At 31.7% G+C, this 72,089-nt stretch overlaps 5 protein-coding genes across 5 annotated transcripts; 4 read left to right on the top strand and 1 right to left on the bottom strand.

Annotated features, from left to right (window-relative positions):
• Positions 1–11,971: 11,971 nt before the first annotated feature.
• Positions 11,972–12,790, top strand: LOC146901165 (uncharacterized). The gene has a single exon (XM_085737028.1). The coding sequence runs from the start codon at positions 11,972–11,974 to the stop codon at positions 12,788–12,790; it is 819 nt and encodes a 272-aa protein (XP_085593154.1).
• A 6,174-nt stretch (positions 12,791–18,964) lies between these two features.
• LOC146901166 (uncharacterized) lies at positions 18,965–19,807 on the top strand. Its single transcript, XM_085737029.1, has 2 exons — positions 18,965–19,315; positions 19,400–19,807. Exons 1-2 carry the CDS (start codon positions 18,965–18,967, stop codon positions 19,805–19,807), a joined length of 759 nt encoding a protein of 252 aa, XP_085593155.1.
• Positions 19,808–23,616: 3,809 nt separating this feature from the next.
• LOC146901167 (putative N-acetyltransferase HLS1) lies at positions 23,617–25,708 on the top strand. The gene is made up of 2 exons (XM_085735438.1): positions 23,617–24,297; positions 24,411–25,708. The coding sequence occupies exons 1-2, from the start codon at positions 24,124–24,126 to the stop codon at positions 25,467–25,469; spliced, it is 1,233 nt and encodes a 410-aa protein (XP_085591564.1). The 5' UTR covers positions 23,617–24,123; the 3' UTR covers positions 25,470–25,708.
• A 7,602-nt stretch (positions 25,709–33,310) lies between these two features.
• On the bottom strand, positions 33,311–35,009 carry LOC146901168 (uncharacterized). The gene is made up of 4 exons (XM_085737030.1): positions 34,244–35,009; positions 33,916–34,197; positions 33,587–33,783; positions 33,311–33,529 (listed from the first exon to the last, which is right to left on the bottom strand). The coding sequence occupies exons 1-4, from the start codon at positions 35,007–35,009 to the stop codon at positions 33,311–33,313; spliced, it is 1,464 nt and encodes a 487-aa protein (XP_085593156.1).
• Positions 35,010–40,272: 5,263 nt separating this feature from the next.
• Positions 40,273–40,707, top strand: LOC146901169 (uncharacterized). Its single transcript, XM_085737031.1, has one exon. The coding sequence runs from the start codon at positions 40,273–40,275 to the stop codon at positions 40,705–40,707; it is 435 nt and encodes a 144-aa protein (XP_085593157.1).
• Positions 40,708–72,089: the final 31,382 nt, after the last annotated feature.

A 72,089-nucleotide genomic window follows, 5' to 3' on the forward strand; every position in this document is an offset into this window, starting at 1 on the left:
ATCCGTAACCTGTAAGGGATCCACAGAATAAACACCTATCCAAGACTTAATAAGCTTCCAAAGATCGCCAAAAATATTACAGTGAAATATTAAGTGATCTAATGTTTCTTGTTGACCACATCCTGAAACACAAAGTTGATTGTCAAAAGAGATAACACCTCGCCGCACCAAGTTGTCCTTTGTTGGCCATCTATTACGAAAGAGACGCCAAGCACAAATAGACACTTTCAAAGGAACGTTCTTATGCCAAGGTGCATCCGAAGCCAAATCATGAACCTGTATCTCCTACCTCATAAACGTTTTTATTAACCTAGTACATCCTAATTTTCCCAATTTGATCATAAACGTAAATGGTAAGAATGGAATCAAAATCATTGAAAGAAACAATCTAAAATGGGAATTGAATCCTTCCAAAAGCAAAGCAATGAAGTTTTGTGATGCTTACATGTTGAATGGATTCTTTGGTTTCAAAAAAAAATTATGCACCTGAAATCATTTTGTTGGGGTGAAGTCAAAATTAAAGAAAGGGGTAAAATTGGCATTTTTTATAATTTGTTGGGGTGAAGGATGGGTATAGGGTATAATTTCCTTTTGTACAATGCCGATTCTTTTGCACCCATCTGAGCAAGAAATTGACCTATAGTGTGAACTATATCATGTAAATCAAAATATTCAGTTTAGCCCTTACTCGTACTTTATGATTTCCTTTTGATAAATAAATGACCTATTTATCCACGTCACACCAAACATGTACAGCTTAATGGTAAAATATAGTCTCTTTATGTCACCGACCTGGAGAACATAAGTGCTTTGCTGGCTTAAAATACAATATACTCTTCCTAGCATGGATTTGTTAATTCGGACCAAGATACATAATTAGATGTTTTGTTTTTCAGAGTGGGTCAATTTAAGGTCTCGATGATTAAAAAAAACTAGGCAAAGCTGTCCCAAATTGGCCACCTGTGCCATTATGTTATTATTACAACTCTTATTAAGTAAATAAATCATCAAGCATAAAATTATAAAAGACACAAATGGACAAGAATATCTATATACACCACATATAAAACGCAACAGTAAAATAAGTAATCGATCCCATAAACATTCCTCGAGCCAAACCATCCACACTCCCTCATTTGTTTTTATTTTATAATTTAAAAGTTGATAATAATTATAAAGTTATTAATAATTTATTTTATTTTGATTAATTTACCTATTAAAAGAGAGAATTGGTTAATATTTTTTAACATAATATTTGGTGTTGGTTGTAAAAAAGAAAGATATAAATTAGTAGCAATGTGTTAATAAAAAAATAACTGAAATAATAAGTTGTTCTGAACTAGCCAAATGTCTAACCCGCTATAAATTAGGTCCATTTCTACACAGGCCCAAGTGAGTAAGATCTCTTTCTTACCTCAGATTCTCTCCGCTTCAATGAAACATCATAATGTTATGACGACTCATAACGACTATCATTTACCGCATTTATGGGTACTCTTCAATAACGGCTGCCCCATTGTCACACCATTACTACCTAACGGTCATGTCGACCCTATATAAAAAGCTCTGGACAAGCTCACAATGTATGTATCTCTCTGTGCTTCACCCCACTCTTGCTCATATACTAGCCTGGGTGTCGGAGCACCAACTGGTAAAACACCCCCTTTCTCCTCACGGGATGTGGCCATCATATCCTCGGAGTACCGCATCAACGATTGGAGCGCCTACTTTCGTGGATCCACCACCACTGTGAGTATCTTTATCCTCTTCGGGTAAATTCTTCCGCTTGTTCTGAACATATGTCTTATAAAAATATAGTATTCTCTCTGTCTCAAAATTATTGTCTCTTTAGCATTTTTCTCAAAATAATTGGCACTTTACAATACCAATGCAGCTTTTATTGAATTTCGTCCAACTTAACTACTCCACTAACTACAAATAATAAGGGTATTTTAATAAATGCTACTAATTTTACCATTGAAATCAACACAATTAATCATTTCCTTAATAATCGTGCATAAACCTTAAACGATTAATATTGTGAGGCGGAGGGAGTAGAATTTTTTTTTTCAAGAGAATCTTATATTCTAGAACTGTTTTATTTTTCTAATCATATTTGGTCAACTTGGACCGATCCTACTTTAACCAACTGTCTTAACTAATTTTTTTATTCAACCTTTGATTTTGACTAGACCGTGCTACTTGTTTAAGTTCCTACTAAACCAAGACAATTTGCAACATTATTGCAAACATGCTTCGTAATTGTTGTCATTTGTTTAACCCCATCTCATTAACTTGGTGAGCTGTGTTAATTTTTTTTTATCAAGGTGAGTTGCACTAATTAATAATTAATTCATGTTAAGCCAATTATTTTATTTTACATTTGGATCCAACATCGTTAATCTTGTTCCTCTGACCTTAATTTCTCCATGTGGTAGCCAAGAAGAGACATATATAGCCTAACCAAAGGGCTAGTTGTTTGGTATCGAGCCTACACTATTGGTTGTGATTAGCAACTAATAGTGATTAGTATATAATCAAATTGTTAGAGCCACGTACGGACCCAACCTGTATAACAAAAAAATAGGGAACAAGATCTCATGCCGTTGATTTTTTTTTCATAGGTGTTTTGTTCCTAACTGATTTTCTTCTTTGTCTATTTATTTCAAAGTGTGAAAGAAACACATAAACTTGATACGTGTCAATGAAGCTACACATGTTCTTCTTCTTGATTGGTTTTCAAAACATCATTAATTTTTTTATCATATGGTTTTCTATTTGAACGATGCTGTGGTCCTTCCTTAGGGCTTTGGGTCTTTTTCTAGAGTATATTTCTTCTCTCTCTTTTTTTCGATTTTATTTGATATAAAAAATTATGATTTATTAGAATTCGTTAAGGTTCCATTTCATGAATAACAAAAAGAAAATGAGAGTATATTTATAAGCTTTCCAATCATGCATTGTGTAAAGTATGATTTTTTCATGACCAAATTAATTTAGTGAGATTATGATTGTTTGGTTATTAAGAATAAGAATGGAATATAAAAATTAACGGATCAATCAAAGCCAAAAGTTTCGCGGGAAAGAGTCATGCACTTAGAATTCTAATAATTTTTTTTAATTATATTAAAAGATTTTTTCCTTATAATTAAAAATATTTTTTCCTCCCACTCATAGCATATAGGTTTGTTCTATCGTCACATATCGATCGGGTATTTTGGATATTATCCAATTTGTTCAATGAACAATTGAGCAATTATTATGCGACAAAACAGTTGATTTTAAAAAAGATATTCTATACTAGCTAGCTTCATGATCAAAAGAATTTATATGGACCGATCTATAGAATTATTCTTCTAAATAATAATAATAATAATTCTCAGTCAAAAAACTTATAATATGACGATTTTAATTATGAAGGGAAATCTTTTGAAATGCTTTCTGGATTCCAAATCTAATGGAAACTTGACAACAATATATATGGTCAGAGAATAACGTGCATGGTCAGCAAAATCCTTGGAGAGTTGTAAATGTTAATCTTGATAACAATAAGCAGGAATATCATCTTGTAATTTTTAATTTAACAATTTTATTCCATTCCCGTGTGTATTGCAAAAGGGTATATGTGTGTAATATGCTTCTGAGTTGACCACCAATTGTTCGGAAAAAAAAGTTGAATCTTAAAATTCTATTCCTAAGTACATAAATTTTGGGTCCATCTAATATGGACTTCATAAAATATTAAAATGTAGATCCTTATAATTTTAAGTAAAATAATACATCCCTTTTATTTATATTTTTCTTATTAAACCTACTATTTTACTAAAATAGTTGATATTTTGGAAAATAATACTAAAAAAACGAATACAATGACTCTATTTATAGAGCATATTTCAAACTTAACCATAAATGTTTAATAGCTTTCACGAAGTCATCATCAAATTATGTGGTAAGAAAACTTAACCATACGAATCTAACTATCACTAGATACGAGTTCATGCTACATTAAAAAATAATACGTTTTTTGATAAAGAAAAATAAATCTATATGAAATTATCTTCTTTTTTAGGATCAATCTATAACTTTATCGATGATAATGATTTTTTTAAAGGGAGTGATATTGATTTTCACTAACAAATACTTTACCAGAGAATGATGTGTCTAATATAATTCTCTAAAATATATTTTTATCCTTAAACATATTTTATAATAATAAAAAAATGAAGAAAGAATAGTATTTATTAAAATTTACTAAAAATACTATATGACAATTACGAATAAATACTACTCATATACTACTATTTATTTTATAAAAACACGAGGCCGTACCCTTTTATACGTACCTTATAAATTTATAGAGAAATGATATTTGAACATCTATTTAGTGACAACTTTTGCAACAACTTTCTCTCTTATACTCTCATTACTTTTTACTTTATCTCTCTATTGCTATGGTTTCCGTGTCAATACCACTTTTTTCTTTGTAAAATATGGTTGTCAAATAAGTTGTCACCAAATTGGTTGTTCAAATAACACTTCTCAAATTTATAATGCATTCTTCACCACCATACACTAATGTTTGTTTGTTTATGTCTCCCAGCACAACAAGCAGGAAAGATTTAGCCATGGGGATAAACAAATTGTCCTTCTGTGGAGACACGCTGAAGAATAGAAGACAATCTGTCAAAATTACAGAAAAATAATGAAGTTTTGCTAGACTTTTTTCCTGACAAAGATGGCACAAGTTATTAAATAAAAATATATAATGACAAGGTTGCCAAGTTTAATTCATGTTGAAATTTGGAGTTTCGCTCATCCTTACAAATCCGGTTTATAAATAAGAAATGTCTCCTTTTTATAAACTTTTATTTTAATTTTATCAATCCGACATGGGACTTGGGTTTTTCCGATAATTCTCTCCATAATATTGTTAAATAATCGAGTAATTCAATACATTTCATTTTCCTACTGTATTATATTAATATTTTTTTAACAGGTATGATAAGTATATATCGGTTCTTCAAACTAATTTATATTTTTATAATGTTGTAAACTTTTTTATTTGTTGAAGGTTGTGAATATAATTTGACAAATATTGTTTAGAGAGCTTCAAATTATAATACAATTAACCTCTTTAGATCCAGCTAAAGTGGAAATTTGTGTTGAAGTTTATGTGTTAATACACAGAATAGACAAATATTTAATCTAATGTATAAGGAAGTATATTTTTTTTAAGGGATGTATAAGATAGTATAAATAGCAAAATAAGATATAAAGAATTTTTTTTACGTAAAGAAAAATATTTTTTTTTTCTTAAATAAGATAATGATAGATATTTTGAAGTAGTTAACGCTAAAAACAGCAGTGAAGTAGAGGAGCGTAAATAAAATAAGGAATTTTTTTTTTCTAAACAGCAGTGATTTGTGTTTTTTTTAACAGAAAGTTAACAGAGGGACCAATACCAATATTTTTACAAAGTGCAGGGACCAATGCCAAACAAAAAAAAGTGCAGGGACCAATGCCAAAATCTGATGAAAGTGCAGGGATCAATGACACATTTAAACCTTTATTAAATAATGTTGAATACAAAGAAGAACATAGTCATAATTATGACGACTAACATTTGAAATGACCATTTTTGTTAAAGTATGAGTAACTATATTTGTTTGATGCCGAACAAACTTGACCTCAAAGTTGTGATGCAATACTAGAAACCTCTAATCATAGAAATAATGACATGAAACTCATAAATACCCACACTATTCGAATGAACAATATCAACGAGCATCTTAAAATCGCTTTTAAATATCATATTTTGCAAGCCTCTATTCAAAACCCAAGACATAGCATAACCTAAAAAATAAGTTTATGATAGACCACATGTCAAACTTAAGCCTTAGACTTTCTGACATGTCAAACTTAAACATTGCAAAACTTACCTCTGCTAGCTTATTTTAGGCTTAGTTGCTATTTTAGTCCCTTAACTAATTTTTTGGTATCGGTTTGGTCCCATAACTAAAAAAATGTCTGTTTTGGTATTTTAACTTTTGTTCTGTTACATGTTTTGGTCATTTCCGTTAATTTTATTCAAAAAACGTTAGGGTTTATATCATCTTCATCTTCATTCCCCATTCTTCATCATCTTCATGCTACTTTCATAAAAAACTCATGAGAAAAATCCAGAATTGAATCACATGAATGTTATTCAAACCCTAACTTTATTTTACTCCCAAATTCTTTTAATTGTTGTGAAAGGGTTAACTCAAATTCAAACCCTCTCTTCCCCTTTCTTCTCATTTTTTTTTTGCTCCAATCTGATACCCATATTCCTCTATTTCACGCTCTGCCAAACACAAAATTATTATCATCTTCGTTTCAAACACAATCCCAGAAAACAACCTAAACAATTATCTTCTTGTGGCAATTTTTACTGTATCTGGATTTTTGGTTCAGATGTTTGTTCATAAGGAACAATACTTCAACATGTTCACCTCACTCTTCCCAATTATGGATCTGCTAAATCAAATCAGGTTAAAGAACAACAACAACGAGAAAATCACACCCATAGTTGTGGATCTGCTGAACTGTCTCTCCTTTGAAATTTTCGAAGAATTTTTTTTGGGGGAATTGATGAATAGGTCTGAGATTTGTGTTTTTTAGCTACCATTTATTGATTTCGTTCTTGGTTTTGAATAATATGAAAGAAAGTTTGAAAATTTGGGATTATTCTGAAATGGGTTTGAAATTGCTGTTGTTGCAAAAATTGTTTGTTGTTGTTGCAAAAACTTTGGATTTTCTTTTATGGGTTTTATGGGTTATTTCATGAGGATGAAGATGTTTTATGAGTTTTTTTTTGTATGAGAGGATGATGATGATGCCGAAATTGTTGTTGTTTGATGTTGTTGCTACTATTTGATTTTGTTGTTGTATGAGAGGACTTATGGGTTACTTCATGATGATGATGATGCCAAAATTGTTGTTGCTGCTGCTTAATTTAGTTGATGCTATTGTTGTTGTTCTTCCTATTTTTTCAGAAATAGTTGAAGGAGATGAAGGATTGAGACGGAGAAGATGAAGAAAATAAATCCTAACGTTTTTTTTGAATAAAATTAACGGAAAGGACCAAAACATATAATGGAGCAAAAGTTAAAAATACCAAAACGGACCTTTTTTTAGTTATGAGACCAAACCGATACCAAAAAATTAGTTAAGGGACTAAAATAGCAATTAAACCCTTATTTTATCCTTACTGTTAACTACCTTGAGCAGGAAAAAACTTCAGTGACATAGCAAAATGGTGCCATTGTGCCATAGAACCAATTAGATTTTGACACGTGTTAAAAACCTTTAAAATCAGTTCTTATAAAAACCGGTTTAAAAAGTCCAAAATAAAATAAATAATGAAATATTGGTATATTCAAAATCCAAAAGGAAAAATTATTCTTCAACCTTTTATTGTATGTCCAAACTAACAAGATATCACGATAGTAAAAACACAAATTAGATGGTGTGAAGAAACAGTTTGGTATTATCTAAAAGATAATTTTGATTATTTTCTTTTTAAAGAATATATAGAAAAATCTTGGCTTTTAAAGAAAGAACTGAAAAAATTAGCTAGATAAATCATGTACTGGCTAATAAACCCATTTGGAAAAATAATTCCGCAACCATTTATATTAAATTCTAGTTATAACGAAATAACTAGAGTAAAAAATCAAATTAGATGGTGTAGAGAAACATCATTCTGGTTTTTAATAATTGAAGACAATTATTTCACATACTGGGAGTATGAAAACTTAGCAAATCTTTTAAGTCATAGGTTACAAAAATTAACTAATGGCTAATAAAGGACTAAGTGAAAAAATACAAGATATTTTTAAAAATCTAATAGTACTTCAAGAATGGTTAGATAAGATAGTAGAAACTCTACCAGAAAAAGAGTTTAAAGAAAAACTCGATGAAAAATTATCTAATCTAGAAGAAAATCAAAAATTATTAGATGAAACACTATGTGTAAAAATAGACGATTTAATCGATCTAATAAAACTTTTACCTAAAAGAAATAAATGTCTAACCCTAGAAGAATTACAAATTATGTTCAAAGAAGAGGGGGGAGATATTATAAAAATTCCAGAAAAACCTGAAAGGTCAGAACAAGAATTTCACATTTTCGCCCCAAAACCATAATAGACGAAACAGAAGAAGAAATAGCTAACCAGCTACAAGAATTACAAACTCTAATGGCTACTTTAGACATTAGTGAAAAAGGGAAAAATATCGAAGAACCAGAAGATGAAAGCAAATTCATTTATGACTTCGATTCAGAAAGTTCACTTGGTAGCTTCGAGGAAGAAGAACCACAGGTAGGACTTGTTAAAACTGATGACCTAGAATCATCATATCATGGTCGTAAAAGAGGACGCCGTGATGGTAAAGAAGAATTTATCGACCAACAAATTATTCAAGACAAAATGAATGATAGAAAATTTAGACATATACCACCTAAGTATATACCTACCATAAATCGTCACAGAGAAGATGATGTTTTAGACATCGACTGTAGCGATGATACTGAAAAAGAACTAAGAAATTGGTACCATAATAATATGGTAACTATCCAATTAGACTCTACATTAAAAAGTTTAGGTCCAAAAGATATTTTTAATTATCTAAAGACTAAAACTATAGGAAATGTTTGGAGATTCATGTCTGAAAACCCAGACCCAACACTTCCATCAACAACTGAAGAAGTAATAAATTACGTATATTCAGTTTTAAAAAAGGAATTTGTAGGTTTTGATGCGCCTGAAGCACAATCAGACCTAGAAAATATTAACATTCATAGAATATTTAACTTAAGAATCTGTGATATGTGCCAAATCGAACCATTTATATGTGAATTCAGAAAATACTACTATGCAGTATCACCACAGAAAAGATTACAATATAATCTTTTAGGTTTATTTTATAACAAACTACCACCTGCGGTAGGAACAAAAATGGATAAGGTAATCCAAGAACACCTAGAGGTAATTGTAGGGCTAGAAGATAGTCTAGGAACTAGGATAACTGCATTGCGAAGATGGATGTCTGAACAATGTATGAACAAAATTGCTAAAAGAGACGCAAAAATAAACATATGTTGCGACAAGCTTCAAGATACAGTAGGTAACTACGGTTGTAATAGATCCAGAAGAAAAAGAAAAAGAAAGGTCTTTAGAAAGATTGACCGATCAGAATATAAAAGGAAAAAGAAATTTCCTAAGAAATTTAACAAACAAAAATATTTTAGGAGAAAGAAAAAATACCCTAAAAAGAATTCATGCCCTAAAGGCAAGAAAACATGCACATGTTGGTTGTGTCATCAAGAAGGACATTATGCAAATGAGTGTCCTAAGAAGAAAGATTCTAAAAAAGAAACCTTAAAATTAATTTGGCAAGTAGGTTTCGAACCAATAGAATCAGATATAGATTCTGATGGAAGTAGTATCTTTGAATATACTACTGAAGAAGAATTTGAAGAATGAGTAGGAAAATCCTAAAAAATGGAAATCCTAATTCAACATTTATTCAAGTATCTTGAATAAAAAGAAAATCATGGGTTATATCGACACTGGTGCAACTCTATGTTTTGGAAGAAAATCTATATCCAATGAGTGGATTAGACTAGAAAAACCTAAAGAAATAATAATTGCTGATAAAACAAAACATAGAAAATATGGTTTGTTTTAAAAAATACCTTCATAAAAATCGAACATAGATATTTTTATGTAAGATCAATTTATGAACATGATTCTGGATTAGATTTTTTTTTTTTTTTGAACAAATCAAAATGGAATATATTACTCAAAAGCAAAGTGATTCACCCCGCACAAGGTGTGCTAAAGTGATGAATCACCTAATATATGTTACAACACCACAACACCTAATAAAGATGCCACCACCTAAAAATAAAGTATCAAGCAAATTACATGACACCCATACAAAGGATTAGATTTAATAATAGGAAATAACTTTTTAAAGTTATATAACCCTTTTATTCAAAAGCTTGATACTATAACATTAAAATGGTTTAATGTCAATAATCCAGAAGAAAGTGAACTTGTTACAACAAATATTGTAACAAAAAATGAAATTTTAAAAGCAATTTCAGAAAATCTTAACGTACTTAGATGTATGTGGGATAAAAGAAAGTTTTACCTAACGGTTGAACAAAATTTAGAACATCACTTAGATCAAGTTTGTTCTGAAAATCCATTAGATTCTGTAGTAAAACAAGCCCCATCAATATATCAAAGATTTATGGACAATACTCTTAAAGGTCTTGACCATATTTGTTTTGTATATATCGATGACATTTTAATTTTTACTAAAGGAAGTAAAGAACAACATGCCAAAGATGTTATAACTGTTTTAAACAGGATAAAAGATAGAGGTATTGTTCTATCCAGAAAAAAAAGTCAACACTTTTGAAACAAGAAATTGAATTCCTTGGTCTTATTTTAAGAGAAGGAGGAAAACTCGATTTATCACCACATGTTCAAGAATTTTTTTTACTTTTTCCTGATCAGTTAGTGGATAGAAAACAAATCCAAAGATTTTTGGGATGTTTAAACTATATTGCTAATGAAGGATTTCTCCAAGATTTAGCAAATGATAGGAAAGTTTTACAGAAGAAGATATCTGAAAAAGTGCCATGGTCATGGACACAAGAAGATACTAAGGCTGTAAAATCTTTAAAAGAAATACTAAAAGTTTTACCACAACTATACAACCCAACAGAAAATGATTTTTTGGTTGTAAATGTTGATGCAGATCAGTTTACTTGGGCTGGAGTTATGAGAGCTCTACCTAATGGTAAACAAAAACTGGGATTAAATCTCAGTGGATATGTTGAGGATGAAACCCCACAACAATCTTATACCATTGTGGGCGCAACCCCACAGTTAAAATCAGATATCCCTGATGGGCGATCAGATATAAAATCAGTTTCGACTGATACAAGACTTGATTATTCAAGCAATAACATCCGAATTAAGGATAATGAACTTGTCTTATGCAAGTATGTTTCAGGTTCTTTTAAGGATGCTGAAACAAGATATCATATCAATGAGAAAGAAACCCTTTCTTGTTTAAAAGTTTTGGAAAAATGGAGAATGGATTTAATTCCATCAAGATTTTTATTAAAAACTGATTCAACTTATGTTAGCGGATTTTGGCGCTACAATTTAAAAGTTGATCATAAACAAGGAAGACTTGTTCGATGGCAGATGCGCATCCAACAATTCTATCCTTATATTCAACTAATAAAATCAGAAAATAATTGTTTTGCAGATACACTCACAAGAGAATGGAGCAAGCTTTGAAGGTGCTTCAAAACAACATAAAGCAAAAAGACGAGCAGATAGAAATCTATCGTCAGAAGCTTCAAACACTCTCTTCCGAGAGGGGGGGAGATGATAAAAATGATTGACGAATTTCTGAAAATCATGAAAGCAACAACAGGAGAACCAGCTGAAGTTCCTAAAAATGACGAAAATTGGGACTTGCTAGGACAAGATTCTGGAAAATACAACTACTTTGTAAAATACACAACCCCGGAAGAATCAAAGATTCCCATTGAATCAATAGAACCTAGTGGTTGGAATTCAACAACTAAATCAAAACTAACAACCTCAGACAGCAAAAAATCTTGGGGTGATATAGTTGAAGAAGCAGAAGAGTCAAAAAACGACCTTGTAGAATCAAACGTTGTCGTCGATCCTATCGATGAGCAACTGGGAAAAAATGTCTATGTTATTTTTGATGGTCCTATGAAAGGGATTTACAGTAACTGGCAATTGCAAGACTTCACATTGATGGAAAAAATGTCCGTCATAAGGCATATCCAACCATGGAAAAAGCAAAAGCTGCTTACAACTCAGCATACAGAGAAATTATGACTTCAATTGACATGGGTCAACCATCAACAATGGAGGTCAAGAAGAAAGTCTCTGTAGACACGATACTCAGACTTGAAAAGCTGAAGAATAAAGAAAAAACATTTGATGATTTCATCGATAAATGGATGTGGTTAACCAATTATAAAGAAGAATTCGCCCTAGAATGCTTCTATCCGGTGAACACCAAGTTAAGTGCAAAAGCAAATACCGTACCAGGTATTTCAAAAGAACTCTTAAAAGACATCTATGATATGGGTCTGTTAAAATCAGTCTACCTAGAAGAAGAAGTAAGTCGAAGGTTCCAAGAGCTTAGCCTTCTTCCAAAAGAAATTGGAGATATAGCCATGAGGTTCAATGATCTCTTTGCAAAAGGGAAAGAAATATTCCTTCAATTTGAGCAAACATACCCATGGTATGATTCAGCAAACAATATCATGGCAACTGGGCCAAGAACAGTTATAAAAATAGGAATTTCAAACAAGACCTATTTACCAGCAAATCTAGAAATCGTCGGATGGTCTGTCCATTCATTCATTCATCAAATGAAACGCTTTTATGATAATCTTATTAGGTATGGTTCGTCCATTACCAATTTTAAGGTTTTATATTCAACAGACTTATGCCTCATGGTCTGTGACTCTAAGAAAAAGGTGACAGATGAACATTTGAAGCAAGTTCTGCACTTTGAAGATCTCTTCTCAGGATTCGAACAAGGTCTGTACAGAATTCCTGAGGAAATACAGAAAGAATGCTGTTTGCATTACCAAAAATACAAAGAGCATATGTGTAAATGGTGTGCTTCATCAAAAGTGTCGGCACAAGAAGACAAAGCTAAGGAAAAAGCTTGAAACGTGTCATGTAAATAGAAAAGTGTACAGTGGTACTTTATCATCTGAGTCAGATGGGGACCACTTAGAGATAAGAATCTTATCACCTTATGTGATAATGCGTTTGCTTTTTCTTTACGTGTTTTAATTGTCTTTCTTTTTAGCTGGCTTGGAAAAGGACATGTGAACCACTTGTAAGTCCTTTCCGCCTATAAATAAGAGCTTTCAGCTCATTGTAAAATAAGAGTAAATGAACTAAGTTTTCCTTGTGTGAAATTGTTCTCTTAAACTCTTCACTAGTTTTTACTAGTTGAGCCTTGAGCTTTTGCTCTGGAGGGTTCTGATTCTTGAGCTTCTGCTCTGGAGGAATCACGTATTTCTTAGAAATACACCTTAGTTACTCAAAAACATAACCTCAGGTTATACCAAAAACAGATCGAAAGATCAGACACATCAAAAAGCTTTGAGCCAAAATCAGATACACCAACAACCCTTTCGGTTAACATCAGATCAAAGGATCAAAATCATCAAACAAATTTCACAATCAAAAATCAGGTATGATTTTAAAAGTTTTATTTCATATCATTTTATAATATCTTTAACTAATTAAAGATGGAATATAGTGAAATAAAAGAAGATACATCTGGCTTTACAGCTGACATTCTTATAGATCATATAGAAAAAGTAGATTTTTCTTTAAAACCTGAAGAAAATTTCAGAGAAAAACAGAAATTTTTTTTGTCCTTAATAAAAGAAAAAATATCTAGAGAAAATATATTAAAATATGGGATTATGGTAGGAGAAATACCAATTCCTATGGAATCAACAGATGGATCTGTTGTAATATCTGTAATAGATGAAGACCAAATCAAAAATAGATTAAAACATCTATCATTTGAAAAAAGACAGAAAATATGATATATTCATATATCAACTATCCAATTTATAATTAAAAGTACCTTTATGAAAGGTATAGATTCAGAACTAGAACTATGCATTGAAGATGCAAGATTAAATAAAAAATATTCCACAATTGCTAGGGGAAGTGGAAATTTAAAATTTGGAAAAATCAAATTTGATATAAATTTACAAATAGGTTTAAGCCTAAAAGATACTGATTTAAATAGATCCATAGTAGTTCACTATAGATTAAAAGATCAGTCTCTTATGAGAACTGGAAACTATCCTTTTACTATATGTTACAGGATAAATTATGCACTAAGTAACTCTCATCATAGTATAGAGTTCAGTGGAAAAGAAAAGATACAAATAGATGAACTATTTGCATCATTTCTAAAATTAGAATCACCAATTCTAAAACAATTAGAAAGATCAAGGTCAATTATGTCCATTGATAGAACTCCCTTGTTACGGAGTAATAGTCTAAAACCAAGTCGGTACTCCTCGACAAAGTTTTTAGCCCCCAAATCTTCATTTGGAAATGAAGAAAAAGGAGAAATTAAAGAAGCCATTTCAGAATTAAAAATCAAAATTATCAAACATTAATAGAAAGTTATAATGTCTGGAATAACAATAAAAAACGAATTAAGTTTATTCAAAATAAAGCTAAAAAATTTAGCTGATAAAATAGAAATAAATTATTATAGAATAATAATGAAAGAGACTCTTTGGAGAACTCGTGATTTACTACTTCTACATATTTCTTATATTGAAGAATTAGAAGAAATAGAAAAAAATTATATTCAACAAAAAGAAAAAGCTGAAACCTTATTATGGCCTGCTGAAAAATTAATTCACCTAGAGAACCTTTTGAAAAAGGTTGAAGAAAATTCCACCAATAACTCTGTGTCCAATCAATAATGTCCGGATTAAATCTTAAGACAGAGTTAAAACTCTTTAAAAAGAGATTATAAAACATAGTTTTAGAAATAGAATTTTATAATAAAAGAATTATGCTAAGACAAATTCTTTTTCATGCTCAAGATCTAGTGCTCTATTATATAGAATATGTTAATAATTTACTAGAAGAGATAGAAGATTTAGAAAATCTTACGAGTATACAACAAGAAAGAGCCAAAACACTCTTAAAACCATTTCAAGGTCTAAATAAAATCGAACAAATGTTAGAACACGTTCGAGAAACTTCCGCTGGCAATTCTGCCACAAACCTGGTATCAGAGCCAGTAATACAATCCTAAGGGATAAACAATGAAAATAAAACATAAAAAATGAAAATAAAAATAAAAATAAAAATAAAAATAAAAATATTATTTTCAAAAAAGACAAAAATCTTTTAAAATCGCTTTTTTAAATAACCGATTTAAAAGGTTAAATGGACAAAATCCAATATCACCGTGCCATTAATGGCACCGAAGTGCTGCCCTGAGCATCACCATTTTAGTGTAGTACTTTCTACCGTCGTAAATGAAAGGGAGTCACATCACCTCTTTAATCTTAGGAGCATTTGGATGATGAATTTAAACATAGAAAGCTTTAAAGATAATAAAATCACAATGCTAGGAGAAACAATATTAGTGTATTTACCACTTAAAAAAACATTTGAAATGACATTATTAATAGAAGTCTTCCATGAATTAGGATTACTCTTGAACTTGCACATGTTTCCTCGATGCCAAATACTAACAACAAAAGTTTTTTTTAGGAAAAATAACAAGTATTAATAATAGTACTTTTTTTTTTACAAGTATTAACAATAATAGTACTTAAAATCACTAATTTGCATTGGATAGACAAGGCCCTATCACAAACGAAATATGTTTTCATCCAACCTCAAATGTTTAGAGCGGACAATCACCACCTATGAAGCCCGGATACGATATACGATACGGATACGATACTGCACCGATACGCCGATATGGGAAAATTTCATAAATCAAGATACGATACGGCTGGGATACGTTAATAAAAAAAATTATATAATTAAATGTACAATATAATTATAACCATTTTTTTAATATACAAATATATTAACAAAAAAAAATAAACCAGTCATAGGCTCGTAGCACATCAACATAAATATAAATATAAATATAAATAATATCGACGATTAAGAGAGTGATGATTAGTCAATTACATACACAATATATCCCAAAAAGACCACCATAAGTGCTATACTATATTCAAAAGGAACATTGTTAGTGCTATACTATATTGATCCAAAAAAGAAGCAATATACTCAAGAGTTTAGTTATTTTAGTTAACATTAATTGGGATGTATTGGGAGAGGTATCAGTGCAGGATAATTATCGGATACTTTCCTGATACGTATCGGGAAGTATCAGATAATTATTTTTTAAAAAAATAAAATTTAATCTTTGGATACTCTCCTGATACGTATCGAGAAGTATTGGATAGGTATCAATGCAGGATACGCAGTGGATACGATATGCAGGCACGGATCCACGGCAGAGTAAAAGGGGGCAATTGACCCCACTTAATTTTTTTAAACCAATAATCATATATTTATATTTATAAACCCCAATAATCATACTATTGACCCCGCATGGTTTATTCATTCAACTAATGACAAAGTATAAAACTTAAATACTAGAATAAATTGATACAAAAGTGACATTAGTTGACGTGTTACACTTTCGATACAAAGTTAAACCATTATATAAAGCTAGTATATTTCTACGGGAGAAATATTTTCATGGACACAATCACAAATCAATATTGTTAAGCACACCTTCGAATGAAATGAAAAAAATTAAAGAAAAGATATTTAGTCATATCAACTAACATTATTTAATTTTATTCTGTTTAATATTTTTATGATTCTGTGTGTGTGCCCAGATATATTTATTTGGGTTTCTATCCAAGCAAGTATATATCATTTCTACGATTCATTGCCATTTGCCGTATTAGAGGTGAATTTTTTAATGGTTGTCTAGTAACAGATATCAAGAATGATATATTTGATAGTGTTGAGAATGAAAAAATCATTGAAGACTTTCAATATCTAACTTCTTAATGATAATGATATTATCATTTTATCTCCTACGCTTTATATATATATATATATATATATATATATATATATATAAATTTTGATGATAAATTACATTGACCCCGCTGATCAAAATTCTTAGATCCGTCCCTGACGATACATCATCGATTTTGAAGTATCGGGGCTTCATAGATCACCACCAACACCACATAACCAAACACATACTTCATCTATTCTTTTTTTATATATATTTTTTTTGTTAGTTAGCCGTCTTATTTTTAGGGTACAAAGTTTTTTTTTTTTAATTTAGAGTTTGATCAAGAGATATTACTTTAATTTTATTAAGAATTATTTTTCTTTTGATATATATATTTTTTTAAAAAGCTATATATATTAAAAATACAAGAAACCATATCATTTATTAGAATTTTTTTTTGCAGGCCCTAGTTACCAAAAAAAAAATCCAATGTGCCCTAGTTTGAAAAAAAATGTCCAATATGCCCTACTTTGCCATTTTCCCTTACATAGCTCCATCTGAGATGGCACCATGTATCCTTTAGGATAGCTCCATCTCAGATGGAGCCATCCTACCTCCTTTTTTTTTTCGATTTTAAATATTTTTTGGCTTATTATTTAATATCTCCTTTAGGGTAGCTCCATCTCAGTTGGCACCATCCTACTAGCTTCTTTTAATTCTTTTTGTTTAATTTTTTTGCTGAAAATTTATTAAATTATTTATTAAATAGAAATAATATAAAATAACTTAATAATATAGATTGATACATTAAAAAAAATTAAAACAACATAATTATATAAAATGATATTTAAATAAAATATTACAATGAAAAGTATTTAAATATAAATATTACATTATTTTCTAGTTTTTCTAACTCACCGTATTGAAGAGTTGTTGGATTTGGACCTTGATATTGGGGTGGGTTGTATTGAAAATTTTGGGCAAAGGTAGTTTGGTGATAGTCATATGTGATTGATGGAGTGCTAAAGCTAGGTCGATAAGGTGGGGGGGGGGGGGGGGGGGGGGTGGGGGGGTGGGGGTAAGGTTATTTTGGAATGTTGTTTGTGTTGGGTAGGTTTGGAGTTGTGTTGAGTGGTTATGGTGGATTGGTGGTTGTGGTGTGATTGGGTGGTTTAGTTGTTCAGTAGGGTTGTTCATTAGTCCTTTCTCCGAAAGAAATAAAACATCCTTATACACGTCGAAACTGTAGGTTGCCATGGTGATTTGGTTGAAGCTCAAAGGGAAAAGTGGACTCTCCTAACACATGATTTGTTTTCATACCCCAATGGTCTAACACTTCTTGAAGGAATTCCCGCCAAGGATAATTGTCGGCGACCTTTAAGGTTTTAAGATGAAATTTCTCAATGTCAGGGTTTGGTTCTGGTGGTGTGTCTTGTGGGATTCCAAATTGTAGCTTCACTCTATTTGTTTGGTGCATCTCTACTACATGGAAGCATATTAAATAGGTGTTCGCCGACCATATTGTTTTATCCCCTTTAACATTATGTTGAAATTCACGATAAGGCCTCCAAATGAACTGAAACATAATATGTTTGTTAGTGTAGGAAAAAAATTTACAAGTGAGTTCAAAATACAAATGGTTTATTTATATTACATTGTGAGATTGCATGTGGTCAATCTTGTTTCGATAATCTTGGATATCATGGGAAGGGCATTGTGTGCAGTCCATTCGAGGTTGCAACCACCTACCAAAATAAATCCAAAATTAATAAAATAATAAATATTTGTAAACATTCAAACTAAAAATAGTTGTAAACATACTTATTTGCAAATGGGTAAGTCGCTGGTATGCTTGATGTTAGAGAGATGTTTGTGATCCGAGACCATGCCCACACTAGTAGAAGTCTGGCACACCCGCCCATTGAATATTTCCCCGTTATTGATGCGTCACACATTCTTCGATAAAGGGTTGCCAAACATGCCGAACCCCAACTATAATTTTTAATTGAGTCAAAATCTTCCAATAACCTCAAATATCTCAAGTGTATTTTGTTGGAGCGTGTATCAGGCAAGATTTGGCATCCGAGTAAATAAAGTATCAGGCAAGATCCGCAAAATGGTTGGCAAGGGACATTCCACGTGTACTGTCTTCGACACATTGCACAAAACTTTACGAGAGCGATCAAGGATAGGGAGCTTACGAAAAAGCTTTTTAATATGAGTAACAATCTCATTTCTCATTCATATTACTATAATTGCCGCATAATATTTTCCAAATATATCTGACATGAATTTTCCTTATGCAGGATATGCAATGAACATTCCATCATTCAACTATTACCGCAGAGTAATTCGAGAGGAAAGCCAGCAAGCTGCAAATTGGGTTGACGATCTACCAAAAGAGAAGTGGGCTCAAGCGTATGATGCAGGTCGAAGATGGGGCCACATGACATCAAACCTTGTTGAGTCAATGAACAATATATATAAGGGTATTCGGAACATGCCAATTTCAGCTATGGTCAAAGCAACCTACTATAGGACAGCGGCGCTGTTTGCATTAAGAGGACATGAAGCAGGAGCAGCAATAGGTTCTGGTGCGCAATTTGCAGAAAAGTGCATGGATTTGATTAAGGAAGAGGTGAGTAAGTCAACCACTCACGAAGTCACCCATTTTGATCGAATGTGATACACCTTCTCTGTTCGTGAAACTATCGATCATAAGGAAGGAATGGCAAAGGGAGAATACAAGGTCGACCTACAAGCAAGGTGGTGTGACTGTGGAAAATTCCAAGCTCTACATATGCCATGTTCACATGTCATAGCTGCATGTTCGAGCTTCAGTCATGACTATTCTTCCTATATAGATCCAGTTTTCCGAAATGAGAGAGTATACGCTGTTTACAACATAAGTTTCAACCCTGTTCACTACCAGAGTTATTGGCCCCCGTATGTGGGATTTGTACTTTGCCCGAATTTGTCTACGCGAAGACCGAACAAGGGTCGTCCAAATACCACTCGCATTAGGACCGAAATGGATGAAGTTGAAAAGGTTCCAAGAAAATGTAAATTGTGTCGAGGTGAGGGTCATTATCGCACAAATTGCCCTAATTTTAATCTTGCACGTAAGTAGTACTTTTCATTGTAATATTTATCATTTTATATAATTATGTTGTTTTAATTTTTTTTTAATGTATCAATCTATATTATTAAGTTATTTTATATTATTTCTATTTAATAAATTTTCAGCAAAAAAATTAAACAAAAAGAATTAAAAGAAGCTAGTAGGATCGTGCCAACTGAGATGGAGCTACCCTAAAGGATATATTAAATAATAAGCCAAAAAAAATTTAAAATCGAAAAAAAAAAAAAAAAAAAAGGAGGTAGGATGGCTCCATCTGAGATGGAGCTATCCTAAAGGATACATGGTGTCATCTCAGATGGAGCTATGTAAGGAAAAATGGCAAAATAGGACATATTGGACATTTTTTTTCAAACTAGGGCACATTGGCTATTTTTTTTTGGTGACCAGGGCCTGAAAAAAAATCCATTTATTAGGGTGAAATCACATTTTTTTCGTTTCTCACGTAAAATTACACATCATAAGATCCATTTTGGGTAACAGCACACAAACTAAAAAGCAAATAGAGAACCTGAAGTTGAAATTTTGTTAGTGAGGAGACGTGAATGCTGATAACTGATTAGACAGGAGAGTGGTTTCACCAACGCTGTCATATTTGTAGCACATGATCACATGTATCAGATAAGAAAACTCACCCCATTGCGGTTTGATTTAACAGTTTCATAATTATCCTCTACTCATCCACCCGGAAATCCTGCACGGTATGGTCATAGTAACGCTGAGGTGTATATGATGTAGACAACAATGTGGAAATAACTGTTCAAAATAAAATAATTCGAATATAAGTGAAGAAAGTCATCTGATTCAAAATAAAAATCACATGCGGTTTAGTTTGGTTTAAATGATTATTGTAAAAAAAATTCAATTTGATCTAAATATATGCAGTTTAATTTGTATCGGTTTTTTGACATCCAAAATACAGCATGTAATTTTTTTTATTAATATTAGCTTTGTTAATGTTTGCATTATGCATACAAGGTAAAATAATAGGTTCGATGCAAAATATAACACAAATATATTTACCGAAAATTAACATCATAAAATGAAAATGATGATACACTTGAATATTTGAGCATATAATCGGTCTTTAAATTTAAATTAAGAGTAAGTTACACTCCCCTCCCTTCAAAGATACTTGAATTACACTCCTCTTCCCTCTTATGTTAAAATATACACTTTCCTTCCCTCTTATTCAAAACATATTAGAAAATAGTTCACTCCCCTCCCTTGAGAGAAGCTTCAATTACATTCCCCTCCCCTCTTATGTTAAAATCTACGTTTTACTCCCTCAATTATTTTTAATTTTTAATAATCTAGCAAAAAAAAAAATAGTCTAAAACACTTTGAAGAAAAATAGTATTACAAGTTTATTTGAATATAGCCAAAATTGGAATACATATTTTTAGCTATTTTTTATTCACAATTTCATTAACATGTAGTTTTACCTATTATAAAATATGAAATAACCCAAAATAAAATTAAAATATGCGAAAAATAACTAAAGTCAATTAAGTAATGCTTATTTAAATGTGAATTTTATACTCCAAATTATAAAATTAATGACAAAATATTTAAATTTAATTATAATCGAGATTTAAATTATAAATTTTATAAAAATTAGTATATATTATAAAAATATTTATTCATGTTAAAATAAATTAAAGTGTAGTGTATATTTAATTATTAAGGGAGGGAGTTGATATTCAAACATCTCATAAGGGAGGGGAGTATCAACTTTACTTTTCAAGGGAGAGGAGTGTATATTTTAACATAAGAGGGGAGAGGTGTGTAATTCAAGCATCTTTGAGGGGAGGGGAGTGTAATTTACTCTTAAATTACTAACTATATGATTTTTTTTTTAAATTACTTTGTATCAATTACAACTATAACTATAGTAACTAAATCTTATTTATCAAAGTGTATGGGAAAAAAATTAATTTTGTTTTGAACTTTATTACTCTTTCTAGAGTATTGATTATTTTTTATGATACAAAGTAAAAAAATTTAGTATGATTCTTATTAACAATGAATCGAAATTTTTTATGAAATAATATTTCCTAAAATATAAAAGACGATAGATAGCTTTTCACTTTATAAAAATAATAGTTAATTTATTGATTTAGAAAACACATGTATCCATATAATTCAATTTATGAGTCTATGTAGAAGTAATCTTTTCTAAAGATGTAGATTCAACTTCTTTTGTTAAAGTGATGATCTATTTAGCAGACTACTTATAAATAGTTTTGTATACATTCCCTCTTTAAACTATAATATTTGCTACAATCGTTAATTTATTGATTAAGAAAACACATGTATCCATACAATTCAATTTATGAGTCTATGTTGAATCAATCGTTTTTAAAGATGTAGATTCAACTTTTATTGATAAAGTGATGATCTATTTAGTGGATTACTTGTAAATAGTTTTGCATGCATCCTCTCTTTGAACTCTATTTGCTTGAACTCTGATAATATCTCAATTCTTCTAGTTCTCTTTAAAAAAAATATTTTATGTTTTGGAGATTAAAATTCAGTTTGTAAAGACATTATATTTAATATGCAGAGGCACGATGCGAACCCCGAATTTCCTACACGTTTAATTTATGAGGTGAATTTTTAACCATATCACTTTGATAATTTTTTTTATATAAATATAAATGGATTCTAAAATTACGAGGATAAAAAGTCCATGAATCCTTAAAAAGAGTCATTGAATGCAAAGTACAAATTAATTTTAGAATATTCTAATGATAATTGCATCGAACATGTTTAATTAATTTTGGTTTTGTTTATTTTTTAATTTTAAATTACGAGTTTTGCTAGCGATTGCTTCTGAGACATTTTTTAAAAATTTTAAATAAGAAATTATTTCATAACAATGTCTTGAGAAACAAGCCTTTCTTTATATAAATTTTCACAAAAAAAATCTATTTCATAAACACTCGTTATAATTTTCTTTAATTTATTTATGGGAAATGCTAATCATTGCCCTTGGGGCATTGGATAAAGGAACAAAAATAGAAATTTTATGTTGGAAAGTGATAAAAAGTGGTCAAATCAACTTGTAAAAAGTTTACAAATTGTTGTTTTCATTATAAAACTACTAATTTTGGTTATCTTAACCATTGCCCTGAAGGTAATGGTTAGCAAGACCCTTTATTTATATTTAAAATTGAGGAGAGTATTACTTGAACCATCATCCATCTATAACTTTACCATAAAACACGAAACAAACCACTGTCCAAATTGAATGATGGTAGTGGCAAGTAGTAAGTAGAATGTGAAATGAGGCGTTGGGTGGAGTACTCATGTGATTATCATCATCCCATTCCCACATGAAACATGCGTGTGCATGCCATCCCACATGATTATAGTGGATGCACTGCACTATAGGGTAGTGACCATACATGAGTAGAGAGTAGTAGTAAAAATGTAATGATTACTATGAACTTAGGGAAGATGGCAGGCCTTTACCAGTAATGATTAAAATTAAATTGAATTAAACATCTTCACAGAACCGCGCAGCCATAGAGCCGCCATTTTCTCTTTCCTTTATTTACTTTATGTTTTTCTGATCATTATTGCTTTTTACTTAAATTTCCCATTTATTATATTTCCATCATCATCATTATCATTATTGTATAGAAGCGGTAGTGAGAGAAAGCAAAAAAGTGAAACCATATAAAGGAAAGGAGAACAGATAAAGACATATTCTAAATTAAAAATACTGGAATTAAATACAGGAAGTGGTATGGATTCTGTATATATAGAGAGAGAAAGATATAGAGATTTTTTTTATATAAAAAAATAAAAAAACGGCAAAAGAAAAAGCTGAAAAGATCAGGTATTTAAAGCTTCTTCTCACAATAGGATTTTGATGTATACTTCACACAAGCTATAAGATTATGAACTCACAACTCAACTTATAGCCTCTAAAAAACTTTTCAATATCTTTTTCCGGGTATTTTTGTTTTTTTCTCGTTTTATTTTTTCTCTAAAATTGGCTTTGAGACAGTGATCACATTCAAAACTTTCCTTTTAGTTGAAGAAGCCTCTTTCTCTTTTCAATAGTATTTTTTTCTATTTATAAATAAATCTAGGTTACTTTCTCAATATTGTAAAGTCTCGAAAAAGCTGCGATTTCTTATTTCTTTTCCTCAATTTGATATCTATCCTTGGCTTTTCTCATTGGTCCCCTCTATATAAACCCCCTCATTTCTCATTCACTTGCAATCAATCACTTATTCTTTTTCTTTCTTCTTCTCCTTTCTTGATAAATTTTCTATTGTGAGAGAGAGTTAGTTATGGGTGAAGTAGTTGTGAATGTGAGAGAGTTTGATCCTAATAAAGATAGAGAAAGTGTTGAAGCAGTTGAAAAAATATGTGAAGTTGGACCCAGTGGTAAACTTTCCCTCTTCACCGACTTGCAAGGTGACGCTATTTGCAGAGTCCGTAACTCACCAACTTTTCTCATGCTGGTAAGTTATATAATTAAATCCAAAACCATATACTATAATAATGTATCATATCATATCATATCAACAAAATATTTGATTAGTCCTAATCCTAACTTTGTTATTTTAATTTTCAGGTAGCAGAGATAGGCAATGAGACAGTCGGAATGATACGAGGTTGTATCAAAACCGTTACATGCGGCAAAAAACTCACAAGACCAACAAAAAACACCATCACAGAAACACCAAATTCCAATCATGTCCCTGTTTTCACTAAACTAGCCTATGTTTTAGGCTTAAGAGTTTCTCCAAATCATAGAAGAATGGGAATAGGACTAAAACTGGTAGAAAAAATGGAACAATGGTTTCGTGAAAATGGTGCTGAGTATTCATACATGGCTACTGAAAACGACAACGTTGCATCAGTTAAACTTTTCACCGACAAATGTGGTTACTCAAAGTTCCGTACACCGTCAATCCTTGTTAACCCCGTTTTCAAACACCGTCTCAAAACATCATCGTCCAAAGTAACAATCCTTAAACTCACACCAAACGACGCTGAATTGCTATACCGTTACAAATTCTCCACCACTGAGTTTTTTCCTCGTGACATTGATTCTGTTTTAAAAAACAAACTTACTCTTGGAACCTTCTTAGCCGTTCCGAGAGACGGAAAATATGGGGCCGGATCAAATAATTGGTCCGGCTCCGAAAGCTTTTTAACGGACCCACCGAGTTCGTGGGCTTTAGTAAGTGTTTGGAACTGCAAAGACGTGTTTACCCTCGAAGTAAAAGGCGCGTCCCGCGTGAGACGTGTGTTAGCAAAAACAACTCGCGTGATAGACAAGGCTTTACCTTGGTTAAAATTACCTTCGATTCCGAATTTTTTCAAACCGTTTGGATTTCATCTAATGTATGGAATTGGTGGGGAAGGACCAGAAGTGTTGAAGATGGTGAAAGCTTTGTGTGGTTTTGCTCATAATCTTGCTATGGAAAATGGGTGTAGTGCTGTGGCTACTGAAGTTTCTAGCTGTGAACCGTTACGTTTTGCTATTCCTCATTGGAAGGTTTTGTCTTGTGAAGAAGATTTGTGGTGTATTAAGAGATTAGGGGAAGATTATAGTGATGGTTCTGTTGGTGATTGGACTAAATCCAAACCTGGGTTCTCCATTTTTGTTGACCCTAGAGAGTTTTAATTAAGTTTTAACTTCTAACTACAAATTAGAAGAATTAATTAGGTAGTTTCTTTTCTTATTAGAACAAAAAAATATTAGGAAGTTTTTTTTTTTTTTTTTAATTCTACTTTTTATTTATATTATATAGTTGTAAGGAGGGAGGTGTTAATGTGATATGTGACATGTCGTGTCACTCATCAGATGTGAATTTTGATTGTAAAGGAACAAGGAATAGAATATCCCTCTTTTTTATTTTACTACTAGTTAATTATTTTGTTAATTAATTGTTTTTTTAGATGGTAAAATTGATTTATGGGGGGTTTAATGTTGTGATTTAACGTATCATTTGGGATATGAAACTGGGTGATTTATATTCTGCAAAATCTGAATATGTTAATGTGGGTGAATTAGAACATCCCTTAGGATTTGTTAGAAGACTGAATTTTTTGTTTATGTTCGAGGTGTGGTGGCCTTATACTATATGGCCACAACTTTAAATTTTGTTTTTGTTTGTTTTATTGGGTTACTAGTATCTTACTTATTGAAGGTAGTGGGAATCAAAAGGTGCCCATTAAGTTTTTGTGGAAGTCTCCTAATATGGGCAATTACAATGACATTCTCCCAATTACCACAGCAATAGAGAGAAAGGCATTTACAAAGATTCATCATGGGACATATATAACATGTTTCGTTGATATGATGTATGGATGTTCCAGTGTTTCTTCTAAGTTTAAACCTTTTTTTAGGATGAGTGAATATGAAGGAATTTGGTCGGTGACTTCTTACGGTTTTCTTTTGAACATTTTATAAGAAGTTATATATGTGGTATTTTGGATTGAACTTTTGTGCCTATATTTGGTTTAGCTTTTCACTAGAGTTATAAGTTGGAGTTGAGACTTGCTGAAAGCAAACTATCATATTGCAAATGCAAAGGCTTTGTGGATAGGCATGCATAAAAGTATGAGAGCAAAAAGAGATTTTAGCCCATATCCCTTTCATTACAATTGATTGTACTAATTCCCCAAACTTTTGTTAAAAGTAATTAGAACTTGATTAGAACGAGGAATTGGTGGGAAACTTTGTTAATGTGTGTTTTGGTTTTGTGCCGACAAATATTGATCGAATTGATTATGTGAAATTTTGTTAGAACGAGGAATTGGTGGGAAACTTTATGTTTAAACATAAAATGATTTATGTTTTGTTACATTTATGAAAGAGTGCTTGAATAATAAATTTCAAAGTTAAAATCAATGTTAGATTTAGAAGCTCTAATTTTTAACTTGAAGTAAGATCAATTATATACAAAAACAATCAAACATGTCATAATCAGATATACACTTACACAATTAATTTTGATATCTTTTAAACCAAAAATACACTTAAACTCACTGTATATGTATAATTAAAATATATCTTAAACATATTATGATCAACTTTTTTAACATATCAATTTTAAATATTTCTCTCAATTTATTTGTCTCTTTGTGCTTTGATATGCTTTTCAATATCGTTGTGAAAGATATATTTGCTTTTCATTTTTGGTCCTGATATAATTTGAAGTTTAATTTAAGTTTAAATACTATGATTAAGTACGGCTATATATAAAAAAAAAAATAGTGCAAGTAAGATAATGTATTGATTTCTTTAAGTTGACCTTTATATGACTTCTCCCTCTCAATTTGATTCCAGTTGCTTTTGTGATTGTAGTTTGGAGCTTTAGCGAAGGCACGTTTAGGGATAGTGACGTAAAGAAAAACAAGCTAAGGATAAAATATACCAGAAAAGCTGCCTTTTTTGTTGTTGTATAAATAGACATTTTAGTATTTGAAATTGTTTTCAAATTTACGAAATAGTAATTTCTTAAATAGAAAAATATCAACCAACTTACTCATTTTCTTGAATTATCCAACACAATTTAAAGCGTGCGTGTGTAATTTCTAATGGGAAATGCTCACAAGAGCTCTTACCCATTTTTTTATTGTGGTATCAAATTTGAATTATGCAAGTAAATACACATTCATTTCAACACATGCACACTGTTATTTATTTTTATGAAATTTATATTTTAAGTGTGACTTATACATAATTTATTGGAATCCGTTTGAATTTTTGGGACCTTACTCACGATCATTTTTGGAAATTTAAAGCAATAAAAAGTGCTTGTTAAAAAAAAAATATGCTATATAAAGTATTGATAGCACTTCACGTCAAATTTTCTATTTTTTCTCACTTTATATTTTGACCTCTCTCCTGTGTGTGAGAGAGGGGGGAGCTGTTAAGTTCCACATGGGCTATGAAGAGGTAAAATGTTAGAAAATATAAGAGAGATATTTAATTCTTTAAAGTTTTGAGGTGGAGATTTGGCGTTTTCCTATCTTATGGCCTTGGATCATTGACATGTTGATACTTCTAGTGCTCTCGCAAACTCCCCAACAAGTTGTATCAAAGTTCCGTTTTGACTTAGTGGAGGAGCGGGAGTGGATCACAGTGTTTAGATCAATTATAAGATGTTGAAGACTTACATTTAAGTGGAAAATTGTTGGATTAAAAATTGTGAGTGATTAAGTCACACATCAACTTTGAGAGTATAAAATGCTAAAAATATAAGAGATATGACTCATGTATCTTATAATGTCTTAAGATTTTGGATGAAGATGTGTGATATCTTCTTCTCTTGTGGTTCTGAAGCGTTGGCCTACTATTGCTACGAGCATCCAAACTCCCCCACATGTTCTTTTGTGTGTTTTCACATTATTTTTGCTCTTAACATTGCATTCGATCGGGGTGAGATTATGTCTCAAATTGCGTATATGAAGAGAAAGATAAGCAAAAAAACAAGTTGTTTTGTTGATAAAGTCTTGTGTGGTAACCCAATTGTGTTGACCTAATGATACTGGCTTGAGACTTGAAAGTGTGTTTCTCCTCAAGGTCGTATGTTTGATTCTTTCTGATTTCGATTTGGGTGAGTAAATTTAGCTTCTTAAAAAGAAAAAGAAAAAAAATCTTATGTGGTTGTAAGACTAAGATACACACATAAAACAAAGGAAGAAAACAAAATTCGATTATTATTTTTTTTAAATGAATAAATAATGTGTATATTGGTGTGTATGTTCTTAAATTTTTTATTTGAAGTTGGGATTACTCAAATATTTCTATGTTTTGTTTTACTTCAATCTTTGTAATCATTATCAACTCACATGCTTCGTAAGATAGATAGGTGGCTAGTTGGAGCAACAAATATGTGAACATAGGTGGCCTCGCCTTTCTTTTTCATATTGTTATCATTTGAGATGATTAATGGTTCATTTTTTTTTATTATCTTTTTTGGGATAGGTTTTTCTTTTATATAACATTTCTAAAATCTAATCAAGTGTTTTTTTAAAGGTAAAATCTAATAAAGTTAAATACGTAAATGTTTGGATTCAAGTTTGCCTCTAGATTTTTGCGTTTTAAGGCACTTTCAATGTCAGTTGATGTCAATTATGAGACCAACAGAGCCGACCTAACGCTTTGTAGGTCTAAAACGAATTTAAAATTGAGGCATTTCAAGTGTGTTGAAAAAAAACATAAAAATGAAGAGTCCTAAATATATAATTTTATTTGAGGCATGTCGGACACCAAATACGAGTATCGCTCCTAATTAAAATTCAAATATTGATTCGTTAGATTGTGAGAGTCTAACTCCTATCGTTAGACTCAACCTTATTCGTGTAAGAACTTTTTTAAACAAATATTTAGTTTAATTAATAATACATGTTGGATTATTTGATCATATAGACATTTTATATCAATGGTTAAACTTTCAAATAACAAAGTATTGAATCCTAACAAAAATATAAAATACTTTTTTACCTTTGTATATTTTAGTTGCACATAACTTGTCTTAATATATTTTCCACAACTAACATCGTATTCATAGAAATATATTTAAAGCGAAAAAAATTTAGAGGCCTAATATAAGTCCTAAAATTTTTTGGAGTCTAAAATCCTTACTTTAGTGGCAATCCCTTTCGATCGATCTTGGAGACCAATGAAAGTAAAAGCTAACATTTTAGATAAACCATATTCCAAAATACAAACCTTAAGACATGTAATTAGTATCACTAATCCATAGATTGAGAGAGATATACGAATTGTTTTTTTTTTTTTGAGCAAAGAGATATACAAATTGTTGTTAGACAAGTAATCTAGCGAAGTTAACAAAAATCTAGTGAAGTTTCACTTCAATAATGATATACGTAGCAAAGGAAGTAATATTCGTTGCCACAAATGGCACACATGCCATAATCTTGTAACATAATTAGGGGATTATGCTCTTAATGTTTAAACTATGCGATCCAATATGATGGATTTGGCAATAATATTATGAAGTGAAACTAAATTAATGAAAGTGAAATTCTCATTGATTTGATAAGTGTTTACAAACTTATTTATAGATGATAGAGAGTACACTATAGTAATGATAGGGTGACTGTATCTAATGATCTCTAATCACTAAGCTAAACTATCTTGCTTGTCCTCCAAGTTATCTGTTTCACACTTGTTGTGTAATAGCCCCCCACAAGGTGGAGGTTGATAGATATCTATCAAACCCAGCTTGGATAACAAAATACCAAAAGGTTGAGGCAACAGAGGTTTTGTGAAAAAAATCTGCTAACTGTTCTTGATAAGAAATAGGCAGAAGCTTTAAAATGCCAGCATGAAGCTTCTCTCTTACTATGTGACAGTCAATATCTAAATGCTTGGCTCTTCAATGAAATACAAGATTAGCAGCAATGTGGAGAGCACTTTGGTTGTCACAAAACAAGAATGGAGGTTTAGGACATTTGACATGTAAGTCTCTGAGTAAGTAAAGAAGCCATTGCAGTTCACAAGCAGCTGAGGCCAAAGCTCTGTACTCTGCCTCAGATGAGGATCTAGACACAGTCATTTGCTTCTTAGTTCTCCATGAAATCAAGGAATTTCCAAGAAAGAAGCACTGATCACTGATTGATCTTCTAGTGTCAATACACCCTGCCCAATCAGCATCAGAGAAGCCTTGCAAGTGTAAAGAAAAGCTTATGGGAAAATAGAGACCTTTACCAGGACTAGGGGTGGACAGATACATCCGGCCCGTCCGCAAACCGAGTAAACCGTGGTCTTTTTCTGTCTTTCGAGTGAGTCGGTTCGGGGGGTCGGGTACGAAAAGTAGAAAAATTCGGTTAACAGTGGGTCTTACAGATCGGTTTGGTCTGCAACACTGCACCCATTAGTAACCGTACCCGTCCGAAATTAACAAACAAAAGAACAATAAATATAGGGTTACGTGCTCTAGCTGTTATTATAGCTGTGTACTATACTATGACTTGCTTTTTTTATTGATAAAAAATTGTGTATACAGCTGTACTACACAAGTTCTTTTCTTATTTTATTTGTTTTTTCTGTTGTCTTAGTTTGTGCTACAGTCATCCTTCTTCTTCATTAGCTACATTTCGTCTCTCCTATCTCAACTTTCCAGATCTGCGAAATCTCCACCATGTTTTTATTTTCTTTCAGCTCTGGAAAACCGTATAAACCGAACCGTTATTTCGAACAAACCGAAAAACCGTGAACCGATAGAACCGAGTTGAAAAACGGTCGAGTTTGGGCTTGGTTATGGCACCCACGGGTTGGCTTGGATTTGGATTTTGAGTCCGAATCAGTCCGAACCCGACCGGTTGTCCACCCCTAACCAAGACATCCTTTCAGGCATCTGAGAACTCTCAAAGCAGCATGATGATGAGTTTGAGTAGGTTTAGAGTGAAATTAACTGAGTTGTTGTGTAATGAAGGTGATATCAGGTCTTGTGGTATTTAGGTAAAGTAATCTGCCAACCAATCTTCTGTAAGAGGGAATGTCATCATAAGGAAGGGAAGAATCATTATGAAGCTTAATGGATGGATCAGAGGGTGTTGAAACAGGTTTGGAGTTGATAGAACCTGAATCAGATAATAAATCCAAACAATATTTTCTTTGGCATAAGGAAATACCATGTTTGGAATGAGCAACCTCCGGACGCAGAAAGCATTTGAGTTGGCCAAGGTTCTTAATTTTGAATGAATTGTATAAAATGGATTTAATATGATCAAACTCAGTCAAAGAATCTCCAGCAAGTATAATGTCATCTACATACACCAATAGAAGAGTAAATGATGAATCAGTTTTCTTGATGAACAAGGAATGATCAGATGGTGCTTGAATGTAGTGATGCTGCAGTAAGACATAAGTCAACTTCTCAAACCATTTCCTGCTAGCTTGCTTGAGGCCATATAAAGATTTCATCAACTTGCAAACCTGATTTGGTTTGGGTGATGAAACACCTGGTGGAAGGGTCATATACAAATCTTCTTGTAAATCATCATGGAGGAAAGCATTGTCTACATCAAGTTGATTTAAATTCCAATTATTAATGGATGCCAAAGCAAGAACTAATCTCACTGTAGTCATCTTGGCCACTGGTGAAAATGTGTCAAAGAAATCAAGGCCCTAAATTTGGTTGTATCCTTTAGCCACAAGTCTGGCTTTGTATCTTTCAATAGAGCCATCTGCATGGTACTTGACTCTGTAAATCCATTTACAACCAATAGGTTAAACATGTTCTGGCATATCAACTAGTTTCCAGGTACCAGTAGACTCAAGAGCAGAAAGTTCAGTTTGCATTGCTTGCTTCCAACAGTCAAATTTGTTTGCCTCAGTGAATGATTTAGGTTTAGGGTTGGAATGCAAAGAGAGAACAAAACAAGAGTGTTGATCAGACAACTTATTATGAGAAACATAATTTGTAATAGGGTAAAGAGAAGCATGAGTATTATTACATACATAATCTTGCAGGTAAGCAGGAGTATGAGAAGTTCTAGTTGTCTGTCTAGTTGGAACAGGTAAAATGGGAGATGGAGTATTATTATTGTTGAGAGAAGACACAAAAGGAGGGTCATAAATAATGAGTGGAGGGACATGAATGACATTAGAAGAAGTGGAAGGAGGTGTGATGTGTGTGGAGGAAAGTATTCCCATTGAGAAGTGATTGAATCAGGATTGCTGGGATATGGAAGAATATGTTCATGAAAAATGACATGTCTAGAGATAAAGATGTCTCTAGAATGTATGTCTAAGAGAGTGAAACCTTTGTAAACAAATTTATAACCAAGGAAAATAGATTTTCTAGCTCTGGGATGCAGTTTAGTTCTATGAACCTGTAAAGATGATGCATAATACAGGCAACCAAACACTTTGAAAGAAGAAATGTCAGAAAGCTTATTGTATAAGACTTGAAAGGGGGATTGGTTTTGAAGAATTGGAGTGGTGATTCTATTGATAAGAAAGACTGCATGCAATATGGCATAAAACCAATATGATGATGGAATTTTGGATTGGAAAAGGAGAGCTCTACCAACATTAAGAATATGTTGGTGTTTTCTTCCAACTTTGGCATTTTGTTGAGGAGTTTCAACACAAGATGTTTGATGTAAGATGCCAAGAGAAGCATAAAAATCAGAAAGCATGAACTCAGGACCATTGTCAGACCTGATAATTTTTGGGGTGATGTGAAACTGGTTTTGGATCATGGTAATGAAAGATTTGACATGATTAGCAACTTCTGCTTTGGATTTAAGCAATATGATCCATAGAAATCTATTGTGGTCATCAACAATGGTTAAAAAATATTTATGACCATGAATAGAAGGGACAGACAAGGGATCCCATATGTCAAGATGCAACAATTCAAAATTAGAAGATGCATGAGATAAACTTGAATTAAAAGGAATGTGTCTCTGTTTGGCAAACTGACAAATGTCACATGTTGCTTTATTATCATTGATTATAGAAAAGTACAAAGATGACATTTAATCCATTCTTTGATGAGATAAATGTCCCAATCTAAAATGCCATAAGGCCTTAACAGGAATAAACTGACTTGAATTAGAAGTAACATTAGAAACAGAAGTACAAGGTACATTTATTGTGCTAGAAATAGAAGTGATAGAAGCTAAATTTGAACTATGAAACTTGTATAAGCCATCTTGCTGACTAGCCAAACCAATCATCTTCAATGATGTTGTGTCCTGTATAAGACATTGTTTATCAGAGAAATGAAAAACACATGATAGAGAATGACACACCTTAGCAACATACATAAGGTTTAACTTGAAAGTTGGGGAATATAGAACATTGGTAAGATAAAATTGAGGACTAAAAATGGTGGTGCCAACTTGATCAATGACAACAGTTGTGTTATTAGGCAAATTAACATAAACAGGTTTAATGGGATAAAGAGATGTAAAATGAGATAAATGGCTACAAATGTGCTCATTAGCACCTGAATCAAGAAGCCAATATGAATTAGAAGGTAAAAGGCATGAATTAATACTGTATATACCTGCAGAGGAGGATGAAGCAGAGTAACCAGAAGTAATCTAAGGGGAAACATTTATGTGGTTGGTAGTAGGACCAGGAGAAGGAGTTGGAGCTGAGGAGAACAAATTTGCTTGTTGAAGCAATGATACAAGCTGATCAATCTTATCCTGAGCCAAACCAATACTACCAGAAACATTGCCAATACCACCAGAAACATTGTTAATGCCACCAGAAACATTGTTTGCATCAGAAGATTCAGCTGAAGAAGCATTAGCTTGTGAATGACCAACAGTCTGTGACTGAACATGAGGTGGAGGATTAGGTTTGTGTTGGAAAACCATGTTTTTGATAACAAAACTCAACAGTGTGATTATATCTATTGCAAAAGGAGCAATATCTAGCAGAAGGTTTGGTGGAGGAACCTCTACCACGCCCTTGAGGTCTTCTAGCATCTGAAGCATTCACAAGAACAGAGCCTTCTTCCAGAGTGGGAAGAGAAGGAGCCAGTACATTGTTGCTCTCTTCCTGAATAACCAAAGAGAACACCTTATTCAATGAAGGTAAAGGATCAAGCAGAAGAACTTGAGTTTTCACAACTGAAAATTGATCATTGAGGCCAGTTAGAAACTGAATAATCTGATCTTCAATGCGATATTCTTTGTTAACTCTCATTGCAGCACATCTACACTGAACTGGACAAGTGCAAGTAGGAAGGGGACGATGTGAATGAAGCTCTTCCCACAATGCTTTCAACTCAATGAAATATTCCAAAACAGATTTTGAACCTTGCTTGAGATTGTTAATGGAAGAACGTAAATTTGAAATTCTAATGCGATCAACCTTTGAAAAATGTTCCTTAAGATCTTGCCAAACATCAAAGGTTGTATCATGAAAAACAACGGTTTGTGCAATGGAGTCAGAGACTGAAGAAATAATCCAAGACTGCACGAGGTGATTGCACCTTTCCCAAGCAGTTATGTTAAGATCATTGTCATCTGGAACAGGGAGGGATCCATTGATGAAAGGCAGCTTGTTCTTCGCACGAAGATCACGCTGCATAGATCTACTCCACGCAAGATAATTGGAACCATTGAATTTGGGAGAAATTATCACAGAATGAGGACCTTCGCTAGGATGAACATAGAACGGAGATTCAATGTCTTGACTAGGTTGCTGATTACGCACCATGATGAATCAAAGAAAATTAAAAAATTGAGGAAGAAGAAGTAACAATTCAAGCAAAACGTGAAGAAAAGAAGAATCTCAATGAGAAATTGAGAGCAGAAACAAGAAGAATGAAGCAAAACGAGAACGAATCACTAGAAAAATGAAGAAAATCAGAGAAATGAAGAAGCTTGAGCTACAAGCTTTAATGGCGGAAAACGGTTAGGATTGGATCGTAACAAACTTTCTCTTTCTTGAAGATAGAAACTGATACCATATTATGAAGTGAAACTAAATGAATGAAAGTGAAATTCTCATTGATTTGATAAGTGTTTACAAGCTTATTTATAGATGATAGAGAGTACACTATAGTAATGATAGGGTGACTGTATCTAATGATCTCTAATCACAAAGCTAAACTATCTTGCTTGTCCTCCAAGTTATCTGCTTCACACTTGTAGTGTAATAAATAATAACACATAACCATAATGTTTGTTTGCTCAATCAGTGTGTCACTTGTGCTACTTTTTTTTGAAGGAGGACACTTGTGCTACTTATGATTTTACATAAATAGAAGAGTATATATACGTAAAAAAAAAAAAGAGTGCTGCCCCAATAGTGTATAAGTAAAAAAACTTGTGTTATGAAGATGAAACAATGCCTTTATCTTAAAAAATAGAGAGGATCTTAACTCGATTTTATTAATGCTCACACTTCTTTCAAATAAACACAACTACATGAGAATGAGAATCAAACAATCTGTGACTTTCTCTGTATGAACCAAACCAAACACCACGTACCTCTCTCAACCGAAATCTTCCAATTCCACCGAAACCTTACAACATTAACATGTTCCATTGTTTATTATATTCAAATTTAATTCAGCAGCATTCATCTCCCATGGGACATGCAATTAGTAGTTACTGATCTAATCTTGAATAAAATGCACAAAATTAAAGTCACTCTTATTTTTCCACGTCTTGCTTAGGAAAATAAAGTAAAGAGTAATGGATTGGCCAACTTATCTTTGCACAATGCACCACTGTCTTATCATTTGGCAGATATTACATTACAATTCTTTATATCAATTATTAAAGTAATTAATAATAATCATATACTACAGTATAATTAATTGGGATTAGAGGCAATTATACGTGGAAGTGTTTGGCAATTTTCACGCGCACGTGCAATCTTTATCTAGTGACATTCGAATAAACATTTGTTTAAATGTGGAAACACTTAGGCCACATATAGCTTAGAGACAAGAAACAAAAAGAAAACCATGAAGAGGAAAGTGACTGCCAATTTAATTAATTACCATAAAAAAATAAAGGAGACATAAAAGATTAAACAGCGATTAATTATTGATATTTTTAATTTATAACTTACCTATAAAAAGAAATGAAGGTTAAGGACAATTACAAGTGGTGAGTTAAAGTCAAATTTGGCTGGCAATAACCTTATTTTTCATTAGTTATGTTTTCACCTTAAAAGTTAAAATTGTGGAGGACAAACATCTCTTTCCTAGCTTCTTTTATATTAAGGTGGGATTAGGCTCATGTGACCATACTTGCCGGGTGTTAATGTGACACTATGTGCTAATTAATATTATCCTTAAGAGCTCAATGTACATGTTTAGATCCAAATTGTTGTTAGATAATTAAAATTAAAGGGCAAGCTATGGCTATGAGGAAAAAGCCTACTGCTACACTAAGTGAATACTTAATTAGTTTGTCCTAATTAAGCATGTATTTACTGTGAATATTAAATTGCTCAGTGAATTACCCTGATATTTCAATCTTGTCTACCTTTGGCAATAGGTCAGGGTCAATTGACTTTGAAGCACAATGATAATTTGAAAAGTAGGAAGGGATGATTTGAGCTTAAATATAGTATTGTTTGATTTTTAATCAGGTTGTACATGTACTTTATCTCGTCTATAAACATAGAATTCTCTTATGAAATTTTTATATATCTCTTTTATTTAATTTTTAACTTCATTTTTTTTGCTGAGATACCCCTGCTATTTTATATATCTTTTCTGTAACTAACACTATACTATAACCCTCTCAAAAAACAATATATACTATGATGAGAAGATAAATTAAGTCTTTAGTTATCATGATTACTAGTTAACTATTTACTATATTTAGGGATATACATAGTACCATAAAATGATTATAAACGGATAAAATAGAGAAAGCTAGAGTTAGTGTGTGAAACAACCGATAGCTATATAAGAAAAAATAAAGAGCCAGCTAATTGGTGGTGAAATGAGAAAGCGCTGAACCTTTTGACTATTACTTTTCTCATTCTATTATATACTCGCACGCTCTATTTTTTTTTTCTTCTGAAAAAATCTCTATTCGGATTATATAATATAAAATAGATTGTTAAGTAATTTCAGATTTTAGAATCCGAAATAAAACAAACTATAAACAATTTGTATTGTATTTGATATCAAACGTCTGACCGACGTAGAATCCCCGCATAAACCGTAAAGCAATTGCATGGATTCTATGAACGGTCAGTAGTGACCATGACATCATAAACACTTCTATAAAACTAAAAAAAAGTTTAAGATATGATGGGAAGTGAAGAATGAATGCAATTGTTGAAGCCTGCAAGACTATTTATAACCATAAACCTATCCTAGGTTGTAAATACAGTCAAAGGAAATGTTTTCAATGCTCCAACCAATCAAAAATGCATTAAACATACCACAAACCGTGGGTGGAACGCAACAATCCACACAGTTTGGGAGGTTTCAGATTATATAATTTGAAACCGTCTAAATATTTTTGGATTGTATAATCCGAACAACCCCAAACTGTGTTTAAGTTTGATTTTTGTAGGGTTTTCATGACGAATGACATAGGAAAATACCTTTGTTTCTTTAATTTTATGTATATTTACATTTATTTTATGTTTTTGTCATTTATAATTATGTCAATGAAATAATATGCGCCACTGTTTCTTTAAAATTATGGGTAATCATACTTCGGATTATATAATCTGAAAATAACTATCAATCTATTTCGGATTCTAAAATCCAAACAAAGGGTAATTTTAGAAAAACATAGGGCGCGTGAGAAACAAATAGGGTGAGAAAATTAATACTCGATCTTTTTTGTTCATTGCAGGCCCATGTTAGTTTCCCTGTTTTTTTTTTTTTGTCTTAGAAGGTTTATTAGATGTTACTATTTTGACTCCCCCTATTTACTCAAAAAGCTTATAAAACAACATATAGTGAAAAAATATAAAACAACATATATAGTGCAAAAAATCTGCTTCTTATGTGTTTGGAATGATAATCATATAGTAAAAAAACAGATTAAATTAAGCTAATAAGTAATTTAAAAAAATAAAAACCAAAAAATAATATATTATGTAACTATAAGAAAAAGTATTTAAATATATACACGGTTTGATTGGTTTTGAAAAATGAATGCAAAATCCAATCCCAGTGGTTTCCTAAAAAGACATCTAAACACATCTAATAATATTTGGTTTTGTGCGATTCTTGATTTTTTTAATCGATTTACGGTTTTAGTTTGGATCAAATTGGACTTGAACACTCCTAGTGAGAATGATAGAATCAAAGTAATTTTGTCAAACTTACCATTCATTCATACATACACTGAGCATGTTTGGACTGATTATTTGAGCTTATTTACTAGCATAAGCATTTGTATGATTGTTCGAAAGAGCTTATGAACACAATTTATGACATGCGTATATACTATTTCAACTTATACCAATAAGCTTTCCATAATATCTTCTAAAATTAGTTTATATCAAAATGGTTCAAATTTATTTTATCTTTTAATATAGAATCAATTTATACATAAGCAATCAAACGATAAACGTTTATGTTATAAGTTGTTAATTAAGTTTTTATGTCAAGTAACATGTCAAACTTAAGCTTTCAAATTTCACAACTGACCTGATCTATTTAACAAAAGTCATACATGAACTATTTCCACATCTACATGTTAAGAAAGACCTTGCAACTTAACTGCTTGTAAGTTATGCAGACTTTCAAATATAAACTAAAATCTTCACACTCACTATTGAAAAGCCCTCCTTTCCACCCATCTAGAAAATTATGATCTACTTCCACTGCTCATAATACTTCATGAATCACCATTCAAAACAAACCACAACGATATTGGATAGCTAAACCCTTTTGACTATTACTTTTTCCACCCTATGCCTTTCCTCACGCGCCCTATTTTTTTCCAATTTTACCCTTGGTCCGGATTTCGTTTTCCGGATTACATTGTTAGAATTTTGCAGATGTTTCCGGATTGTATAATCCGGAATAATGTTTTACCAGAACTTTTGCAATTTTAAGCTTTAAAATTTATAAAATAAAATGCGAATAAAATAAAAAACAGAAATAAAAAGACACGAGAATAAAAACAACTCATTTTATTAATATATGAACAATACATTACAATAATTTTCAAGCTTTTTAAGCTTATTACATCCTAAAACTATTTCTAATCTTATCTTATTACATAAGCTATGGAGCCACTGGTGGAGAGAAAAGAAGGAACCAATGTTGTCTGATGGGACATACCAGTAGCTTTGGTGTTGGTGGGGAGACAGAGGGGGCACAGGGGCCTCTAGGGAACAAGAGACCATGATGGTCAACATGACACCCAGGCAAACCAACCTCACACCCAGACTGACCCCTTCCCTATTGACCGATCATATGACCCCTGATGGATTTCCAAAGAGGCCTCTTTCAATGAAAGGCCAACGATGGAAACACATCGTTGTAGAAGGAAGAGGAGAAGATGAGAAGAGGAGAAAGAAGAAGGTGTGACAATTTTTGAGAAAATGAAGCATATTTATAGGGGAGGGAGGGTAAAAAAAAAAGAGGTGGGAAAGCCATAATTACAGTCAAAAAACGTGTAAAAACACGTTTTTCAACTTGACCACCGGCCAAATCGTTTGAAAAACGTTTTCTTTGTGGTGCAGACCACCGGCCAAAAGCTTCTGGTGCACTCCGGAATATATAATCCGGAATACACATATATTCCGGATTATATATTCCGGAAAGATACGATCATGGCGTGAACCAAAGGAGAACTTGGGACTTTGTGTATGGTGATGCTTGGTTCGAATTTTAAAATCCGGATTGCTTCAACATTGGATTCTTTTGTGTGTCCCACATTGCATCGAACATTTTCGTGGTCCACAACCCCCATATACCTATATAAATAGGGGTCCCTGTTTTCATTACAAGTAAACTACAACACCCAGATACCTCTGCAACATGGAATTCCCTGGCTTTGATCCGAACACCAAGCTAGCGGCAGTCTACTACAACGGTGGAACACCACCCCATCTGTTTAGGATTCGCGACGATGTCACCCTCTCTGGGCTGAAGGATGAGCTGGATCAAATCAACCGTCAACTCAACCACAGAGACAAAAGGATGGTGGTCGGTGTTGAATATCGATGTCCATTGTCCGACTCAGCCGGATCTCTTCGCTTCAGCCGGATCAAACTCACAAACGACGGCGACGTGAGAACCATGTTCTCTGTCTTTGGTCAGCACAACACTAGAGGACCGATCGAGTTGGACGCTTCGTTGGTTAGATCTGCTGAACAAATTCTGAAAAGTTTGCACCGGCCCAGGAACTACGAAGAGATCAGGGCTCTGCTGGAGGGACCAGAGGAGGAAGAAGTTAGTTTAGATGATCCGTGATAATGTGTAATGTTTTAATTAATCGCGTGTTTTATGTTGTTTTAATTGCGTGTTAGTTATGTGTTGTTGAATTAAGTTGAATAATATATATATATATATATATATATATATATATATATATATATATATATATACGATGCGGAAACGCTTAATACAGCTCTTTGCTCTTCTGGGAAAACTAATACAGTTAAATGCATGCGAGTTATACTTGTAATTAAAGAGTTAGTTTCAATTTCGAAACTGAAATAATTTCTAGGTACAAAATTAATGATATAAATACTAAAACTTATAAACATGATTTCATTTATGATAAACTTAAAACTTACAATAATAGAAAGTTTTAAAAACTTTAAAACTTGGAACTTAAAAACTTAGACTTACAAGAGATTCAGAGCTCAGGGATCTAAGAATGCTTGCAGAGGATTATGCTTGCAAACTTCGAATCCCTTAACAACTGAAAGACTTGCCTATTTATAGGCTAGAGTGAAGTCCGGACTTCAAAATTATACACCGGATTTGAAAAAAAAAAAAAAAAAACATGGCCGACAAAGTTATTTGGCTAAATAGTAAAACATCATGGTCGACATGACCTGTAATCAATACAAAACGACAACTAACTTTTAATAAAGCAAAAGTAATATTCGCAACAATAATTATGACCAGTTTAATCGATAATTCCATAGCAATCGTCTTCATTTTCTTGTAATTGTTCTTCTGTAGCTGATTCGCTGTCACTTCCAGAAACAGTAGACATCGCTTCATGTAATTTTTCTAAGAATTTATTAGGATCAGAGGTAGATGACAGTGAAGCAATTAATTTTGATTTAGTAGCTAGAAATGCAGATTCTTCTGGGACAGACACTCCTCTACATTTGTTGGGGTTAGCTTTGAACCAATCATCTAATACCTTGGTATTTAAAAGGGCTGGATTAAACTTAACCCACCATTTAATTCTAATTTTCTTTACTAATTCTTGTCCAGTACATTCGGGCCAAATTTGCTGGGTGGCAAAGGACCACGCGGTAATCCAGGTAATTCCAAAAACAGCACAAAAAGCCAAAAGACTTTTATGTCTGGGGCAAGTAGTTGCTTGTGAGAATCGCTCATAGGCTGATAGAGCATAATCAGGTAATATGGTTTTATTAAGACCATAAACCTCAAACCATTGCACGAACCAATTGGGAAAGGATAATGAGATATTCTTATTAAACCAAATAAACCAGGTATGTTCAAATGGTAGCAAGTGTAAGAATGAACTCCAAGCATCCATATAATCAAAGTAGTTGTAATGTTGTGGAGAAAAAACCCTAGAAAAGGATTTTTTAGTGTAAGGAGCCATTCCCCAATCTGATGGAGATAAGACTTTATTAATTTTGAATTTAGAAAATTTTATAGATGAATTCTCTTTTTGATGAGTCAGAATAATAGAGTCTGAATCAACTAAAATGAATTCATAATATTCTCTAGTTTTTGATAAATCTTTTGGTAGAAACCAAAAGCCTGGTGGAAAATTTTTTGAAGTAATTTGTAATAATGATGTCCCTTCAGGGCAGTAATGAGATTCCAAAGGAATAATTGGCAGAGCAATATCTTTTGTAATAAAATTAGTTCTCTCCAAAGGAGGAGGAGAATAATAAGCTAATGGTGACCCAGATGACTTTTGTGAAGTCGTAATTCTCTGATTAAACTGTGATGGTGAAACCAGCACAGTTTGGGCTCCAGTTCCGGAGGAGGAACTAGGAGAAGAAATTTTTGATATGTAGGTAGGAGATGATCCTACTACAATCTGTTTATCTGTGGAGGGTAATGGAGGGCCATAAGAATCTTTTCTGGAGGTTTTATCTTTTGAACTCATGTTTTTCCCTGCAAGAATTCTCTTGTTAAAAAATCTGGTAAAGCGTTTTTAGTACCTTCAATATGCATAATTTCAAAATCAAAACATGCAAGTAATGCTTGCCATCTGGCGAAAATATGTTTAGAAACTAAATTTTTAACATCCTTTTGTAAAACACTTTTTGCTGATTTACAATCAGTTTTTAATACAAACGGTTTTGAAAATAGATCATCTTGAAATTTCATAATACATAAAACAATAGCTAAGATTTCTTTTTTAATAGTACTATAATTCAATTGAGGTCCAGTCCAAGTTCCGGAATAAAATCTAACCACTTGTTCCTTTTCTGACCCGGGTAAGACTTGCTTTAATATACCTCCAAATCCTAAGTCTGAAGCATCAGTTTCTACTATTAGCTTAGCATTAAGACATGGAATTCCTAGACAAGGTAATTTTTTAACAATTTTCTTGAGATTAATAATACTAGAAGTCATGGTATCATCCCAAGCTGGAGGATTTTTCTTAAGCCTTTTAAATAAGGGACCGCAAATAATTCTAAGATTGGGTATGAAATCAGACACATAATTGAGACATCCTAAAAACCTTTGTAATTGAGTTTTATCGATGATTTTATCAGGAAATTTTGTGACAAATTCTAACGACCTACTAATAGGTGAATACATCCCTTGGCTTATATCAAAACCTAAGAATCTAATTTTCGATTGGAAAATTTTTAATTTCTTTTCCGATAAAGCCAATCCATTGGATCTTATGATTTCAAAGAATTTATTCATGTGATCTATATGTTGATTAATGGAGTCTGAAAAGACTAATATGTCATCCAAATAGACTATAACAAAATCAGAATATTTATTAAGTATATCATTCATTTTATTTTGAAATTCTGAGGGTGCATTTTTTAATCCTAAAGGCATAACATTCCATTCAAAATGCCCAAAAGGTACTACAAATCCAGTTTTATATTTATCTTCCTCTTTTAATTGGATTTGATAATATCCAGACTTAAGGTCAAATTTAGAAAAGACACTTTTATTTTGTAATCTGTTAATTAAATCTCTTTTATTAGGAATTGGATATCTAATCCATTGCAAAGCGGAGTTTAATGGTCTATAATTAATAACAAGACGAGGACTTCCTCTTTCTAATTCAGCCGCATTGACTACATAGAAGGCTGAGCAACTCCACGGGGACTTACTATGCCTAATTAGCCCTTTATCTAAATATTCTTGTATTTCTTTTTTACAATAATTTAATTGTTGTTCACTCATATGTATGGGTCTAGCTTTAGTAGGTATGTTACTTTCTTTAAAATCCGGTTCATAAGGTAAAGATACCGTATGTACCTTTCTTTTCCAGAAAGCGTTAGGTTGATCTGAACACAGATGTTTAATAAATTTTTCTTGTATATTTTTAATTATATCTTGAATCTTTTTAGATTCTAATTGTTCATCTATTCGTTTATAATGGATTTCTTTATTTATAAAATTAATTTGTTTTCTTTTTAAATCTATTTGATTTAATGTAGAAATATTATTTCTTTTTACTGAATTAATATCTTTTATTTTAGGTTGATGTATAAATTCAAATTTTACTGTTCTTCCTAAAGCTTCAGTAATTATTTCTTTGTCATTAACCATAAACGGATATAATAAAGTTAAAAAGGGTGTTCCTAAAATTATATTTTCTTTCATATCTTTAACTAATAAAAATGAAGTTTTATAACATATTTGGTCTTTACAAATTTTTGCATTAGACAATTTATATGCCACCTGCAGTCTAGCCCCATTAGCTCCCGCAAGAACTTCCTTAGTTTTTTCGTAATATTGGGTAGGAATTAATCCTTCTTGAATACAATTTAAGTCCGCACCGGAATCTATTAATGCATCTAAAACATATGTATGATCATGGACTATTAATTCAATTTTAACGTGCCATTTATGGGATATGATCCTAGCGATATTGGCTATGTATCCTTCTTCATTTTTATCCTCAAAAGAATTGGAGGCTTCTCCTTTCTGTTGTTGAGATAATATATAATGTCCTTGTAACTCTAAGAATTTTAATTCTAAATTATCACTTCTCTGCTTAAAATAGCTATCTGCTTCCTTTAATTGCTTAATTTCGTTTTTTAGAATTTTTATTTCTTCACTCAAATCTTTAACAGTAACTTCCTTAGGGGTTTCAAACATTTTCATAATTTCTTTAAATTCTATTTTATGCACATCATTTTTATGAATATTATTGTCTTCTATAATATCTTTAATTTGTTTCATAAAAGCGGTTTTGTTTTCAGAATCTTCCATTTTATCTAGAATAGTAATTAATTTATCAGCTTGACTATTAGTAAGTACATTAATAGTTTTAATACAATTATTACAGTTACAAAAATCTAAACCAGAACATTCTTCTTCTGGTCGATCTTGAATGTTATCTTCCCAGGTTTCTAATTGATTAAGATCTTCGAAATCAGATAGGGAGCTAATAGAATCTTTTCTCGAGGAAGATTCTCCTACCGATTCTTCCTTATCAGATTCCAACATAAATTTTTGTAAAGTATTAACCAGACTTTCTTTTAATTCTTCCGAAATATCTAAGCTACTAATTTGCTTAATTTCTTTAACTCTACATTTATTAGAATAATGCCCAAATTTTCCACATTTATAACATTGAACCTCTTTAGTATTTTTAGACGGTTTATGAGGTTTTTTGTAATTTTTTCCCGAACTTTTCTGGTTACTTTTATAATAATCTTGATTATCCTTCTCTTTAATAGTTTTGTAATGTTTGTGTTTATGAGAACTCCTTCTTTTAGAATTAGAGTTTTCTTTAGTTTTCTTACTGCTAGGGGCTCTTAAAGGAGGGGCCCCATATTGTTCGCAAAATGATCCCATTTCGCGTCTATTACTTCCTAATTCACTCTTAATTTTTCTTTGTATTTTAAAGTCGGTGCAAACCTGCATACCGGTTTCTATAACGTAATTAGAAATTTCTCCTAAAGTTAAATTATCATAAGGGATAGTCCCATTATGGGCTCTCTTAAGGTTTTCTTTTACTTTATCTGCAAATAATCTAGGTAATCCCCCTATAAATCTTTCTTTCCAGTATGACATACCTCCGTCTGACCTAAGACATAATTTTGAAAGAAACATATCTCTATACCAACGATAATCAGACATAGTTGGACAATAAAGATTCATTAATTGATCAGAAGCTCTTTGTTGAAGTTTAAGAGGTTCTCCCACAAAGAATTTTGTAATTGAATAGAGAAGAGTAGTAACACAATTCTCTTCGTTAACTCCATTCTCTGATTTTACTGCCGTATCTATTATAGTTTTATCTTCTGGGGAAACTATGTTATCCCACCAACCTTTTAATTGACCAGTAAATCCCATTACTAACATATTCTTGGTGTTTTTATCAGAATTATTTTTAATTTTTAAGGCGGTTGCTGCCATGGTCATTTGTTGAATAACATCTAAAACATGTTGTTCAGACGCACCATCGATATTCCACTCGGTTATAGCTTGTCCGGAATACGAATTTTCGACAAAATTAAATCTTTCTTCAAATTGCACATCTGCAAATGAAGGGCGAGGATAAAAATTTCTAGTCCTAGGCTGAGGACCAGGTCCTAATCTATTAATACTACTTTCTTCTTGAGAAAGAGTATTTAAGGTGGACGAAGAGGCTAAACTCATTTTATTTAATTTTAAAATTAATTCATCTATTTTTTCTTCAGGTCCTAATTTCATTTTAGTAGCTGCATTTTTAGAGGGAACTTCATACTTATATATTGGTCTACTAGGATCAAGTTTAGTAATCTCTTCTTCTTTAGGTACAGTAAGTGTTCCTTCCATTCTACTTAATTGTTCCGCTAATGTATTTAATGTTTGATTTGTATAATTTAATTGGGTATGTATGTGGTAAAAATCTTTTCTCGTGGTACTCGCTAGTGGTTGATCTGGATTTTTAATCGTTTTAAAAGGTGCAGCTTCTATTTCCATATTCTCCACTTTTAACATAATAGGTTCTAGCGGTGGATGTGTAGAAATGATAATTTCTTTATTCGTAGTTTTCCACTGAGTAGTCATTCTAGTATTAGTATCTAGAAACATTTTATCAGTATAAGGATTAGGTATTTTATATTCTAGGCAGTATAATTCAAACCATGTGAAAAAGTTAATATTAATCTCGTGATAGTTCAAGAAATCGTAGAATTCCTTTAAATAATGATTTGTTAATTCTTTGCTAAAAGTAGAAAAATACCACTCACGCTTTATTTTATTATGAACTCCCATAAAGTTAGTTTTAATCCAATTTTTGTCTATTTCAAAAGGTTCTTCTTTTGTTAATGTATTACAAACTTGAGATCTAGTAGGAGAAGGCGATCTAGATGGCGATCTAGGCCTTTCTTCTCTATATAATGGAACTGGAACTGTGGGAACAAAATTAACCCCAGCTAACCCTACCCTTATAGTTGAGTCCACAGATCGTCTAGACGCTGAGGGCTGCGTACTGGATGATGAACTAATACTGCTGGACCCATAATACCTATGAGACTGACTTCTGTTCATCCTAATTATGACAGATCCTTCTCTATCTTGGATAGTATGACTAATAGATCTAGATTCTGGGTTGTCATTTTTAATTATATTTTGTAAAACCCACTCTTCTGGTAGTTTTTCTATTATTTCTGAAGCAGTTAATATCTTAGGAGTTATTACCATAGTTTTATTAAGATTAGCTTCTATAATACAGGTTTCGTTTCTTGAGGTTGCTTTTAATGATTTAAAGTCATAATTAACCTTAGAGACTTTATAAGTGATTCTACTTATAACATCTAAATTAGCAACTCCTGGTACGAAAGTATCTCCCTGAGTCACCACACAAATAGCTAATGAATTAGGGGTAAAAGGATTAGATAGACTCATACTAAAATTGGGATGACAATTAAAGTATGCTGGTCCACTATTTAAATTTGATTCTAATGTAGCTATGGTTGATTCATGAAAATCTTTAATTCTAGTATCACGTAAAACTAAGAGTAACGGGGTATTTAATCCTAGCCTGTGTAGAGGTTTAACAGCAATTTGGATTAATCCTAGATGAATATATTTATATCCATCTTTCTGATGTTTATCAATTAATTCTTTCTTCAAAGGTTTAATAACTTCATATTTATTTACAACCGAAGTTGCAGTTTCAACAGTGTGAATTATCTTTTGAGCCTTAAACTCAAAAGTACTAATTTTATAAATCTCTTTTAGCTTTATTTCAGGTAAAGACCAATTAGCTAATTTATCTTCTATTTCTTGAATTTCTAATTCATGATTTTGATATTCATCTTGATTTAATTCGTCTATATTAGGATTACTAGATGTTGAAGGACATAATGTTCTATTACTAGTACTTCTACGACTACTAGACCCTAACTGACTTAAAGCCCTTATTATCTGAGACATAATTCAAAATCTTTTAAACAAACTAGAGCTCTTACTTTAAATTCTTATTATCTCTCTCTCTCTCCCCCCTTATAGTTTGTGCCTATTTAGTTCTTCAGTGTGCTAAACCAACGGTTTCACAGCCTACCCTTAGGACTTACTACCTGGACCACACACTAAAAGCTGCAATAGGTTAAAGGTCAGGGTTAAAAAGATCAAAAGATAATTGAGAAAATAAAAGTTTAGAACTAAAATAAGTTTAAATAACTTTGAATTAATTTCAGACGGTATCAGGCTCTGATACCAGTTACGATGCGGAAACGCTTAATACAGCTCTTTGCTCTTCTGGGAAAACTAATACAGTTAAATGCATGCGAGTTATACTTGTAATTAAAGAGTTAGTTTCAATTTCGAAACTGAAATAATTTCTAGGTACAAAATTAATGATATAAATACTAAAACTTATAAACATGATTTCATTTATGATAAACTTAAAACTTACAATAATAGAAAGTTTTAAAAACTTTAAAACTTGGAACTTAAAAACTTAGACTTACAAGAGATTCAGAGCTCAGGGATCTAAGAATGCTTGCAGAGGATTATGCTTGCAAACTTCGAATGCCTTAACAACTGAAAGACTTGCCTATTTATAGGCTAGAGTGAAGTCCGGACTTCAAAATTATACACCGGATTTGAAAAAAAAAAAAAAAAACATGGCCGACACTGGCCAAAAATAAAAGCAAATAACGTGGCCGACAAAGTTATTTGGCTAAATAGTAAAACATCATGGTCGACATGACCTGTAATCAATACAAAACGACAACTAACTTTTAATAAAGCAAAAGTAATATTCGCAACAATAATTATGACCAGTTTAATCGATAATTCCATAGCAATCGTCTTCATTTTCTTGTAATTGTTCTTCTGTAGCTGATTCGCTGTCACTTCCAGAAACAGTAGACATCGCTTCATGTAATTTTTCTAAGAATTTATTAGGATCAGAGGTAGATGACAGTGAAGCAATTAATTTTGATTTAGTAGCTAGAAATGCAGATTCTTCTGGGACAGACACTCCTCTACATTTGTTGGGGTTAGCTTTGAACCAATCATCTAATACCTTGGTATTTAAAAGGGCTGGATTAAACTTAACCCACCATTTAATTCTAATTTTCTTTACTAATTCTTGTCCAGTACATTCGGGCCAAATTTGCTGGGTGGCAAAGGACCACGCGGTAATCCAGGTAATTCCAAAAACAGCACAAAAAGCCAAAAGACTTTTATGTCTGGGGCAAGTAGTTGCTTGTGAGAATCGCTCATAGGCTGATAGAGCATAATCAGGTAATATGGTTTTATTAAGACCATAAACCTCAAACCATTGCACGAACCAATTGGGAAAGGATAATGAGATATTCTTATTAAACCAAATAAACCAGGTATGTTCAAATGGTAGCAAGTGTAAGAATGAACTCCAAGCATCCATATAATCAAAGTAGTTGTAATGTTGTGGAGAAAAAACCCTAGAAAAGGATTTTTTAGTGTAAGGAGCCATTCCCCAATCTGATGGAGATAAGACTTTATTAATTTTGAATTTAGAAAATTTTATAGATGAATTCTCTTTTTGATGAGTCAGAATAATAGAGTCTGAATCAACTAAAATGAATTCATAATATTCTCTAGTTTTTGATAAATCTTTTGGTAGAAACCAAAAGCCTGGTGGAAAAATTTTTGAAGTAATTTGTAATAATGATGTCCCTTCAGGGCAGTAATGAGATTCCAAAGGAATAATTGGCAGAGCAATATCTTTTGTAATAAAATTAGTTCTCTCCAAAGGAGGAGGAGAATAATAAGCTAATGGTGACCCAGATGACTTTTGTGAAGTCGTAATTCTCTGATTAAACTGTGATGGTGAAACCAGCACAGTTTGGGCTCCAGTTCCGGAGGAGGAACTAGGAGAAGAAATTTTTGATATGTAGGTAGGAGATGATCCTACTACAATCTGTTTATCTGTGGAGGGTAATGGAGGGCCATAAGAATCTTTTCTGGAGGTTTTATCTTTTGAACTCATGTTTTTCCCTGCAAGAATTCTCTTGTTAAAAAATCTGGTAAAGCGTTTTTAGTACCTTCAATATGCATAATTTCAAAATCAAAACATGCAAGTAATGCTTGCCATCTGGCGAAAATATGTTTAGAAACTAAATTTTTAACATCCTTTTGTAAAACACTTTTTGCTGATTTACAATCAGTTTTTAATACAAACGGTTTTGAAAATAGATCATCTTGAAATTTCATAATACATAAAACAATAGCTAAGATTTCTTTTTTAATAGTACTATAATTCAATTGAGGTCCAGTCCAAGTTCCGGAATAAAATCTAACCACTTGTTCCTTTTCTGACCCGGGTAAGACTTGCTTTAATATACCTCCAAATCCTAAGTCTGAAGCATCAGTTTCTACTATTAGCTTAGCATTAAGACATGGAATTCCTAGACAAGGTAATTTTTTAACAATTTTCTTGAGATTAATAATACTAGAAGTCATGGTATCATCCCAAGCTGGAGGATTTTTCTTAAGCCTTTTAAATAAGGGACCGCAAATAATTCTAAGATTGGGTATGAAATCAGACACATAATTGAGACATCCTAAAAACCTTTGTAATTGAGTTTTATCGATGATTTTATCAGGAAATTTTGTGACAAATTCTAACGACCTACTAATAGGTGAATACATCCCTTGGCTTATATCAAAACCTAAGAATCTAATTTTCGATTGGAAAATTTTTAATTTCTTTTCCGATAAAGCCAATCCATTGGATCTTATGATTTCAAAGAATTTATTCATGTGATCTATATGTTGATTAATGGAGTCTGAAAAGACTAATATGTCATCCAAATAGACTATAACAAAATCAGAATATTTATTAAGTATATCATTCATTTTATTTTGAAATTCTGAGGGTGCATTTTTTAATCCTAAAGGCATAACATTCCATTCAAAATGCCCAAAAGGTACTACAAATCCAGTTTTATATTTATCTTCCTCTTTTAATTGGATTTGATAATATCCAGACTTAAGGTCAAATTTAGAAAAGACACTTTTATTTTGTAATCTGTTAATTAAATCTCTTTTATTAGGAATTGGATATCTAATCCATTGCAAAGCGGAGTTTAATGGTCTATAATTAATAACAAGACGAGGACTTCCTCTTTCTAATTCAGCCGCATTGACTACATAGAAGGCTGAGCAACTCCACGGGGACTTACTATGCCTAATTAGCCCTTTATCTAAATATTCTTGTATTTCTTTTTTACAATAATTTAATTGTTGTTCACTCATATGTATGGGTCTAGCTTTAGTAGGTATGTTACTTTCTTTAAAATCCGGTTCATAAGGTAAAGATACCGTATGTACCTTTCTTTTCCAGAAAGCGTTAGGTTGATCTGAACACAGATGTTTAATAAATTTTTCTTGTATATTTTTAATTATATCTTGAATCTTTTTAGATTCTAATTGTTCATCTATTCGTTTATAATGGATTTCTTTATTTATAAAATTAATTTGTTTTCTTTTTAAATCTATTTGATTTAATGTAGAAATATTATTTCTTTTTACTGAATTAATATCTTTTATTTTAGGTTGATGTATAAATTCAAATTTTACTGTTCTTCCTAAAGCTTCAGTAATTATTTCTTTGTCATTAACCATAAACGGATATAATAAAGTTAAAAAGGGTGTTCCTAAAATTATATTTTCTTTCATATCTTTAACTAATAAAAATGAAGTTTTATAACATATTTGGTCTTTACAAATTTTTGCATTAGACAATTTATATGCCACCTGCAGTCTAGCCCCATTAGCTCCCGCAAGAACTTCCTTAGTTTTTTCGTAATATTGGGTAGGAATTAATCCTTCTTGAATACAATTTAAGTCCGCACCGGAATCTATTAATGCATCTAAAACATATGTATGATCATGGACTATTAATTCAATTTTAACGTGCCATTTATGGGATATGATCCTAGCGATATTGGCTATGTATCCTTCTTCATTTTTATCCTCAAAAGAATTGGAGGCTTCTCCTTTCTGTTGTTGAGATAATATATAATGTCCTTGTAACTCTAAGAATTTTAATTCTAAATTATCACTTCTCTGCTTAAAATAGCTATCTGCTTCCTTTAATTGCTTAATTTCGTTTTTTAGAATTTTTATTTCTTCACTCAAATCTTTAACAGTAACTTCCTTAGGGGTTTCAAACATTTTCATAATTTCTTTAAATTCTATTTTATGCACATCATTTTTATGAATATTATTGTTGGTGTTTTTATCAGAATTATTTTTAATTTTTAAGGCGGTTGCTGCCATGGTCATTTGTTGAATAACATCTAAAACATGTTGTTCAGACGCACCATCGATATTCCACTCGGTTATAGCTTGTCCGGAATACGAATTTTCGACAAAATTAAATCTTTCTTCAAATTGCACATCTGCAAATGAAGGGCGAGGATAAAAATTTCTAGTCCTAGGCTGAGGACCAGGTCCTAATCTATTAATACTACTTTCTTCTTGAGAAAGAGTATTTAAGGTGGACGAAGAGGCTAAACTCATTTTATTTAATTTTAAAATTAATTCATCTATTTTTTCTTCAGGTCCTAATTTCATTTTAGTAGCTGCATTTTTAGAGGGAACTTCATACTTATATATTGGTCTACTAGGATCAAGTTTAGTAATCTCTTCTTCTTTAGGTACAGTAAGTGTTCCTTCCATTCTACTTAATTGTTCCGCTAATGTATTTAATGTTTGATTTGTATAATTTAATTGGGTATGTATGTGGTAAAAATCTTTTCTCGTGGTACTCGCTAGTGGTTGATCTGGATTTTTAATCGTTTTAAAAGGTGCAGCTTCTATTTCCATATTCTCCACTTTTAACATAATAGGTTCTAGCGGTGGATGTGTAGAAATGATAATTTCTTTATTCGTAGTTTTCCACTGAGTAGTCATTCTAGTATTAGTATCTAGAAACATTTTATCAGTATAAGGATTAGGTATTTTATATTCTAGGCAGTATAATTCAAACCATGTGAAAAAGTTAATATTAATCTCGTGATAGTTCAAGAAATCGTAGAATTCCTTTAAATAATGATTTGTTAATTCTTTGCTAAAAGTAGAAAAATACCACTCACGCTTTATTTTATTATGAACTCCCATAAAGTTAGTTTTAATCCAATTTTTGTCTATTTCAAAAGGTTCTTCTTTTGTTAATGTATTACAAACTTGAGATCTAGTAGGAGAAGGCGATCTAGATGGCGATCTAGGCCTTTCTTCTCTATATAATGGAACTGGAACTGTGGGAACAAAATTAACCCCAGCTAACCCTACCCTTATAGTTGAGTCCACAGATCGTCTAGACGCTGAGGGCTGCGTACTGGATGATGAACTAATACTGCTGGACCCATAATACCTATGAGACTGACTTCTGTTCATCCTAATTATGACAGATCCTTCTCTATCTTGGATAGTATGACTAATAGATCTAGATTCTGGGTTGCCATTTTTAATTATATTTTGTAAAACCCACTCTTCTGGTAGTTTTTCTATTATTTCTGAAGCAGTTAATATCTTAGGAGTTATTACCATAGTTTTATTAAGATTAGCTTCTATAATACAGGTTTCGTTTCTTGAGGTTGCTTTTAATGATTTAAAGTCATAATTAACCTTAGAGACTTTATAAGTGATTCTACTTATAACATCTAAATTAGCAACTCCTGGTACGAAAGTATCTCCCTGAGTCACCACACAAATAGCTAATGAATTAGGGGTAAAAGGATTAGATAGACTCATACTAAAATTGGGATGACAATTAAAGTATGCTGGTCCACTATTTAAATTTGATTCTAATGTAGCTATGGTTGATTCATGAAAATCTTTAATTCTAGTATCACGTAAAACTAAGAGTAACGGGGTATTTAATCCTAGCCTGTGTAGAGGTTTAACAGCAATTTGGATTAATCCTAGATGAATATATTTATATCCATCTTTCTGATGTTTATCAATTAATTCTTTCTTCAAAGGTTTAATAACTTCATATTTATTTACAACCGAAGTTGCAGTTTCAACAGTGTGAATTATCTTTTGAGCCTTAAACTCAAAAGTACTAATTTTATAAATCTCTTTTAGCTTTATTTCAGGTAAAGACCAATTAGCTAATTTATCTTCTATTTCTTGAATTTCTAATTCATGATTTTGATATTCATCTTGATTTAATTCGTCTATATTAGGATTACTAGATGTTGAAGGACATAATGTTCTATTACTAGTACTTCTACGACTACTAGACCCTAACTGACTTAAAGCCCTTATTATCTGAGACATAATTCAAAATCTTTTAAACAAACTAGAGCTCTTACTTTAAATTCTTATTATCTCTCTCTCTCTCCCCCCTTATAGTTTGTGCCTATTTAGTTCTTCAGTGTGCTAAACCAACGGTTTCACAGCCTACCCTTAGGACTTACTACCTGGACCACACACTAAAAGCTGCAATAGGTTAAAGGTCAGGGTTAAAAAGATCAAAAGATAATTGAGAAAATAAAAGTTTAGAACTAAAATAAGTTTAAATAACTTTGAATTAATTTCAGACGGTATCAGGTTCTGATACCAGTTACGATGCGGAAACGCTTAATACAGCTCTTTGCTCTTCTGGGAAAACTAATACAGTTAAATGCATGCGAGTTATTATAAACATGATTTCATTTATGATAAACTTAAAACTTACAATAATAGAAAGTTTTAAAAACTTTAAAACTTGGAACTTAAAAACTTAGACTTACAAGAGATTCAGAGCTCAGGGATCTAAGAATGCTTGCAGAGGATTATGCTTGCAAACTTCGAATGCCTTAACAACTGAAAGACTTGCCTATTTATAGGCTAGAGTGAAGTCCGGACTTCAAAATTATACACCGGATTTGAAAAAAAAAAAAAAAAAAAAAAAACATGGCCGACACTGGCCAAAAATAAAAGCAAATAACGTGGCCGACAAAGTTATTTGGCTAAATAGTAAAACATCATGGTCGACATGACCTGTAATCAATACAAAACGACAACTAACTTTTAATAAAGCAAAAGTAATATTCGCAACAATAATTATGACCAGTTTAATCGATAATTCCATAGCAATCGTCTTCATTTTCTTGTAATTGTTCTTCTGTAGCTGATTCGCTGTCACTTCCAGAAACAGTAGACATCGCTTCATGTAATTTTTCTAAGAATTTATTAGGATCAGAGGTAGATGACAGTGAAGCAATTAATTTTGATTTAGTAGCTAGAAATGCAGATTCTTCTGGGACAGACACTCCTCTACATTTGTTGGGGTTAGCTTTGAACCAATCATCTAATACCTTGGTATTTAAAAGGGCTGGATTAAACTTAACCCACCATTTAATTCTAATTTTCTTTACTAATTCTTGTCCAGTACATTCGGGCCAAATTTGCTGGGTGGCAAAGGACCACGCGGTAATCCAGGTAATTCCAAAAACAGCACAAAAAGCCAAAAGACTTTTATGTCTGGGGCAAGTAGTTGCTTGTGAGAATCGCTCATAGGCTGATAGAGCATAATCAGGTAATATGGTTTTATTAAGACCATAAACCTCAAACCATTGCACGAACCAATTGGGAAAGGATAATGAGATATTCTTATTAAACCAAATAAACCAGGTATGTTCAAATGGTAGCAAGTGTAAGAATGAACTCCAAGCATCCATATAATCAAAGTAGTTGTAATGTTGTGGAGAAAAAACCCTAGAAAAGGATTTTTTAGTGTAAGGAGCCATTCCCCAATCTGATGGAGATAAGACTTTATTAATTTTGAATTTAGAAAATTTTATAGATGAATTCTCTTTTTGATGAGTCAGAATAATAGAGTCTGAATCAACTAAAATGAATTCATAATATTCTCTAGTTTTTGATAAATCTTTTGGTAGAAACCAAAAGCCTGGTGGAAAATTTTTTGAAGTAATTTGTAATAATGATGTCCCTTCAGGGCAGTAATGAGATTCCAAAGGAATAATTGGCAGAGCAATATCTTTTGTAATAAAATTAGTTCTCTCCAAAGGAGGAGGAGAATAATAAGCTAATGGTGACCCAGATGACTTTTGTGAAGTCGTAATTCTCTGATTAAACTGTGATGGTGAAACCAGCACAGTTTGGGCTCCAGTTCCGGAGGAGGAACTAGGAGAAGAAATTTTTGATATGTAGGTAGGAGATGATCCTACTACAATCTGTTTATCTGTGGAGGGTAATGGAGGGCCATAAGAATCTTTTCTGGAGGTTTTATCTTTTGAACTCATGTTTTTCCCTGCAAGAATTCTCTTGTTAAAAAATCTGGTAAAGCGTTTTTAGTACCTTCAATATGCATAATTTCAAAATCAAAACATGCAAGTAATGCTTGCCATCTGGCGAAAATATGTTTAGAAACTAAATTTTTAACATCCTTTTGTAAAACACTTTTTGCTGATTTACAATCAGTTTTTAATACAAACGGTTTTGAAAATAGATCATCTTGAAATTTCATAATACATAAAACAATAGCTAAGATTTCTTTTTTAATAGTACTATAATTCAATTGAGGTCCAGTCCAAGTTCCGGAATAAAATCTAACCACTTGTTCCTTTTCTGACCCGGGTAAGACTTGCTTTAATATACCTCCAAATCCTAAGTCTGAAGCATCAGTTTCTACTATTAGCTTAGCATTAAGACATGGAATTCCTAGACAAGGTAATTTTTTAACAATTTTCTTGAGATTAATAATACTAGAAGTCATGGTATCATCCCAAGCTGGAGGATTTTTCTTAAGCCTTTTAAATAAGGGACCGCAAATAATTCTAAGATTGGGTATGAAATCAGACACATAATTGAGACATCCTAAAAACCTTTGTAATTGAGTTTTATCGATGATTTTATCAGGAAATTTTGTGACAAATTCTAACGACCTACTAATAGGTGAATACATCCCTTGGCTTATATCAAAACCTAAGAATCTAATTTTCGATTGGAAAATTTTTAATTTCTTTTCCGATAAAGCCAATCCATTGGATCTTATGATTTCAAAGAATTTATTCATGTGATCTATATGTTGATTAATGGAGTCTGAAAAGACTAATATGTCATCCAAATAGACTATAACAAAATCAGAATATTTATTAAGTATATCATTCATTTTATTTTGAAATTCTGAGGGTGCATTTTTTAATCCTAAAGGCATAACATTCCATTCAAAATGCCCAAAAGGTACTACAAATCCAGTTTTATATTTATCTTCCTCTTTTAATTGGATTTGATAATATCCAGACTTAAGGTCAAATTTAGAAAAGACACTTTTATTTTGTAATCTGTTAATTAAATCTCTTTTATTAGGAATTGGATATCTAATCCATTGCAAAGCGGAGTTTAATGGTCTATAATTAATAACAAGACGAGGACTTCCTCTTTCTAATTCAGCCGCATTGACTACATAGAAGGCTGAGCAACTCCACGGGGACTTACTATGCCTAATTAGCCCTTTATCTAAATATTCTTGTATTTCTTTTTTACAATAATTTAATTGTTGTTCACTCATATGTATGGGTCTAGCTTTAGTAGGTATGTTACTTTCTTTAAAATCCGGTTCATAAGGTAAAGATACCGTATGTACCTTTCTTTTCCAGAAAGCGTTAGGTTGATCTGAACACAGATGTTTAATAAATTTTTCTTGTATATTTTTAATTATATCTTGAATCTTTTTAGATTCTAATTGTTCATCTATTCGTTTATAATGGATTTCTTTATTTATAAAATTAATTTGTTTTCTTTTTAAATCTATTTGATTTAATGTAGAAATATTATTTCTTTTTACTGAATTAATATCTTTTATTTTAGGTTGATGTATAAATTCAAATTTTACTGTTCTTCCTAAAGCTTCAGTAATTATTTCTTTGTCATTAACCATAAACGGATATAATAAAGTTAAAAAGGGTGTTCCTAAAATTATATTTTCTTTCATATCTTTAACTAATAAAAATGAAGTTTTATAACATATTTGGTCTTTACAAATTTTTGCATTAGACAATTTATATGCCACCTGCAGTCTAGCCCCATTAGCTCCCGCAAGAACTTCCTTAGTTTTTTCGTAATATTGGGTAGGAATTAATCCTTCTTGAATACAATTTAAGTCCGCACCGGAATCTATTAATGCATCTAAAACATATGTATGATCATGGACTATTAATTCAATTTTAACGTGCCATTTATGGGATATGATCCTAGCGATATTGGCTATGTATCCTTCTTCATTTTTATCCTCAAAAGAATTGGAGGCTTCTCCTTTCTGTTGTTGAGATAATATATAATGTCCTTGTAACTCTAAGAATTTTAATTCTAAATTATCACTTCTCTGCTTAAAATAGCTATCTGCTTCCTTTAATTGCTTAATTTCGTTTTTTAGAATTTTTATTTCTTCACTCAAATCTTTAACAGTAACTTCCTTAGGGGTTTCAAACATTTTCATAATTTCTTTAAATTCTATTTTATGCACATCATTTTTATGAATATTATTGTCTTCTATAATATCTTTAATTTGTTTCATAAAAGCGGTTTTGTTTTCAGAATCTTCCATTTTATCTAGAATAGTAATTAATTTATCAGCTTGACTATTAGTAAGTACATTAATAGTTTTAATACAATTATTACAGTTACAAAAATCTAAACCAGAACATTCTTCTTCTGGTCGATCTTGAATGTTATCTTCCCAGGTTTCTAATTGATTAAGATCTTCGAAATCAGATAGGGAGCTAATAGAATCTTTTCTCGAGGAAGATTCTCCTACCGATTCTTCCTTATCAGATTCCAACATAAATTTTTGTAAAGTATTAACCAGACTTTCTTTTAATTCTTCCGAAATATCTAAGCTACTAATTTGCTTAATTTCTTTAACTCTACATTTATTAGAATAATGCCCAAATTTTCCACATTTATAACATTGAACCTCTTTAGTATTTTTAGACGGTTTATGAGGTTTTTTGTAATTTTTTCCCGAACTTTTCTGGTTACTTTTATAATAATCTTGATTATCCTTCTCTTTAATAGTTTTGTAATGTTTGTGTTTATGAGAACTCCTTCTTTTAGAATTAGAGTTTTCTTTAGTTTTCTTACTGCTAGGGGCTCTTAAAGGAGGGGCCCCATATTGTTCGCAAAATGATCCCATTTCGCGTCTATTACTTCCTAATTCACTCTTAATTTTTCTTTGTATTTTAAAGTCGGTGCAAACCTGCATACCGGTTTCTATAACGTAATTAGAAATTTCTCCTAAAGTTAAATTATCATAAGGGATAGTCCCATTATGGGCTCTCTTAAGGTTTTCTTTTACTTTATCTGCAAATAATCTAGGTAATCCCCCTATAAATCTTTCTTTCCAGTATGACATACCTCCGTCTGACCTAAGACATAATTTTGAAAGAAACATATCTCTATACCAACGATAATCAGACATAGTTGGACAATAAAGATTCATTAATTGATCAGAAGCTCTTTGTTGAAGTTTAAGAGGTTCTCCCACAAAGAATTTTGTAATTGAATAGAGAAGAGTAGTAACACAATTCTCTTCGTTAACTCCATTCTCTGATTTTACTGCCGTATCTATTATAGTTTTATCTTCTGGGGAAACTATGTTATCCCACCAACCTTTTAATTGACCAGTAAATCCCATTACTAACATATTCTTGGTGTTTTTATCAGAATTATTTTTAATTTTTAAGGCGGTTGCTGCCATGGTCATTTGTTGAATAACATCTAAAACATGTTGTTCAGACGCACCATCGATATTCCACTCGGTTATAGCTTGTCCGGAATACGAATTTTCGACAAAATTAAATCTTTCTTCAAATTGCACATCTGCAAATGAAGGGCGAGGATAAAAATTTCTAGTCCTAGGCTGAGGACCAGGTCCTAATCTATTAATACTACTTTCTTCTTGAGAAAGAGTATTTAAGGTGGACGAAGAGGCTAAACTCATTTTATTTAATTTTAAAATTAATTCATCTATTTTTTCTTCAGGTCCTAATTTCATTTTAGTAGCTGCATTTTTAGAGGGAACTTCATACTTATATATTGGTCTACTAGGATCAAGTTTAGTAATCTCTTCTTCTTTAGGTACAGTAAGTGTTCCTTCCATTCTACTTAATTGTTCCGCTAATGTATTTAATGTTTGATTTGTATAATTTAATTGGGTATGTATGTGGTAAAAATCTTTTCTCGTGGTACTCGCTAGTGGTTGATCTGGATTTTTAATCGTTTTAAAAGGTGCAGCTTCTATTTCCATATTCTCCACTTTTAACATAATAGGTTCTAGCGGTGGATGTGTAGAAATGATAATTTCTTTATTCGTAGTTTTCCACTGAGTAGTCATTCTAGTATTAGTATCTAGAAACATTTTATCAGTATAAGGATTAGGTATTTTATATTCTAGGCAGTATAATTCAAACCATGTGAAAAAGTTAATATTAATCTCGTGATAGTTCAAGAAATCGTAGAATTCCTTTAAATAATGATTTGTTAATTCTTTGCTAAAAGTAGAAAAATACCACTCACGCTTTATTTTATTATGAACTCCCATAAAGTTAGTTTTAATCCAATTTTTGTCTATTTCAAAAGGTTCTTCTTTTGTTAATGTATTACAAACTTGAGATCTAGTAGGAGAAGGCGATCTAGATGGCGATCTAGGCCTTTCTTCTCTATATAATGGAACTGGAACTGTGGGAACAAAATTAACCCCAGCTAACCCTACCCTTATAGTTGAGTCCACAGATCGTCTAGACGCTGAGGGCTGCGTACTGGATGATGAACTAATACTGCTGGACCCATAATACCTATGAGACTGACTTCTGTTCATCCTAATTATGACAGATCCTTCTCTATCTTGGATAGTATGACTAATAGATCTAGATTCTGGGTTGTCATTTTTAATTATATTTTGTAAAACCCACTCTTCTGGTAGTTTTTCTATTATTTCTGAAGCAGTTAATATCTTAGGAGTTATTACCATAGTTTTATTAAGATTAGCTTCTATAATACAGGTTTCGTTTCTTGAGGTTGCTTTTAATGATTTAAAGTCATAATTAACCTTAGAGACTTTATAAGTGATTCTACTTATAACATCTAAATTAGCAACTCCTGGTACGAAAGTATCTCCCTGAGTCACCACACAAATAGCTAATGAATTAGGGGTAAAAGGATTAGATAGACTCATACTAAAATTGGGATGACAATTAAAGTATGCTGGTCCACTATTTAAATTTGATTCTAATGTAGCTATGGTTGATTCATGAAAATCTTTAATTCTAGTATCACGTAAAACTAAGAGTAACGGGGTATTTAATCCTAGCCTGTGTAGAGGTTTAACAGCAATTTGGATTAATCCTAGATGAATATATTTATATCCATCTTTCTGATGTTTATCAATTAATTCTTTCTTCAAAGGTTTAATAACTTCATATTTATTTACAACCGAAGTTGCAGTTTCAACAGTGTGAATTATCTTTTGAGCCTTAAACTCAAAAGTACTAATTTTATAAATCTCTTTTAGCTTTATTTCAGGTAAAGACCAATTAGCTAATTTATCTTCTATTTCTTGAATTTCTAATTCATGATTTTGATATTCATCTTGATTTAATTCGTCTATATTAGGATTACTAGATGTTGAAGGACATAATGTTCTATTACTAGTACTTCTACGACTACTAGACCCTAACTGACTTAAAGCCCTTATTATCTGAGACATAATTATTGTTGCGAATATTACTTTTGCTTTATTAAAAGTTAGTTGTCGTTTTGTATTGATTACAGGTCATGTCGACCATGATGTTTTACTATTTAGCCAAATACAGCTCTAAAAACTTAGACTTACAAGAGTGAAGTCTAAAATTTAGACTTAAAAACTTAGACTTACAAGAGATTCAGAGCTCAGGGATCTAAGAATGCTTGCAGAGGATTATGCTTGCAAACTTCGAATGCCTTAACAACTGAAAGACTTGCCTATTTATAGGCTAGAGTGAAGTCCGGACTTCAAAATTATACACCGGATTTGAAAAAAAAAAAAAAAAAACATGGCCGACACTGGCCAAAAATAAAAGCAAATAACGTGGCCGACAAAGTTATTTGGCTAAATAGTAAAACATCATGGTCGACATGACCTGTAATCAATACAAAACGACAACTAACTTTTAATAAAGCAAAAGTAATATTCGCAACAATAATTATGACCAGTTTAATCGATAATTCCATAGCAATCGTCTTCATTTTCTTGTAATTGTTCTTCTGTAGCTGATTCGCTGTCACTTCCAGAAACAGTAGACATCGCTTCATGTAATTTTTCTAAGAATTTATTAGGATCAGAGGTAGATGACAGTGAAGCAATTAATTTTGATTTAGTAGCTAGAAATGCAGATTCTTCTGGGACAGACACTCCTCTACATTTGTTGGGGTTAGCTTTGAACCAATCATCTAATACCTTGGTATTTAAAAGGGCTGGATTAAACTTAACCCACCATTTAATTCTAATTTTCTTTACTAATTCTTGTCCAGTACATTCGGGCCAAATTTGCTGGGTGGCAAAGGACCACGCGGTAATCCAGGTAATTCCAAAAACAGCACAAAAAGCCAAAAGACTTTTATGTCTGGGGCAAGTAGTTGCTTGTGAGAATCGCTCATAGGCTGATAGAGCATAATCAGGTAATATGGTTTTATTAAGACCATAAACCTCAAACCATTGCACGAACCAATTGGGAAAGGATAATGAGATATTCTTATTAAACCAAATAAACCAGGTATGTTCAAATGGTAGCAAGTGTAAGAATGAACTCCAAGCATCCATATAATCAAAGTAGTTGTAATGTTGTGGAGAAAAAACCCTAGAAAAGGATTTTTTAGTGTAAGGAGCCATTCCCCAATCTGATGGAGATAAGACTTTATTAATTTTGAATTTAGAAAATTTTATAGATGAATTCTCTTTTTGATGAGTCAGAATAATAGAGTCTGAATCAACTAAAATGAATTCATAATATTCTCTAGTTTTTGATAAATCTTTTGGTAGAAACCAAAAGCCTGGTGGAAAATTTTTTGAAGTAATTTGTAATAATGATGTCCCTTCAGGGCAGTAATGAGATTCCAAAGGAATAATTGGCAGAGCAATATCTTTTGTAATAAAATTAGTTCTCTCCAAAGGAGGAGGAGAATAATAAGCTAATGGTGACCCAGATGACTTTTGTGAAGTCGTAATTCTCTGATTAAACTGTGATGGTGAAACCAGCACAGTTTGGGCTCCAGTTCCGGAGGAGGAACTAGGAGAAGAAATTTTTGATATGTAGGTAGGAGATGATCCTACTACAATCTGTTTATCTGTGGAGGGTAATGGAGGGCCATAAGAATCTTTTCTGGAGGTTTTATCTTTTGAACTCATGTTTTTCCCTGCAAGAATTCTCTTGTTAAAAAATCTGGTAAAGCGTTTTTAGTACCTTCAATATGCATAATTTCAAAATCAAAACATGCAAGTAATGCTTGCCATCTGGCGAAAATATGTTTAGAAACTAAATTTTTAACATCCTTTTGTAAAACACTTTTTGCTGATTTACAATCAGTTTTTAATACAAACGGTTTTGAAAATAGATCATCTTGAAATTTCATAATACATAAAACAATAGCTAATATTTCTTTTTTAATAGTACTATAATTCAATTGAGGTCCAGTCCAAGTTCCGGAATAAAATCTAACCACTTGTTCCTTTTCTGACCCGGGTAAGACTTGCTTTAATATACCTCCAAATCCTAAGTCTGAAGCATCAGTTTCTACTATTAGCTTAGCATTAAGACATGGAATTCCTAGACAAGGTAATTTTTTAACAATTTTCTTGAGATTAATAATACTAGAAGTCATGGTATCATCCCAAGCTGGAGGATTTTTCTTAAGCCTTTTAAATAAGGGACCGCAAATAATTCTAAGATTGGGTATGAAATCAGACACATAATTGAGACATCCTAAAAACCTTTGTAATTGAGTTTTATCGATGATTTTATCAGGAAATTTTGTGACAAATTCTAACGACCTACTAATAGGTGAATACATCCCTTGGCTTATATCAAAACCTAAGAATCTAATTTTCGATTGGAAAATTTTTAATTTCTTTTCCGATAAAGCCAATCCATTGGATCTTATGATTTCAAAGAATTTATTCATGTGATCTATATGTTGATTAATGGAGTCTGAAAAGACTAATATGTCATCCAAATAGACTATAACAAAATCAGAATATTTATTAAGTATATCATTCATTTTATTTTGAAATTCTGAGGGTGCATTTTTTAATCCTAAAGGCATAACATTCCATTCAAAATGCCCAAAAGGTACTACAAATCCAGTTTTATATTTATCTTCCTCTTTTAATTGGATTTGATAATATCCAGACTTAAGGTCAAATTTAGAAAAGACACTTTTATTTTGTAATCTGTTAATTAAATCTCTTTTATTAGGAATTGGATATCTAATCCATTGCAAAGCGGAGTTTAATGGTCTATAATTAATAACAAGACGAGGACTTCCTCTTTCTAATTCAGCCGCATTGACTACATAGAAGGCTGAGCAACTCCACGGGGACTTACTATGCCTAATTAGCCCTTTATCTAAATATTCTTGTATTTCTTTTTTACAATAATTTAATTGTTGTTCACTCATATGTATGGGTCTAGCTTTAGTAGGTATGTTACTTTCTTTAAAATCCGGTTCATAAGGTAAAGATACCGTATGTACCTTTCTTTTCCAGAAAGCGTTAGGTTGATCTGAACACAGATGTTTAATAAATTTTTCTTGTATATTTTTAATTATATCTTGAATCTTTTTAGATTCTAATTGTTCATCTATTCGTTTATAATGGATTTCTTTATTTATAAAATTAATTTGTTTTCTTTTTAAATCTATTTGATTTAATGTAGAAATATTATTTCTTTTTACTGAATTAATATCTTTTATTTTAGGTTGATGTATAAATTCAAATTTTACTGTTCTTCCTAAAGCTTCAGTAATTATTTCTTTGTCATTAACCATAAACGGATATAATAAAGTTAAAAAGGGTGTTCCTAAAATTATATTTTCTTTCATATCTTTAACTAATAAAAATGAAGTTTTATAACATATTTGGTCTTTACAAATTTTTGCATTAGACAATTTATATGCCCCCTGCAGTCTAGCCCCATTAGTTTTTTCGTAATATTGGGTAGGAATTAATCCTTCTTGAATACAATTTAAGTCCGCACCGGAATCTATTAATGCATCTAAAACATATGTATGATCATGGACTATTAATTCAATTTTAACGTGCCATTTATGGGATATGATCCTAGCGATATTGGCTATGTATCCTTCTTCATTTTTATCCTCAAAAGAATTGGAGGCTTCTCCTTTCTGTTGTTGAGATAATATATAATGTCCTTGTAACTCTAAGAATTTTAATTCTAAATTATCACTTCTCTGCTTAAAATAGCTATCTGCTTCCTTTAATTGCTTAATTTCGTTTTTTAGAATTTTTATTTCTTCACTCAAATCTTTAACAGTAACTTCCTTAGGGGTTTCAAACATTTTCATAATTTCTTTAAATTCTATTTTATGCACATCATTTTTATGAATATTATTGTCTTCTATAATATCTTTAATTTGTTTCATAAAAGCGGTTTTGTTTTCAGAATCTTCCATTTTATCTAGAATAGTAATTAATTTATCAGCTTGACTATTAGTAAGTACATTAATAGTTTTAATACAATTATTACAGTTACAAAAATCTAAACCAGAACATTCTTCTTCTGGTCGATCTTGAATGTTATCTTCCCAGGTTTCTAATTGATTAAGATCTTCGAAATCAGATAGGGAGCTAATAGAATCTTTTCTCGAGGAAGATTCTCCTACCGATTCTTCCTTATCAGATTCCAACATAAATTTTTGTAAAGTATTAACCAGACTTTCTTTTAATTCTTCCGAAATATCTAAGCTACTAATTTGCTTAATTTCTTTAACTCTACATTTATTAGAATAATGCCCAAATTTTCCACATTTATAACATTGAACCTCTTTAGTATTTTTAGACGGTTTATGAGGTTTTTTGTAATTTTTTCCCGAACTTTTCTGGTTACTTTTATAATAATCTTGATTATCCTTCTCTTTAATAGTTTTGTAATGTTTGTGTTTATGAGAACTCCTTCTTTTAGAATTAGAGTTTTCTTTAGTTTTCTTACTGCTAGGGGCTCTTAAAGGAGGGGCCCCATATTGTTCGCAAAATGATCCCATTTCGCGTCTATTACTTCCTAATTCACTCTTAATTTTTCTTTGTATTTTAAAGTCGGTGCAAACCTGCATACCGGTTTCTATAACGTAATTAGAAATTTCTCCTAAAGTTAAATTATCATAAGGGATAGTCCCATTATGGGCTCTCTTAAGGTTTTCTTTTACTTTATCTGCAAATAATCTAGGTAATCCCCCTATAAATCTTTCTTTCCAGTATGACATACCTCCGTCTGACCTAAGACATAATTTTGAAAGAAACATATCTCTATACCAACGATAATCAGACATAGTTGGACAATAAAGATTCATTAATTGATCAGAAGCTCTTTGTTGAAGTTTAAGAGGTTCTCCCACAAAGAATTTTGTAATTGAATAGAGAAGAGTAGTAACACAATTCTCTTCGTTAACTCCATTCTCTGATTTTACTGCCGTATCTATTATAGTTTTATCTTCTGGGGAAACTATGTTATCCCACCAACCTTTTAATTGACCAGTAAATCCCATTACTAACATATTCTTGGTGTTTTTATCAGAATTATTTTTAATTTTTAAGGCGGTTGCTGCCATGGTCATTTGTTGAATAACATCTAAAACATGTTGTTCAGACGCACCATCGATATTCCACTCGGTTATAGCTTGTCCGGAATACGAATTTTCGACAAAATTAAATCTTTCTTCAAATTGCACATCTGCAAATGAAGGGCGAGGATAAAAATTTCTAGTCCTAGGCTGAGGACCAGGTCCTAATCTATTAATACTACTTTCTTCTTGAGAAAGAGTATTTAAGGTGGACGAAGAGGCTAAACTCATTTTATTTAATTTTAAAATTAATTCATCTATTTTTTCTTCAGGTCCTAATTTCATTTTAGTAGCTGCATTTTTAGAGGGAACTTCATACTTATATATTGGTCTACTAGGATCAAGTTTAGTAATCTCTTCTTCTTTAGGTACAGTAAGTGTTCCTTCCATTCTACTTAATTGTTCCGCTAATGTATTTAATGTTTGATTTGTATAATTTAATTGGGTATGTATGTGGTAAAAATCTTTTCTCGTGGTACTCGCTAGTGGTTGATCTGGATTTTTAATCGTTTTAAAAGGTGCAGCTTCTATTTCCATATTCTCCACTTTTAACATAATAGGTTCTAGCGGTGGATGTGTAGAAATGATAATTTCTTTATTCGTAGTTTTCCACTGAGTAGTCATTCTAGTATTAGTATCTAGAAACATTTTATCAGTATAAGGATTAGGTATTTTATATTCTAGGCAGTATAATTCAAACCATGTGAAAAAGTTAATATTAATCTCGTGATAGTTCAAGAAATCGTAGAATTCCTTTAAATAATGATTTGTTAATTCTTTGCTAAAAGTAGAAAAATACCACTCACGCTTTATTTTATTATGAACTCCCATAAAGTTAGTTTTAATCCAATTTTTGTCTATTTCAAAAGGTTCTTCTTTTGTTAATGTATTACAAACTTGAGATCTAGTAGGAGAAGGCGATCTAGATGGCGATCTAGGCCTTTCTTCTCTATATAATGGAACTGGAACTGTGGGAACAAAATTAACCCCAGCTAACCCTACCCTTATAGTTGAGTCCACAGATCGTCTAGACGCTGAGGGCTGCGTACTGGATGATGAACTAATACTGCTGGACCCATAATACCTATGAGACTGACTTCTGTTCATCCTAATTATGACAGATCCTTCTCTATCTTGGATAGTATGACTAATAGATCTAGATTCTGGGTTGTCATTTTTAATTATATTTTGTAAAACCCACTCTTCTGGTAGTTTTTCTATTATTTCTGAAGCAGTTAATATCTTAGGAGTTATTACCATAGTTTTATTAAGATTAGCTTCTATAATACAGGTTTCGTTTCTTGAGGTTGCTTTTAATGATTTAAAGTCATAATTAACCTTAGAGACTTTATAAGTGATTCTACTTATAACATCTAAATTAGCAACTCCTGGTACGAAAGTATCTCCCTGAGTCACCACACAAATAGCTAATGAATTAGGGGTAAAAGGATTAGATAGACTCATACTAAAATTGGGATGACAATTAAAGTATGCTGGTCCACTATTTAAATTTGATTCTAATGTAGCTATGGTTGATTCATGAAAATCTTTAATTCTAGTATCACGTAAAACTAAGAGTAACGGGGTATTTAATCCTAGCCTGTGTAGAGGTTTAACAGCAATTTGGATTAATCCTAGATGAATATATTTATATCCATCTTTCTGATGTTTATCAATTAATTCTTTCTTCAAAGGTTTAATAACTTCATATTTATTTACAACCGAAGTTGCAGTTTCAACAGTGTGAATTATCTTTTGAGCCTTAAACTCAAAAGTACTAATTTTATAAATCTCTTTTAGCTTTATTTCAGGTAAAGACCAATTAGCTAATTTATCTTCTATTTCTTGAATTTCTAATTCATGATTTTGATATTCATCTTGATTTAATTCGTCTATATTAGGATTACTAGATGTTGAAGGACATAATGTTCTATTACTAGTACTTCTACGACTACTAGACCCTAACTGACTTAAAGCCCTTATTATCTGAGACATAATTATTGTTGCGAATATTACTTTTGCTTTATTAAAAGTTAGTTGTCGTTTTGTATTGATTACAGGTCATGTCGACCATGATGTTTTACTATTTAGCCAAATACAGCTCTAAAAACTTAGACTTACAAGAGTGAAGTCTAAAATTTAGACTTAAAAACTTAGACTTACAAGAGATTCAGAGCTCAGGGATCTAAGAATGCTTGCAGAGGATTATGCTTGCAAACTTCGAATGCCTTAACAACTGAAAGACTTGCCTATTTATAGGCTAGAGTGAAGTCCGAACTTCAAAATTATACACCGGATTTGAAAAAAAAAAAAAAAAAACATGGCCGACACTGGCCAAAAATAAAAGCAAATAACGTGGCCGACAAAGTTATTTGGCTAAATAGTAAAACATCATGGTCGACATGACCTGTAATCAATACAAAACGACAACTAACTTTTAATAAAGCAAAAGTAATATTCGCAACAATAATTATGACCAGTTTAATCGATAATTCCATAGCAATCGTCTTCATTTTCTTGTAATTGTTCTTCTGTAGCTGATTCGCTGTCACTTCCAGAAACAGTAGACATCGCTTCATGTAATTTTTCTAAGAATTTATTAGGATCAGAGGTAGATGACAGTGAAGCAATTAATTTTGATTTAGTAGCTAGAAATGCAGATTCTTCTGGGACAGACACTCCTCTACATTTGTTGGGGTTAGCTTTGAACCAATCATCTAATACCTTGGTATTTAAAAGGGCTGGATTAAACTTAACCCACCATTTAATTCTAATTTTCTTTACTAATTCTTGTCCAGTACATTCGGGCCAAATTTGCTGGGTGGCAAAGGACCACGCGGTAATCCAGGTAATTCCAAAAACAGCACAAAAAGCCAAAAGACTTTTATGTCTGGGGCAAGTAGTTGCTTGTGAGAATCGCTCATAGGCTGATAGAGCATAATCAGGTAATATGGTTTTATTAAGACCATAAACCTCAAACCATTGCACGAACCAATTGGGAAAGGATAATGAGATATTCTTATTAAACCAAATAAACCAGGTATGTTCAAATGGTAGCAAGTGTAAGAATGAACTCCAAGCATCCATATAATCAAAGTAGTTGTAATGTTGTGGAGAAAAAACCCTAGAAAAGGATTTTTTAGTGTAAGGAGCCATTCCCCAATCTGATGGAGATAAGACTTTATTAATTTTGAATTTAGAAAATTTTATAGATGAATTCTCTTTTTGATGAGTCAGAATAATAGAGTCTGAATCAACTAAAATGAATTCATAATATTCTCTAGTTTTTGATAAATCTTTTGGTAGAAACCAAAAGCCTGGTGGAAAAATTTTTGAAGTAATTTGTAATAATGATGTCCCTTCAGGGCAGTAATGAGATTCCAAAGGAATAATTGGCAGAGCAATATCTTTTGTAATAAAATTAGTTCTCTCCAAAGGAGGAGGAGAATAATAAGCTAATGGTGACCCAGATGACTTTTGTGAAGTCGTAATTCTCTGATTAAACTGTGATGGTGAAACCAGCACAGTTTGGGCTCCAGTTCCGGAGGAGGAACTAGGAGAAGAAATTTTTGATATGTAGGTAGGAGATGATCCTACTACAATCTGTTTATCTGTGGAGGGTAATGGAGGGCCATAAGAATCTTTTCTGGAGGTTTTATCTTTTGAACTCATGTTTTTCCCTGCAAGAATTCTCTTGTTAAAAAATCTGGTAAAGCGTTTTTAGTACCTTCAATATGCATAATTTCAAAATCAAAACATGCAAGTAATGCTTGCCATCTGGCGAAAATATGTTTAGAAACTAAATTTTTAACATCCTTTTGTAAAACACTTTTTGCTGATTTACAATCAGTTTTTAATACAAACGGTTTTGAAAATAGATCATCTTGAAATTTCATAATACATAAAACAATAGCTAAGATTTCTTTTTTAATAGTACTATAATTCAATTGAGGTCCAGTCCAAGTTCCGGAATAAAATCTAACCACTTGTTCCTTTTCTGACCCGGGTAAGACTTGCTTTAATATACCTCCAAATCCTAAGTCTGAAGCATCAGTTTCTACTATTAGCTTAGCATTAAGACATGGAATTCCTAGACAAGGTAATTTTTTAACAATTTTCTTGAGATTAATAATACTAGAAGTCATGGTATCATCCCAAGCTGGAGGATTTTTCTTAAGCCTTTTAAATAAGGGACCGCAAATAATTCTAAGATTGGGTATGAAATCAGACACATAATTGAGACATCCTAAAAACCTTTGTAATTGAGTTTTATCGATGATTTTATCAGGAAATTTTGTGACAAATTCTAACGACCTACTAATAGGTGAATACATCCCTTGGCTTATATCAAAACCTAAGAATCTAATTTTCGATTGGAAAATTTTTAATTTCTTTTCCGATAAAGCCAATCCATTGGATCTTATGATTTCAAAGAATTTATTCATGTGATCTATATGTTGATTAATGGAGTCTGAAAAGACTAATATGTCATCCAAATAGACTATAACAAAATCAGAATATTTATTAAGTATATCATTCATTTTATTTTGAAATTCTGAGGGTGCATTTTTTAATCCTAAAGGCATAACATTCCATTCAAAATGCCCAAAAGGTACTACAAATCCAGTTTTATATTTATCTTCCTCTTTTAATTGGATTTGATAATATCCAGACTTAAGGTCAAATTTAGAAAAGACACTTTTATTTTGTAATCTGTTAATTAAATCTCTTTTATTAGGAATTGGATATCTAATCCATTGCAAAGCGGAGTTTAATGGTCTATAATTAATAACAAGACGAGGACTTCCTCTTTCTAATTCAGCCGCATTGACTACATAGAAGGCTGAGCAACTCCACGGGGACTTACTATGCCTAATTAGCCCTTTATCTAAATATTCTTGTATTTCTTTTTTACAATAATTTAATTGTTGTTCACTCATATGTATGGGTCTAGCTTTAGTAGGTATGTTACTTTCTTTAAAATCCGGTTCATAAGGTAAAGATACCGTATGTACCTTTCTTTTCCAGAAAGCGTTAGGTTGATCTGAACACAGATGTTTAATAAATTTTTCTTGTATATTTTTAATTATATCTTGAATCTTTTTAGATTCTAATTGTTCATCTATTCGTTTATAATGGATTTCTTTATTTATAAAATTAATTTG

The sequence above is a fragment of the Medicago sativa genome, chromosome 8 (assembly GCF_051527215.1).
Source record: "Medicago sativa cultivar Bolivia chromosome 8, Bolivia_mono, whole genome shotgun sequence".
In the NCBI taxonomy this organism is placed as follows: Eukaryota; Viridiplantae; Streptophyta; class Magnoliopsida; order Fabales; family Fabaceae; genus Medicago; species Medicago sativa.

Coding starts and splice junctions, on each gene's coding strand:
- LOC146901165 (XM_085737028.1), top strand. CDS start 11,972: ATGGAGGTCAAGAAGAAAGTCTCTGTAGACACGATACTCAGACTTGAA.
- LOC146901166 (XM_085737029.1), top strand. CDS start 18,965: ATGAATTTTCCTTATGCAGGATATGCAATGAACATTCCATCATTCAAC. Junction 19,316..19,399: donor TGGATTTGATTAAGGAAGAG/GTGAGTAAGTCA, acceptor ATCGATCATAAG/GAAGGAATGGCAAAGGGAGA.
- LOC146901167 (XM_085735438.1), top strand. CDS start 24,124: ATGGGTGAAGTAGTTGTGAATGTGAGAGAGTTTGATCCTAATAAAGAT. Junction 24,298..24,410: donor CACCAACTTTTCTCATGCTG/GTAAGTTATATA, acceptor TTTAATTTTCAG/GTAGCAGAGATAGGCAATGA.
- LOC146901168 (XM_085737030.1), bottom strand. CDS start 35,009: ATGGTGCGTAATCAGCAACCTAGTCAAGACATTGAATCTCCGTTCTAT. Junction 34,198..34,243: donor ACCTCAAGGGCGTGGTAGAG/GTTCCTCCACCA, acceptor CTTTTGCAATAG/ATATAATCACACTGTTGAGT. Junction 33,784..33,915: donor AGCTCCAACTCCTTCTCCTG/GTCCTACTACCA, acceptor TTCTTGATTCAG/GTGCTAATGAGCACATTTGT.
- LOC146901169 (XM_085737031.1), top strand. CDS start 40,273: ATGGAATTCCCTGGCTTTGATCCGAACACCAAGCTAGCGGCAGTCTAC.